Source organism: Lygodium microphyllum, chromosome 25 (genome assembly GCF_053477565.2).
Source record: "Lygodium microphyllum isolate KBCC chromosome 25, Lygodium_microphyllum_v1.1.10, whole genome shotgun sequence".
NCBI classification, from domain to species: Eukaryota; Viridiplantae; Streptophyta; class Polypodiopsida; order Schizaeales; family Lygodiaceae; genus Lygodium; species Lygodium microphyllum.
The window spans coordinates 100,742,787-100,814,875 of record NC_141159.1 but is presented as its reverse complement, the minus strand read 5'-3'; the positions used below and the strand labels follow the sequence as shown (position 1 = coordinate 100,814,875).

At 39.3% G+C, this 72,089-nt stretch overlaps 1 protein-coding gene across 2 annotated transcripts; it reads right to left on the bottom strand.

Annotated features, from left to right (window-relative positions):
• Window positions 1–59,989: 59,989 nt before the first annotated feature.
• On the bottom strand, window positions 59,990–66,478 carry LOC148014560 (splicing factor U2af small subunit B-like). 2 transcript variants are annotated; one of them, XM_087666283.1, is made up of 6 exons: window positions 66,074–66,478; window positions 61,703–61,789; window positions 61,496–61,577; window positions 61,282–61,408; window positions 60,792–61,187; window positions 59,990–60,707 (listed from the first exon to the last, which is right to left on the bottom strand). In XM_087666283.1, the coding sequence occupies exons 1-5, from the start codon at window positions 66,308–66,310 to the stop codon at window positions 60,815–60,817; spliced, it is 906 nt and encodes a 301-aa protein (XP_087522409.1). In that variant the 5' UTR covers window positions 66,311–66,478; the 3' UTR covers window positions 59,990–60,707; window positions 60,792–60,814. The 2 variants fall into 2 exon arrangements, with proteins under 2 accessions (XP_087522409.1, XP_087522408.1); XM_087666282.1 differs by having other exon boundaries at window positions 59,990–60,415.
• Window positions 66,479–72,089: the final 5,611 nt, after the last annotated feature.

The following is a 72,089-nucleotide window of genomic DNA, read 5'->3' as shown; positions in this document are numbered from 1 at the left end:
CAAGTATGTCATACAAACATCTGCCAGTGAGTAGGCACACCCCCCAGTCAACGGGGCAAAGTGTTCCTACCACTACCAAAACTTGACACAAGTAGGTGTCAGCTCACACAGATACGGATCCAAAAAAAAATGGAGACTCGGCTCATAAGCATATAGTGAACCAAGACATATAATGTATCATCCCAAAGGGTAAGAAATCCCAAAGTCTCAAGTGTCTGTAACTACTCAATAGCATGTAACTGCTCAATGCATAAAAGCACCGCCTACTCAATGTCTAATAAGCATTCAAGAATGCTCCCACTGGCACAAAAGCCGTATGTACGAGCTCAAGAGCTCAAACCAAGGCAAGACATAGTGCCAATGACATAAGTCCAAGACAATACATCAATAGTACATCCCGAACATGTAGGCGGTAGAGCATCCGTATGTAGCATCCATAAGCATGTAAGACATCAAATACATCCCAAGCCAAACTCTGACAAGCCAAGTAACATCCAAGTCAACTCCAAATAATCCAAAATGCATCCAAGGTAGAGCTTTAATGAGCACTCAAGCTCAACGTATACATAGGGTAATCAACCAGGACATGAGCATCAAGATAGGCAACGGGTATGCATAAACCCAAGGAGCATCACTGTCAAAGCGTATACCATTGTCAATGAGTGCATAGTGTCAAAGCTCTTCCAAAAAGCATCCGGAATGAAATCCAAGCTCGAAGTCGTACCCCAAAGATCAATACTTCATGGCATATATCCAAGTCATAGGCCGGAACCAAGAGGCATAACCCAAGGCATGTGTAATAGCTTCAGCCCGCTTTTATTACAGCCAAGAATGACTGTCAAAACTGAGAAATTTCAGCATGCAAATCAGCTCCAAACGGTTGCCAAACAATAGACATACATTCCCTTAACATATAGGCATCATACGGGACCAACCGGATATCAAATGACAATGTCGAGCAAGCATAAACATCAAATGTTACTGTAGCACTGTTATAAATTGTCTGTGGACTATTATGACAGTCCCAAAACAATGCTAAATCAGACCAGAAGCAATGTCAATGCTCAACCTTTGATACCAAGCACCAAAGCATGTGCAAATGCCTCAAATGAAGCCTGTTGAAGTGCCCAATGGCCTGGAGCTTGAGGAGTACCGGTGTGATGCAGATGGAGATCAGTCTGGAATCAGGCACAAACAGTGTGTGGTTGTCCTGGGTGGCTTGCAACCCATGTGGCACAACTGGGGTGGAGGAGGGGCTCAAGTAGGTGCCCAAGGGGGCACACACCAAGCCTCAAGGGGTCTTGATCACGGGCAATGTAGATATGAAGCAATGGAGCTTCAATGGTGGCTACCCCAAACTATTCACAGCCTGTGTGACCTAAAAACAATACTAAATCCTATGGAGAATGAAGCAATACCTCTGATGTAATGCCCTGAAGGTGCCCAACAATGCCAGGAAGGTGCTTGGGAAGCCGGGGGTGACAGGAGCTCGAAGGAGTCGGATATGGCTGCCAGGAAGGAGACCCGATGCGAGTGGGGAGTCGATGGGAAGCTGAGAATGCCACAAACCAAGCTCAAGAGTTGGGAAGCCGAGCTCTAATACCAGTTGAAAGGTGAGAAGGATCGAAGCTTTAACTCGAGAGCTATGGCGGGAGAGCAAGAGCAAGAAAGAGAGAGACAAGAAATGGGAACTCCAACAGTCACAATGTGTGACCGGGCCTTCCTTTATTCAAACTATCACTAAAAGAATAAAGAATAAAGTGACGGTGATGGGCGCTCGCCACCTGCAGTGTGCAGTGGCGGTGACTGTCACTGTAGTAATACACGGGCGGCTAGGCAGAGGTGCCTTTACCCCCAACAATATCTAGCTACTCAATGTGGATGCATATGGGATTTTGGCCATCTCTACCCTCTCATCATCTAATTGGGGACACTTTGCCTAACTAACCTTCACATGTGAAAGTTATTAGTACCCAATAAGCTTACTATCATGCATATGTAACTAGTCAAGGGCTTTATGAATGTACTCCTTCTTCTATGACAAGTAGAGGAGTCCCTTAAAGTGATTGCATGTAATGTGTATACTAAGAACGTGATCCTGCGCATATATAACAACTCAAGGACTTTATGAATGTACTCCTTCTATGACAAGTACAAGAGTACCTTAGAGTGATTGCATGTAATGTGTATACCAAGGATGTGAGAGGAATATCCCATGTCCTTCATCTCAAAGCTCTTCTCGAGTTGAGTCCTCAAAGCATCCAACTCATCGTGAGCACTCCTAACAATTAGCATGTCATCAACATATATCATATGTCACAAGCCTTCTTCGTCTAAAGACACAGATCTATATCACTATACAGGAGTAACCTTGTGAATGCATAAAGACATTAAACTTATGATATCATTCCCAAGGTGCCTAATTAAGTCTATAAAGACCCTTTCTGATCATTGTCCTCAAAGACCATGGCGGATGGAGCAAGAGAATAAGAGAGAGAGAAACCATATGTGAAAATTCCAATGGTCACAATGTGTGACTGACCTTCCCTTTTTCAATAGGCACTAAAAGAACAAAGAATAAAGGAATAGTAATGAGTGCCCACCACTTGTAGTGTATAAGTGTGCAATCACACCGTGCAAAGTAAATATAAGGTGGTGTAGGCACAAATGCCTTTGCCCCTAACAACCTCCCACTTAAAGGCAAATGTACCTCTAGTGAGGAGAGAACAAGAAAAAAGTGACAAAGTACAACTGTACATAAAATATAACAAGGTGAGGAATAGACATTATCTTATCCTACACTCATCATATTCCTAAGGAAGGTAAAATTTTCTACTAAGAGACTTTTAATGAGCAAATCTGCAAGATTCTTATTAGTCGATTCAATAGACTTATCCTCTACCACCTCCTTGATTGATATCACACCTCAATGTGCTTTGTCTTTTCATGGAAGAACGGATTCTTGGCCAACTGAACAACACTCAAAGAATTCAAGTGTAATGTACGAGTAGCAATAATACCAAGGTCCTAACCATAGGGCATCCTTGCAAGCCTTAGTGGTTGCAACATACTCTGCCTGAGTAGTAGATAAGGCCATGCATTTTTCAACCTAGATATCTAAGAAACAACACCTCTTGTAAAAGTGAAGACTTACCCAGAGGTGGACTTCCTATTATCTGGATGTCCTACATAGTCGGAGTCAATGTAACCCACGACTATAGTATCATGATGACCACCATAGAAAATGCTCATATCTGCAAGCCTTTCACAGGTACCTCATGTTTCTCTTCTCTTGGCTTGTTTCATCTTGTTCTCAGCTTGTCAAGAAGCTTCACAGGGCTTAGTTGAGACTTGCTAAGTGCTTATTGAGATGAGGAGTAGCCATTCTATCCATTTTGAGTGGATATAGAGCATGTTGTAGAATTTGTGGATAGCTATGACAGCTTGTATATAGTATCAAATTCAGGCGTTCTATAGCTAGAAATGAAGAGCAGGACAAGACCTATAGATTTGGGCACTCACAAAATTGATTCTATGTAGTTTTCTATTCTCTATTTCACATAGAACAAAAAAAATCTAGTTGAGATAGCAAACAATAAATTTCATAATGCATGTTTGATGCTTCAAAGATGCTATTTTGGTACCTAAATGGTATGGTTACACTTTTGGGATACTACTTGCATTTTTTTAAGAGCTTGATTTGCTCGATTTTGCAGAGATTTATTGCTATTATAATAGATTGGATAGCAAGCATACTTACATGGTATTTTAGGTATGCTACATGTCTATGGTGATGTCTAGCATTGATCTATGAGCTCAAATATGGTTATGAAATACTTTGACACTTGAATTTGAGCTATACTTAATATCTTTGGGCTTTGGTCGATTGCTTTGAGCTTTTATGCATACTCACTTACGAATATTGAAGCTTCATTTGACACTTATGCTCTCGGATATATTTGTGATACACTTGGGCTTCCAAGGTACTTTGATGTATATATCTTGAGCTTTGCTTGCTCACTTTGCATTCTAGATTTGCTTCCAATGGGAGACACTTATACTTACTTGGTAGAGTTTGATTCTTTGAGAGAGTGGGACTCTTGGTTTAGGCATATGCTTTCTTGTATGCTATTGGATGCCATTACCTCTGCTTGTGGGGGGCCGATTTGATTCTGCATGCGTTGGACATTGGTACTTACCTTTATCAACAATTTGTCAATTATGTATATGCCTATGGGATGTATGGCTTACTGACAATTTGAGTATGTGGTAGCCTTTGGTACTGGTGGTCTATGCTTACTCACTACTAGTTGCATTCTTTGTATCTTGGTTGCTACTCAAATACCCCTGCCATCAGGAGCTTGCTTTCTTGGCCATTTTCCCATAGTTGGATTGACATATATTTCTATCTTTATTTCCACATTGTTGTAATTACAATGTTTAGCATCCTTTTGGAGAGTAGACATTGTACTTTGGCAATCTATACTGCTTATAGTTGGTGGATAGCTCTATACTTTGGTATTCCCTCCTACTTTGCCTTTGTTTTGGGTGAGTTTTGGGGGCTGAGGTGCTTTACTCCCAACAAACAACTTGAGCCCAATTTTTTCCTTTTTTGAGATAAAATACACATAAGCACCCACAAAGCTCACAAGTTGAGTGAGCAAGGAGCTTGATCCCACAATGGGACTCTCCTCCTCGATGACGCTAACAAGGATGAGGCCCAACCAAGTTTTTGAGTGGGTGGACTTACATGAACACAACATGAACATAGATGACCTAGTGATGCATCCAATGAGACATTAAGCCACAACCTTAGAATTGTGAAGCTGTTTTTCATCATCCTCAATTTCATCCACCAAGTTGATTCTTTGAGCACTAAAGGTCAAGACCTATTCTTCAAGTTTACTTTATTTACTATGGACAAATTGATATTCTTAAGTCCTCTAGGGATGCACACATAATTTTCCTCCAATCCTACCTTAACTTTGCTAATTTAAACCATGACCTACCTATAAGCTTGTGATAGAATTCTCCAAGCTTTGAGGATGCTGAACAGTATAAAATTGAATTTAAACTTTAGGCCAGCTACTTTAATTTTTTGTTTCTTCAAGATACCAAGTGGGTATAATCTTATTTGGTCTGCCATCTTGACCTAAAATGGTGCAGATATTAGCTCACCCTAGTCATTGGCCACTTGAATAGTAGGGATATGATAGTCCATCACCTCTCTTTGAGTAGCTTTAACTTATTGACATTCAAGAACTTCTTGATCTTGTAAGGTTTTTCCCTTAAGAACATCATGTTGCCTTCACCTAATCTTCAAGAGGGACTTTTCGTTGAACCTCGAAACCAAGTCCCATATTTCATCCAATGTTAACTACAAATAACATCTTGCTAATGCCTAAAGCAACTCATTAGAACCTTCTTCATAAATATTTTTATTATGTTGAGAATCCAAAAGTCACAAATCATGATGAGTTATACTTGGACATGCATCTTTCTACCAAAAATAAAGTGTTGCTTTGCATAGACCATACATAATCATAAATGTTCTAAAGTATGTGATTCAAGCCTCAACAATATTCTTTAATTATGGTCCCAATGACTTTTTAAGTCTATTTGTTGATATTAGCTCGAGGCTACTTTGGGGGTTACTTGCTTAATTGTCCTTCTTTGGGCATTAATGGTCCGTATGGGTGATGAGTCGGGTGGCTCACCTTCCTATTATTTCTTGGACACATTAGATTGTTCAACATCATATATGTTAAGACACCCCTTGCTATTTACATAAGGCGGTTGGGCAATGACTTCATCCATTTGTGTATTAAGTGAGATGTATAGGAACTAAGGAAGTGTTCTAAGCACTATGTCATTGCATATTGTGCTTTCTTGATATAGTTCATTAGGAAAAGAGGGTTAGTTCATTTTCTTTCTTGGGTGCAAGTGCTTTTAACCTATGTGCCATTGTTGAGTATTATTATGCAGGTTGTTTGGTTCACGTTCAAGGTGGATTCTAGCGTGGTGACAAGGATTCTTGTTTATATTAGGTGTCTTTATCACCTTGCACTTACATTGTTTGTCCTTTTTTTAAAGATAGGTGTGGGAATAATTAGTGATGCATTATAAAAATCTAATACCAAGCTTTGGCTGAGGGATTGAGCAATCTCTTTGAGAAGGATGTATCAGTTTTTTCGCCATCTCTCAAGGGTGCTCATAAGTTGAATGCAAGAATCATTCTAGCTAGCCTAATGGTCAATAGGCATCAAACTTTCTCCCATAAGGCTAGGCATGAGTTATTAGTTAATTTCATGTCATGATGAAGTCCCATGGTGTGTGAGGAATTGGGGTTTGAGTGACTACCTACAGGCTAAAAGTACATAATGAATCATTACTTACACAATGAAATCTTTGAGATAATTAGGACACATGTGTAATTTACTTTTGCTTTAGGTAGTACGATACAAGAGGGCTTGATACCTTAAGGTTATGTAACAATGAAACATTATGAGTAGGCGCATGCATAGAAAGTATAAGGATTGTTTTTGTGCTTGCATGTTGATGTTTCCTAAATACTTTGTTTGAGCACATGACATACACATATTGCATTAAATGTAAGATCTTGCATACATCGATGCATTGCAATTGTCTTCCCTTGATTGAATGTATGTGATGATGTCCAAGATGTGATAGGTTTTTGGATGTCAAGAGGTTTTAATTAGGAAGAGTGGAATAAGTGTCCTATTTAGGACCCAACATGAACTGATCCTAAGTAGTTTGAGAATGCATGTATTAGATGCCACAACAATTAGTCAGAGGTACTTACGTTTGTGTTATGAGGGTGTTTACATCTTTTAGTCGATGGCCATTGTAGGGCTATGGTGGGGGGCTAGGTTTTAGGATGAGAGAGAGAGAGAGAGAGAGAGAGAGAGAGAGAGAGAGAGAGAGAGAGAGAGAGAGAGAGAGAGTGTGTGTGTGTGTGTGTGTGTGTGTGTGTGTGTGAGTGTGTGAAAGAGATTATATATATATATATATATATATATATATAATATGTACATAAATAACTAATGTTTGTTGAACGTTTCTTTACTATTTTACTAAATATATATAATAATTTTTAACTAATACATATGAGAATTGTATTTTTATTATAAATCATTTATATTTATTACATATATAAATGATGAGTTTTATGATGGACTTGAGGTAAGAGATGATGTAGATGAGGATGTGGATATTGCATATGATTTTGCCGAAGATGAGCAGATCTTGTTGATTGTTGAGCTTGGCGGTGATGAGGATGGGTAGTTGTGGCCCATCCGGAGGATGTGCACATTTAGAGGGGGCAGATGTCGTGACGCTGCGCGTCCAACATTACGAACTTGAGGACGAAGTTTTTCACCAAGATTTTGAACTCATTAGTCAGTGTCATTAGGAATATGTTTTCCGTTGTGTGTATCTTTTCTTTTGTCATTCACTTTGAATTGTTAGTTTGAAAATTTGATTGCTTGGTTCCATCCTAAATTATTTTGTATTCGCTTGCGGTCAAGGGGAACATGCAGATGGAGATCTATGGTTTGTTATGTGATTTATTCACATGTGCACTAGCTAAGATGGAAGGAAGGGGGGACAGAAGACGACACTCTGAAGAGAAAGACGAAGACCGCTACAATAACCACCTTCCTCTTCATGCCGAGTACTGATCCATCCTCATCAACATCATGCAAAACGAACACATTAATCACAAACTATACAAAGTAGCATCCACGGGTATGGTCAATGTTTATGGTTCAATGATGGCTCCAAGAGTAACATTAGTATCATGGGTTGCAACATTTTTTAAGAAACTCTTTTGAGGCAAATGCTTGATTTTTCTAGTTTACTAAATTGTCCTACTTCGAAGCAAAACTTTGGATAGCAATACATTATAGTGCTTAGAGTTTGCATTCTGAGAGAAGAAATGCTAAGATCAACATCAAGTTAGTTTCATCCTCAAAAGAATTCGTAGGGATCAACTAAAACACCTATTTGTTAGACTACTCCTGGGATTTACCAAGCTAGTGGAATCAAAGTAATGATTCACTAGTCTTCAAGCATATGTCATTTACTTCTGAAGCTACATGGATTCGAGTCTTATATTGGACATTGTATTGTGAATCAAAATAAGCTCTACCTCGTGCTACAAGGGTGGAGGACTAAGGTGTTTTCTTGAGTCATTGGGTGGCAGATTGATAGATGGATGACGAGGCTATTTTTGTATGGGGATGAGGCTAGATTGGAGAAAGGTCGTAAAGCTTTGGAAAAGCAAAGCTAATATTAGCCATCCCGCATAGAGAAAGCTACATGCTTTTTGGGACAACAATTTAAGAAAGTTGACGGAAAAAATAAGCAACGATCGTACATCGTGATATGTTGCGGCAACAAGATGAACATGACTCCCTCTAAATATTCAAAAGACTACTATGATAAAATTATAAAGGAGATGTCTACATATTCAAAATGGGAGACAACATGATTGAGGTGTGATGAGGAGGATAAAAAAAGAAGAGAGTAGAGACAAACTATCTTTTAGATATGCCTAGGTTCATGATAATTTTGCAACTAGGTTTCGGAACTTGGAGACGTTCACCCATGAGCCTGATGAAAGAGTCTTAGTTGAGGATGAAAGCTTACTTCTTAGAGCAATGATCAACACAATGTTAGTTTACTTCCCTTTGGCTTTGGATTTGTACTTACAATACACAAAACCTTTGACATCAAATCTGTTGTCTTGAATCAATCTTAATCTTGCTCCCATCTCGCATAGCATCCCTACGACGAGCGACTTTCACAAAATCTTGTGCATATTTTGTGTGACAATGCTTTCTAAACCCATCCATCCAATTGCATCCAAGGATACCATTAGTGAAGTGGTTCACTCTAGTTTGACACACATCAACCACCTTCAAAAATGAGGTCTTGAGTGGTGGCCCCAGGACTAGCCGACATCTTGCTTCTTGAAGTACCATTGGACATTTGCTTCTTCCTCTTTCCATCAATGTGGGAGATGGTTATTTGTGCTTCTTGAAGTACCATTGGACATTTGCTTCTTCCTCTTTCCATCAATGTGGGAGATGGTTATTTGTGCTTCTTAGTAGTTCTCCCTTCCAACCATGCACACAATGCAGATTGGGTCATTCCATAATGGCAGGTGATAACTCTTTGAGACATCCCACTCTATATTGCTTCCATTTCAACAGCCATGTTAGATTTCATTCAAGACCTAGCTCTCCTTTGGGGTCTTTGAACAATGCTTGCACTTTAGGCTGCCTAATGGGCTAAGAAGGAGCTTGCACTTCTTGTACAATCTCAATTGTGACTATACTTATTGCCTCAGATTGTTGGATTCTTGTCAAGGAACTTGCAAAGGCAATAGACTTGGAACAGAACATCGTCGTGCTAAAATGAAGTTGGACCTTTAAGCACCTCTCTTTGTCTTCTTAGCTATTCTAAGGTTCATGGTTGGCAATAAGAAGTTAGTATTGAGAAACACTACTATAGTAAAGGTGGAGTTAGTGTTGAGAAACACAATTATAGTAATGGGAGTGGAATGTAGGAAATTCAAGGACACACTATGAAGAACCTTCAACAACAATGAAGGTGATGTCAATACATACAACCAACCAAAAATATATAAAGAAATATCAGCACTCTTTATTATATATTGCTGCAATAAGTCACAAAATCCCTTCAGCATACCTAGGATTCAACCCTTAAAACTCCTGCAATAGGTTCTCATAATCTCTCACTAAGAACTCTGCTTTTACGTTAGCATGCGCTTTAGTTGGCCTTAATGAGAGAGAAGATTGGGCTTGCTTGAAAGGGAGGCGAGGGAGTGTGGTATCAACTTGTTGCCTCCTTATATTGTGGTGATTGGATGTAGTAAGCACTTGGGGGGGGGGGGGGGGGGGGGAGGGGACTTATCAAGTGTGTAGCTGTTTTTAGGGTGCAGAGGCTAGTAGGTTTGACATGCACACCTCTACAATTGTAAACTCTATACCAACTCGTCTAACAGGAGATCAATGCATAAGATGATGGTTAGTTGGCATCTTAAGACACATGGTAAAGGCCTTTCATGCAACCACTTCACTCCCATAGGCTCAATTACCATGGGAAATTTGGGTCCCAAGTTAGGTGACCTTATATTGGTACCTTTATCCTAATGTATGATGCGAGAAGTTATTGTCTTGGCACTTCACACCGAAGTTACATACATGTGTGCATTTGTGTATATGTCTGTCTTCCTTATGAGTGATAGAAGATTTATTATTTTTAGGTGTGGGTTCAAGAGGGGATGTGATATTAGGGTATTTGGTATGATGCATCAATTAGGGTTTTGGGCATGGCATTATGTTTAAAAGATAAGGTTGTTGGATTAGTATTAGGCTTGAGGGATAGCATTAGGATTGTAGAATACGGGACTAGGTTTGGGGGACAATTAGTTTTTAAAGCCAAGAGGGATAACACTCTTGTTGAATCTTCTTGGAGCTTCCAAAACCCTAGCTATGGCAAATTCAAGACAGCAAGTATATTTTGACCATTTCTTGAATATTTGAGAGGGGTTTTGTACTCCTTGGCCTCATGAAGTTGAAGATAAGTATCTACATTCATCGTTGAATTGACATTGGACCTTCTTGGCAAGATTTAAAGCAATTTTGTCATTCCAATTTGGGAAAAAATAGGGCAGCCAACCACAAGCTTCAATGAGGCTCAATCCATGGGGCTTATAATGTATTCAACTCAAGAAAGGTAGGAGCAAAGCTATACCACCGATATTCGATCAACATTGAAACATATCATTAAGATTGGTGGCATTTTTACTCTCTTAAATACTTGAATGTATGGTATATTCATCAATTCTTGATCTCCTTCAAGAATTAGTACTTCATCATTGCTCAAAGGCTCTTCTTCTACAGTGATTAAAGTCTTTTACTCAAGCATGGATTTCTAATAATCCATTGGAGCACTCTTTATTATTAGAAGCTGAAGACATATTTGGGCAAGCATTATGGGACCAAATTTTGATTGAAATTGAACCTATGGCACTCAATCTTGATCAGTTTGGGGATGGATTATGTGGGGGATTGATCGGTTGAAGCCCATTCAATACTCTTCACTAGCAACAAGACATATTCCTACTACTTAATGCTTTTAACCAAGCTCATGTTGATGGGAAGAATGATGGAAGAAGAATAGCCCAAGAACATTCAAGTAAAGGGCACATCTCAAATGGTCAACCCCTCTGTCACTTGGTTTTGGACAACCCTATATTAGGCAACATTCTTGGAATAAGGATTCATGGAGACAATACTTTTATGGTTAGCTTAATAACAATTTGCAAGCATCATACAATGAGATGGAGCACAAAGAAAAGATCAATATCACCAACTTAAAGGGGGGAAATTCTTCACCTTCGAAGTGGGAGGAGTGGATAGACAAACTTGAGATGTATTTCACTCTCTAACCTCAAAGTGATGAAGCAAAAATTTATTTTGTGGCTCAAGGGCTACACTCATACTTGGTGGTGATATATGTGAAAGGTTGGCCAATACTTTTCTACATGGGAAGAGTTCAAACAAGCAGTGCTTATTGTTTTTGTTTTCCCTTTAGAAAAGGAAAGACTTCAAATAAGATGGTTTGCATGGGCCCCAAAGAGGAATGTCTATTAGATATTATTCAAATATCTATTTGAGTCTCTCTATGTATGTGAGGGTATTTCAGATTTTACAAAGTTGAACAAGTATATATTTGGTCTAGACCCTACCTTGTCATCAAAGGTGGGAGCTCAACAATCCAAAACTTTGAATAAAGCAATTCAATTGATTGAAAGATATTCTTAGAAATACAAGAGAGTAGGGAAATTTTCAATAAAGAAGTTTGGGGAGTAATTCCTTCAATCAACGTACAAGATATGGACAAGTTTTCAGCCAACCAAGAGAGGGTTTCAAGCAAGAAAACAAGGGTTTCAGCTGTCGTAACAGTAATTACACCAAAGTACCAACTTTTTCCACTATTTATGCTTCAAAACAAGGTGGGAGTTATGCTCCAAAATAGGGATAAAATCTCAAAAATATGGCTGAGGAAAAAGGGAAATTTTCAAGGCCTAATTTACCCAAAACAGTTTCAACAGTAACTTCCTTCCTCATGACAAGCTTAGGGAAATGCACCAAAGTTTTGTGCTTTAAATGTGGAGAGAAGTGGTCTCAAGATTACAAATTGAAGTGTAAAGCCAAAATTTTCAAAATCACCATGGTGATTACTTAAGATATGGAAGTTGAAGAAGAAGAGGAACAAGAGGGCAATTTATTGTATGTTGATGCTTATTTGATGGTGGAAGAAATGCATGAAAAAGAGGATGTCACCAATGAGGAATTTTATTATCCTTTGGATGGGTTTCCATTCGATCTGGGTGACACTAATGATTCTTATTCTTCCTTATGTGCTATTTCACATGATGCATGGATGAGCTGCAAAGGAGAAAATACACTTAGACTCAAAGGTATCATTAATGGCAAGATTGCACATATTCTTGTGAATATGAGCAGCACTCATAGCTTTGTCAATACCAACTCCTTGAGTGGCTTAAAATTGTTACCCATTGATATGGAATCATCCTTGTAGATATAAGTTGCAAATGGTTCTTATGAGTCTAGTAAAGAAGCGTGTCCATGTACTTCTATTGAATTGTCTCTACTTGCACAATAAAAGGGTATTTGATCACTTTGGATATGAGGCCAATTGATGTTGTTATTGGTTGTAATTGGTTGAGACCTCTTGGAAAATATTCTTTGATGGAATTTAATTGGCAAGGGTAGCACATAGAATTGAAGGGCATTGACCACAAATACATAGAGCTCATTTCCATGAAAAATTTACAAAAGGAAATCAATGCCAAGTCATATATTTTCACTCTTTTGCTTGTAAACGTAGATGAAGATCAATCATCAAATCGGACATATTCTTCTCCAAAGAAAAGGGACCCAAGATTGGAAGAGCTATCAGAGTATTATAAGGATTTGTTTCAGCCACCATCATCTTTGACTCCTAAATGAGAGGTTGACCATCCCATCGACTTATTGCCCAACACAAAGCCCATTATGCTTCTCTTAACGGAGGGCATAATACACTTGCCCATTTCTTTTATGATACATATAGCATAATCAAGCAAGTTGGGGATCTTACATATTAACGTGATTTTCCTTCAACTACTTGTATCCACAATGTCTTCCATGTATCTCAACTTAAGAAGTATGTTGGTCTTGAAATTCAAGTTCTTGAAGAAATGCCTTCCCTTGATGAAGATGATTTGATCATTTACGGATCTGAAAAGATTGTTATAGCAAGTGGGAGAAGGTTCTAAGGAACCAAATTCTTGTGGAGTATCTCATTAAGTGGAAGGATTTGCCTACGAAAGAGTCTTCTTGGCAATATGCTTCGCATTTGGAACAATTTCCATTGTTTCTTCAGGAGGATACTTCTCTCAATGATTAGTAAACAGCTTGCTGTATTAAATTTCTATACATAAATTAATTGTCTTATCTCCATTAAAATTGGATTTTGACAGCATGGCTAGATACTACAAATTGTCCTCTACATTTCTATAGTTCACATATTATGGAAATTGGACACTTTTACTTCAAGTTATGGCCAAAATTGTAATGTAGCTTGTTTTGGATAGCCTACAGTAGTTTCTCCAGCATATATACTTCTCCTTCATTGACTTATATGATCTTCTTCAACTTGAAGTTTTGTTTCATCATGGATCCATATGCTTCAAGCTATCCTTGTAATCTTCATTGTAATTTATCCCGATTTCAGCTTTGAGGACAAAGCTCTTTTATACTAGGATGGCTTGTAATAAAGCAAAATAATAACTTAGCCAATATTTAGTCTTAGATCCAGGGTCAGGTATAAAAGGCTAAGTTATAACTTTCCAAGCATCTTTTGCCAATTGTAAACATTTCTTGTTTGAGGTTTTCACCCCCCCACCATCCATTGAGGGTGCATACTCTTTGGCCACCATGGCATTGGGGTGGATTCTATACCTCTCCATAGCATGAGGAGGATATCATGTTGTAGCCTCTCATGAATAATTCTCGGCCTTTGTATCAAGTGGTAGCTACCTTGGCTATGGCTTTCTTGAAATTTTAGTGTATTTCTTTTATTTTTAGTATTTTAGCTTGCTATGGGAATTATCTTCTTTACAATTAGTGAGATCAAACACATCACTAAAGGATGTAGGTGCTAAGAAGCATGACATGCAAGAAATGGCCAATGTTTGTGTGTTCTCCACCAGAGGGCGGTATTGGCAACAATGGACCTCACCATGATGAGGGGTGAGGGAAAGAGATATGAAGGGAAAACCCTATCCTCTTTTAAGGATAGAGAATCCTAGATTTAGGGGCATCTTCATACCAACATCTCTATGACACTCTAGCTTTTGCCACCTATTAAACGAAGTTGTTGTTTGTTCTTTTGAGCCACACAATAATATAACTTGATTGTGTGTGTGTGTGTATAATTTTTAATAATATTATTATTGTATTATGAAAATTTATTACATCGATATAATATATGTATAGTAGCTTACATATGATACACATCAATATTATTACATTGGATTTTGAACATATATACTGTAACCTATAATGGGTGTTATAATGGGCATTTAATAAAAGGTTTAAGAGATCATTAATTGATTTAAAAACACTTCATAAAAGAGTACAATGTTTAATTTGTATGCATTAGTTTATAAAATGAATGTTTACTATGAATAACATTTTCCTATAGTATCAGTAATTACTATTCATCATAGTTTGGAATTAAACCTTCAATACAATACAAATTAGTCATGTTAAACATGCATTATTATTGATAATTTTAATCTCTTAATAATTTTAATATATAAATGATGACTTTTATGATGGACTTGAGACAAGAGATGTGTAGATGAGGATGTGGATATTGTAGATGATTTGTAGAAGATGAGGAGATCGTGTTGATCGTATGAGGATATGTAGATGTGGCCCACCATCCAGAGGATGTGTAGGTTTGAAGGGGGCGGATGTCGTGACGCTGTGTGTCCACCACTGCGAACCTGGGGGCAAAGTTTTTCCAAGAATTTGAACTCATTAGTTACTGTCATTAGGAATTTGTTTTCCATTGTGTGTAACTTTTCATTTGCCATTCAGTTTGAAATTTTGATTGCTTGGTTCCATCCTAAATTGTTTTGTATTTGCTTGCAGTCAAGGGGAACATGCAGATAAAGATCTATGGTTTATCATGTGATTTATTCACATGTGCACTAACTAAGATGGAAAGAAGGGGGGGACAGAACACAAGACTCGAAAGAGAAAGACGAAGACTGCTGCAATAACCACCTTCCTCTTCATGCCGAGTACTAATCCATCCTCATCAACACCATCTAAAACGAACACGTTAATCACAAACTATACAAAGTAGCATCCACGAGTATGGTTGATGTTTACGGTTCAATGATGGCTCCAAGGGTAACATTAGTATCATGGGTTGTTACATGTTTGAAGAAACTCTATTGAGGCAAATACTTGCTTTTTTAGGTTCACTAAATTGTCCTACGTTGAAGTAAAACTTTGGATAGCAATACATTATAGTGCTTACAGTTAGCATTCTGAGAGAAGAAAAGCTAAGATCAACATCAAGTCATTTTCATCCTCAAAGGAATTCATAGGGATCAACAAAAACACCTATTTGTAAGACTGCTCGTGGGATTTACCAAGCTAGTGGAATCAAAGTAATGATTCACTGCAGTGGTCTTCAAGCATATGTCATTTACTTCTGAAGCTACATGGATCCAAATCAAAATAAGCTCCACCTCATGCTACAAGGGTGGACGACTAAGGTGCTTGCTTGAGCCATTGGGTGGCAGATTGAGAGACGGATGACGATGCTATTTTTGTATGGGGATGAGGCCAAATTGGAGAAGGGTCGCAAAGCTTTGGAAAAGCAAAGCTAATATTAGCCATCTCACAAGAGAAAGCTATGTGCTTTTTGGAACGACAGCTGAAGAAAGTTGACGGAAAACAGAAGCGACGATCCTGCATCGTGATGAATTGGGGAGAAACAATGCTCGCCACCATGTCGTTTAGATCATGGGTCCTCTTCTCTCTGTCTATCCTATTCTGGATGCCTGCCATGATTATGGAGGTAGGGGAAATCTCCGCAGACGGTGGACAGGTCCAGGAGGGTCTGCAATCGCCGAGTGCCAAAACCAAAGTCATGGGGGAAGGAAATGAATGATGTGATCATGTTGCAAGTGGGATGAATGCTTCTGCTGCCATACGAGCTGAGCTTCACAATGTCATTCGTCGATGCCAGAATGTCATCAATAGTTCGAGGCATCGATGGCAAAAACCCAGCATTGATTATGAAGCTGGTAGCTTGTCACCAAGGGCATTGATGTAATGCAAGAAAGGCAACATTTCTACTTGCTACAATAGCATTCATTGTGAAAAAGAGGCAACCGTGTAAACCAAAGCAAGCCATCAACATACTAGATAAACACGCTCTTCTTTCATCATGCTTTTTGGTAAGAAGTAGATGATATGTTGCTGCAACAAGACAAATATGACTCCCTCTAAATATTCAAAGGACTGCTATGATGAAATTACAAAGGAGATGTCTGCATATTCAAAGTGGGTGACAACATGATTGAGGTGTGATGAAGAGGATCAAAAAAGAAGAGAGTAGAGAGAAACTATCTTTCAAATATGCCTAGGTTCATGATTATTTTGCAGCAGCTAGGTTTCAAAACTTGCAGACGTTCACCCATGAGCCTGGTGAAAGAGGCTTAGCTGCGGATGAAAGCTTACTTCTTAGAGCAATGATCAACACAATGTCAATTTACTTCCCTTTGGCTTTGGATTTGTACTTGGAATACACGAAACTTTTGACATCAAATATGTTGTCTTGAATCGATCTTGATCTTACTCCCATCTCTCATAGCATCCCTGTGATGAGCAACTTTCACGAACTCCCGCATATATTCCATGCGACATTTAGTGAACCTTACGTGAAAGCGGGACTTCTATTCATCGAGATGGGAGACCCTTTGAATAATCCACCTTCATCATTAATTGTTTCTTCCTTTTTTATCGATGAGATGAAGACTTTGTTACAAACTCTTTCTTCAGTCATTATGATACAAAATCAGCAGATGCAATTATCTATGCAGCAGTAGCAGTAGCTAAATCAACAACGACTATTGCATCAAGAACAGGAGCACATATATGGTGTGACTAAGGCAATGGAGGCTGTCGTTAGTGAGCCAAAATTGTTTGATGGTTGGAATGTTTCAGCCTACATTAAGGCCTTTGAAAGCCAGATGTGTTTGTTCGGTGTTCCGACCAACTGGAGTAACTATTTCTTATGGCTTGTCACGCCTCCTTTGCGGGTTAGAGTGACAAATCTGTTTTTACAGGATTCTAACTAGGATGCTTTCAAGAAACCGCTCAAAGATTAATATTTTAAGGAGGATTACGGTATTGCTATGCGAAAGACATTTAGAGAGTGGGTTTATCAATCCACCAAAGGACTTGTTGCTTTTTTGAATAGTTGCGGGAGTTTGAAGAGTGATACAACCAATTGGATGCACTAGATCAAAGAGCTCTGAACTCAGAGAAAGTGAAGTTATTCTTACAGACGGTTGATCCTGCACTTCAAGATGAGTTGGGAGAGCTACTAAAGGACCGTACGCAGCCTATGCGATTAAAGATGGATTGGCAGGACGCTGTTAATGTGGTTTCTAGAGTGACAAAGAGGTAAAGATGGAAGGCTCGCTTGCAGAACGTGATGCAGTCACCACCAGCGATGTCTTCTCCTACCATGACTTCTCCTATTTCTCAGCATGTGTCTATACCTATGTCTATTCGTGTTGCGATTGTCAAACAAATTGCAAAACCAACTGTCAAAGATATGGTGGACGAGATATCAAAGAACTTAAAAGAACTACAAATCAAGATGACTAGAATGGAGCAGCTACTTAATCCAGCTCTAATTTCAGCCTCAACTTCTTCTACTCCTGCAAATTCTTCTAGGAGTGATCGTGTTCGTTGTTGCATGTGGTGTGATAGTCCATATCATGAGTGGAAAGACTTTCAATATTTTGAAGAGGCAAGAAGGCTAAAGTTGGTAGTCTGGAAAGACAAGATGATATGTTTTGGAGATAGAGAGCAGCCGATCAAATGAAATTTTGGTAAGGGTGGTATGAAGAAATTGTTAGAGGAGTCTCTTTTTCCCTCTTTTTATGTGATGCGAGAGGTGGCAAGAGAAGTTGCTACCTATGGCCTTCAATTAGAGCAATTGTCGAAGGACAAATCTCTTTTATGGTCCTATGCACTACATGTAGAGAAAAAGGGGAAAGCTTCAACATCTGAACTTTCAATCATCGATGATGAGATTAGGAAAGGGACTAGATGGGATGATCGAGCTTATGTATTTTCTATTTATGCTTATATTGCGAAATCTCAGGGATTCGAAGCACTTGTTGAGGAGAAACAAAAAAGAGATGATGATCAGCCTGAAGGTTTGAAGAGGGTGACTAGGAGGAGTGATCCAGTTTCTCAGCCCTCTCCTTTAGGGGCCAGAGTAGAGTATAGCCGATGTTCAAAAGCTAAAAGTACAGGAATATCAAAAAGCCTCGAAGACAAAGGATCCAAATCCAAAAAAGCAACTTGGATTCAAGTCGCTTTCCGACATTAAGACGACTATGATCTTGAAGAAGGTGCTTGAGGATCGGATTCTTAACTGCAAAATTGAATTCAATCTTGGAGAAGTCTTGGGAATTGCCAAAAGAGAATTTCATGATGTTATCAACATCATTAAAAGAAAACGAACAAATTATTGAAGAGTTGACACAGGATATGATACATCGAGAGGCTTTAGCAGTTGCTGAGGCTATTATCTATGGCTTGCAGATCAAGGAGATTGATTCTGATGAGGAGATTACTGAGGAGTCTACAAATGGAGCGGTGCCTCATAACCATTTTTCTTGTAGCCATTGGGCTCGTACGACTATGGAGACAGTAGTCAAGCTTGGTGAGGCGAAGACCCCTTGTGTTGCTCTTTTGGATCATGGCTCTGAGATTGATGTCATAGTGCATGGATTGTATGATACTGGTAGATGGCCAATTGATGTGGATCATGGTTGGTGCATGCGTGCAGCCACCAACAACACTGCAGGAGATTTATATGCTACTTGTCCGAACTTGAAGATTTCTATTGGAGATGTGGATGAGACTTATCATTTACTTGTGCAGAACTCTTGTTCCTATCCTATTATTATGGGGTAGCCATTCATTGTTGAGTCTCAGATGGAGACTAAGGTTCTGGACGATGGGTCTGCCTATCCACGGATCTGAAGCAAGGATGGAAAGACGGTTGTCCAATTCATGACACTTTGTGACAAGCATCACCGGAATAAGGATTCTTTGAGGGATTCCTCTCTTCCAGTAGGAGAGCCGGATTTTTGTTAGGTACCACAATCTTGTGAGACAACAGTGGTATGAGACAGGGAAAGCTCTCGCCTCCTGGTAGAGGTCGGCAGTTTTTCCTCAGGAGTTTATGGTGTGTCTACTAAAAGTACTTTGTGTTTTTAGCATGTTACGGACATGCCTAGAGCTATTAGGCAGTACTTGAAGAGAAAAGAAAAAGAATTAAAGCTTGCAGGTCTTTTACAGGATGAAGACAAGGTAGATGGTCTGTATGACGGCGGGCTATCATGCTCAGATATACTATGGAGGATCTTTCAAAATCTATCATATGGAGGATCTTTCAAAAGCTATCATATGGAGGATCTTTCAAAAGAATTGCTGAAAACTAAAAATCAAAAGCTATCATATGTCTTACAGGTCCATTCTCTCGCGATGTATTGCAAAATTGTTGATTTCATGCTGCAAGAAAATCTGGGTGGTGAGACTTCTTAGCAAAAAGTGTTATTTGATTAAATATTTCAGCAAAAAGATTTAAAGTGTGCTGATTTACACTAACAAACAGGATTTACAGCTGAAGTAATTTGTGAGCCTTAGTTTGGATTATTCATATGCAGTCCGAAAAATATATGACTGATTTTTATCAGTTAAAAGAGTTGGGCGCTATTTATACATAGAAAATCTTTTGTTTACCAAGGTATTTATAGCAAGGGCTGAAATTTGCAGGTTGCAGCAAAGAAGCTAGAGTACAGACAAAATATAAGATAGTTGACAAGAAGGTTAGACCATTTTGCATGATCACTACCTTTGGACAGTGATGAGATGATTAAGAGAGCACCTATGTAGTCTCCTTTACAAGACCCTCCAGGTATTGGACACATGTTTTCAGCCAAGACACTGAAAGAGATGAAGATTGGGACTAAAGATTTTTTACTTCCAGCAGAGGTGAAATGTTTTGAGGAGATGTTGAGCAGACATGGGAGAGCCTTTGCCTTTTTCCCGCATGAGATAGGATGTGTTGATCCTAGGGTTGTGATGCCTATGGTTATTTTTACCATTCCACATGTCCCTTGGAATCTATGGCCTATTCATGTGCCTAGAACTCACTTGCCCAAATTGGTGGAGCTTTTGAGTGAGTGAATCAGGATGGGGATTCTAGAACCATCTTCAGCTCCGTATTCTAATAGATGGTTCACAGTTCCCAAGAAGAATGGGACACTCGGATTCATAGAGGACTTACAACCGGTGAAAAGAGTCACTATACGAAATGTTGATGCCGGACCTATTGTGGATGAGTTCATAGAGGCTTTTGCTAGATGTGCTATATATTCACTTGGCGATCTTTATTTCGGCTATGACCAGTTCTAGCTTGCCCTTGAGAGTAGAGATTTGACTATGATGAAGACACCTTTATGCATTGTCCGGGTATGTATGCTTCCGCAGGGAGCTACTAATTCAGTTGCTCATATGATGAATGGAATGAAAAAGGACTTACAGGATTTTATTCCAGAGTTTACCATGCCTTTCATTGATGATCTGTCTATCAAGGGTTGTTTGGAGAAAGAGAAGGATGAGACTTTGGATTATCATGGATGTAGGTACTTTGTGGCCACGCATATCAGAGATGTTGAGAGGATTCTTTGCAAGTCTGAGGAAGTGAATTTGACCTTGTCGAGACTGAAGTCTATTTTTGGTGTGAGAGAGGTTTTGATTGTTGGACATATGTATGGTTATTAGGGCAAGGGGCCTTCCCTTGCGAAGGTTGATGCCATAGAGAAGATTGCAGAGACTTGCTCTTCTACTTCGGAGGTTCATAGGTTTCTTGGAGCTTGTGTATTTTATCTTATTTGGATTCCTCATTTTGCTCATATTGTAGATGATCTTTACTAGCTCTTAAAGAAAGGGCAGTGTTTTTCTTGGCACATGAGACACAATAGAGCTATACAAAAGCTAAAGAGATTGTTGAGAGCTGCTTTGACTCTTCGAAAAGTAGATAATGAGTGTGGGAGACCTATTTTTCTCATTGTTGATACTAATCCTATCGGCATTGGATGGCCTGTTGGCCAGGATGATGTAGATGGGAATAGGTATGCCATTCGGTTTGGGGCGAAAGTCCTAAACGAATAGCAGTATAGGTATCCACAGATTAAGAGGGAGTCCTTGGGAGTTGTCGCGGCTCTCAAGAATGATAAAGAGTACTTCATTAGTGTTGTTTTGGTGGTTGAGATTGATTGCTTGCCTCTTCTAGGTACGATCATGAGTTGTTCTACTCCAGACATTGCTATGCTTAGGTGGATTGGGTACATAAAATCCATGAATCCTGAGTTCACACACGTAGCAAGTAAAGACAAGACAATAGTCGATATGCTTTCACGATTGAGGTATGATTATATGGATTCTTCTTGCATGATGATGTTGATGATGGGGCTAATACTTTAACCATGCATGCTTATCATACTTGTCATGTATCTACTTTGGAGAGCTTTGATGAGTCTTTTTATACAGGAGAGTATTTGCAGATTGGTCATTCTTTGAGTACCATGTCTAGACAAGATGGATAGACTGATATGGACTTCAAGAAGATCAGGAGGAAAGCTTATGGTTTCTTCTTGCGGAGTGACTCCTTTGTAAGCATCCATAGAAGTGATGAGGACAGCCATTCAGAGTTGTATGTGACAAAGCTTCACATGTGCGAATCATGAGAGAGTTTCATGAAAGTCTTTGGGCATGATATAGAGTTGTTTGGGAGACCTATGAGAAGATTAGAGAGCACTACTGGTGGAGAGGCATGTACAAAGACATCTCATAGTTTGTTGAGACATGCACTGATTGTCACTTGTTTTCTTTAGTGAGGCATAGAGATGAGCTTCACCCTACTTACCCGTTATGTATTCACGAAGTTGGTTCTTGGTTTGATTACTATGTCTATTGGATTGTGGCAGATGTGTTACATTGTTTTGGCACGAGAGGATCTCACGAATCAGGTGGAAGGAAGAGCATTGAGAATGAAGACTACTTTAGTGGTCTCTAAGTTTCTATTGGAAGGAAAAGCATTGAGAATGAAGACTACTTTAGTGGTCTCTAAGTTTCTATTGGATGATGTTATTTGCAGGTATGGCTACATTGGGAAAATTACAATAGATAGAGGTGAGTTAGATGTTGATGACGCTAGGGAGTTTTTCTCTTGCCTTGGCATTAAACTTGCTTTGACTTCAGTATACAATCCAGAAGGCAACGGGAAGAGAGAAAGAGGCCATATGCCGATTGTGAAACCCTTGGCCAAAGCATGCGGTGGACAAGTGGCCTAGATTGTTGCCTTATGCCTTATGGGTTGATCGCACTACCCACAGTGTGACCACAGGTTATATGCCATTTGAGTTTATGTATGGACAGAAACCAATCATGCCTGCAGAGACTTGCACACTCACTTGGAATGCTTTATCGTGGTAACAAGATGAGATGACTAGAGAGCATCTTTTGGTTCTTCGTATTCGTCAATTGGAGAGGCGATTTGAGGATATTGAAAGAGCTGTCCAAAAGCTCAAAGAGGCCAAAATTTGTAGCAAAGACTAATTTGATAGTAGACACAGATTGAGATCTGGAGAGATTGAGGCGTGAAATTGGGTGTTGGTCTACGATAGCAGTCTAGACAACCAGCATAGTGCTATCCACAAGGCTTTGAGACAATGGTTTGGGCCTTATTTGGTGCAGCATGTCCATGACAATGCTATGTATTCCTTAATAGAGCTTGATGGTACGGCCTTGGGGATATCGATTGCAGGAAAGAGAATCAAACTATTCAAGAGGAGAGATGATACAACCTATGCAGTTGAGGAGTTGGATGATGAGATTTATGATGGACTTGAGGTAGGAGATGATGTAGATGAGGATGTGGATATTGTAGATGATTTTGCAAAAGATAAGGAGATTGCATTAACGGTCGAGCTTGGCGGTGATGAGGATGGGTATTTGTGGCCCATTCGGAGGATGTGAAGGTTTGGAGGGGGCGGATGTCGTGACATTATGCGTCCACCACTGTGAACCTGAGGGTAGAGTTTTTCACCAGGAATTTGAAATCATTAGTCAGCGTCATTAGGAATCTGTTTTCTATTGTGTATCTTTTCATTTGTCCTTCAGTTGGAAAATTTGATTGCTTGGTTCCATTCCTAAATTGTTTTGTATTTGCTTGTGGTCGAGGGAAACATGCAAATGGAGATCTATGGTTTGTCATGTGATTTATTCACATGTACACTAGCTAAGATGGAAAGAAGGGGGGACACAAGATGACACTCAGAAGAGAAAGACAAAGACCACTGCAATAACCACACCTTCCTCTTCATGCCGAGTACTGATCCACCGTCGTCAACATCATGCAAAACGAACACATTAATCACAAACTATACAAAGTAGCATCCATGGGTATCGTCGATGTTTATGGTTCAATGATGGCTCCAAGGGTAAAATTAGTATCATGGGTTGCTACATGTTTGAAGAACCTCTATTGAGGCAAATGCTTGATTTTCCTGGTTCACTAAATTGTCCTACTTCGAAGCAAAACTTCGGATAGCAATACATTATAGTGCTTACCGTTAGCATTCTAAGAGAAGAAAACCTAAGATCAACATTAAGTTAGTTTCATCCTCAAAAGAATTCGTAGGGATCAACAAAAACACCTATTTGTAAGACTACTCTTAGAATTTACCAAGCTAGTGGAATCAAAGTAATGATTCACTGGTCTTCAAGCATATGTCATTTACTTCTGAAGCTACATGGATCCGAGTCTTATATTGGACATTGTATTATGAATCAAAATAAGCTCTACCTTGTGCTACAAGGGTGGAGGACTAAGGTGTTTGCTTGAGTCATTGGGTGGCAAATTGATAGATGGATGATAAGGCTATTTTTGTATGGGGATGAGGCCAAATTGGAGAAAGGTCGCAAAGTTTTGGAAAAGCAAAGCTAATATTAGCCATCTCACATAGAGAAAACTAGGTGCTTTTTGGGATGACAACGGAAGAAAGTTCACGGAAAAAAGAAGCGAAGATCCTGCATCGTGATGCATTGGGAAGAAGCAATGCTTGCCACCATGTCATTTAGATCATGGGTCCTTTTCTCTCTATCTATCCACTTATTGTTGTAGATGCATGCCCTAATTATGGAGGTAGGGGAAATTTGCGCAGACAGGTCTAGGAGGGTCCCCAATCACTAAGTGCCAAAACTAGATTCATGGGGGAAGGAAATCAATGATGTTATCATGTTGCAAGTGGGATAAATGCTTCTGCTGTCATACGAGCTTCACAATGTCATTCGTTGATGCTAGAATGTCATCAATAGTTCGAGGCATCGATGGCAAAAACCCAGCATTGATTATGCAACTGGTAGCTTGTCACAAAGGGCATTGATGTGATGCAAGAAAGGCAACATTTCTACTTGCTACAATAGCATTCATTGTGAAAAAGAGGCAACCATGTAAACCAAAGCAAGCCATCAACATACTAGATAAACACGCTCTTCTTTCATCATGCTTTTTGGTAAGAAGTAGATGATATGTTGCTGCAACAAGACAAATATGACTCCCTCTAAATATTCAAAGGACTGCTATGATGAAATTACAAAGGAGATGTATGCATATTCAAAGTGGGAGACAACATGATTGAGGTGTGATGAAGAGGATAAAAAAAGAAGAAAGTAGAGACAAACTATCTTTCAGATATGCCTAGGTTCATGATTATTTTGCAGTAGCTAGGTTTCGAAACTTGGAGACGTTCACCCATGAGCCTGATGAAAGAGGCTTAGTTGTGGATGAAAGCTTACTTCTTACAGCAATGATCAACACAATGTCAATTTACTCCCTTTGGCTTTGGATTTGTACTTGCAATACACGAAACTTTTGACATCAAATCTGCTGTCTTGAATCAATCTTGATCTTTCTCCCATCTCACATAGTGTCCCTGCGATGATCGACTTTTACGAACTCCCACGTGTATTCCATGCGACATTTGGTGAACCCGACGTGAATGCGTCACTTCTATTCATCGAGATGGGAGACCCTTTGACTAATCCACCTTCATCATCGACTGTTTCTTCCTTTTTGATTGATGAGATGAAGATTTTGTTACAAACTCTTTTATTTAGCCATTATGATGCAAAATCAATAGATAGAATTATCTATGCAGTAGCAACAGCAGTTGCATCAACAGCAACAGTTGTATCAGCAATAGTTGGATCAACAACGACTCTTGCATCAAGAATAGGAGCATAAGCATGGTGGGACTAAGGAGATCGAGGTTGTGGTTAGTGCTTTGAAAGCTGGATGCGCTTCTTCGAAGTTCCGACCAACTAGAGCAACTATTTCTTATGGCTTGTCACACCTGCTTTTTGCAAGTTAGAGTGACATATCTGTTTGTACAGGATTCTAACTGGGATGCTTTCAAGAAAGCGTTCAAAGATGAATATTTTTTGGATTGGTTGATTGATTCAAGGGCTTCATTTGATATTACCCCTCATCAAGAGTGGTTTCACTCCTATTGTAGCATGATAGGATCTGTCAAATTGGGTAATGACCTAGTATTGGATATTGTGGTATTAGTAGTAGCTATGTACAACTATAGTTTGCTTGAGTTAGCATCTTTACCTTACATGATATATGCTATGTTCTGGCTTCGACTAGAAGCCTACTCTCTATTGGATAGTTGCATGATGTAGATTACTTTGTATCTTCTGGGGATTCTTCATGGAAGAACACCCATGGAAATCTTGTCCTAGCACAAGATGGCAAGTCAAGTACTCTTTATTCCTTACTTGTATCTAGGTCTATCAACCATATTTTAGCACTGCCTATAGTACCACATATATCATTATGGCATCATTGCCTTGCCTATATGTCATTAAACGAAATGAAAATGCTTATCCATTTGTAGTATCTACCTTCCACCCCTTGACCATAAATGTTTTGATTCTTATGATCATTGAAGTGACAGTGATGAGCACCCACCACCTATAATGTATAGGTATGTGGGTAATTGGTACTCGGTGATGCAGATACTATCAGTGTAACTAATACACAAGCAGTTATAGGCACAGATGTCTTTACCCCTAACCACCTCCCACTTAAAGGAGAATGTGTCCCTAGTGAGGAGAGAACAAGAAAAAAGTGACGAAGTACAAATGTACATAAGTACAACAAGCTTAGGAAAGACATCATCTCGTCCAACACCTATCAACTTCCTAAGGAAGGCAAAATGCTCTGCTAAGAGACTTTTAGTGACCAAATCTGTAGGATTTTGGTCAGTTGAGATCTTGACAAGCTAAATGGACTTGTCCTCAATGACCTCTCAAATAAAGTTGTAATGCATCTCAATATGCTTCGTCCTCGCATGGAAGACCATATTCTTGGCCAACTGAATAGCACTCATAGAATCTGAATGCAATGTAGGGACCTCATCAGTAATGCCAAGGTTTGCTGCCAAATGGCCTAACCAAAGAGCCTCCTTGAAAGCCTAAGTGGCTACAACATACTTTGCCTCTACAGTAGATTGGGTTGTGCATTTCTACACCCTGGACATCCAAGAAATAGTAGCTCTAGCAAAGGTGAAGACATAGCCAGAGGTGGACTTCTTACTATTTGCATGTCCCGCATGATTAGATTCAATGTAACCCATGACTTCATGCACATAGTTGTTGTGCCCTTCAAGCACCTCATGATACCCTTGATGGCATCCTAATGCCATGAGCCAAGTGTAGCCATATAGTGTGCCACAACTCCCATTGCAAATGCTATGTTAGTGCTAGTAGCTATCATGGCATATATCAAACTACCCAGTGCAAATGTAAGCCATCTCGACCTTGTGGACATCAAACTGTGGACAATCAACATGACTAACCTTCACATGAGAAGGTAAAGAATAGCCAATAGGCTTAACATCCTGCACATGAAACTGCTCAAGGATCTTTTGGATACACTCCTTCTATAACAAGTAAAGGAGACCCTTCGAGCAATCGCGTGTAATGTGCATCCCAAGAATATGTGAGGCTTGTCCCATGCCCTTCATCTCAAAGCTCTTCTTGAGCTGACCTTTCAAGGCATCTAGCTCATCACATGAGCGCTCCTAGTAATCAACATATCATCCATGTAGAGTACCAAAATCATAGAGCTGCCATCATGAGTCCTCTTTGTGTATAAACAAGGATCCATATCACTACGAGAATATCCTTGTGAATGCATAAATGTATCAGACTTGTGGTACCATTCCCTAAGGGCCTAATTAAGGCCATAAAGGGCTCTCTCTCAATCTGCATACTAGGTGGTCCTTGCCAAGTTCTACAAACCCCTTAGGCTGCTCCATGTAGATCCCATCATGCAAGTCCCCATGAAGAAAATCCATCTTGACATCCATTTGATAAAGATCCATGTCAAGCTAAGCAATGAGAGCTAGTACCAAGTGTAGGGTAGTCATCTTCACAGTAGGAAAAAAGGCTTCATCAAAGTCCACAGCATACTCCTAATTGAAACCCTTAGCAACCAATCTAGCCATGTATGCTGGCTTGTGGCATCCAAGGGTACTATACCCAATTGTATGGCAAAGCATGCTTTTCACTAGGCAAAGAAACCAAATCCCACATATGATTTTTTTGTAGTCAGACATACTATGACTGCATGACCCTCTCCCAAGAGTAACTATTACCTCTATGCATAGCTGCATCAAGTATTTAAGTTTATTCTTTCTGTTTATAGATAAGTAAAGGTGTAAGCAATGAAAATTTACTCTATTATCAAAAGCTAAATGGTAGCTTTGCCTTCTTTCAAATAGGAATTATTTAAGCAATCCCCCACCTATATTTATTTATATGCATACCCTTCATTTAATGTAGCGTACCTGCCTTTATTATGTGGCAAGTAACGTTTTAGTAGTTGCCCAAAGCTTAACTTCCAACTTTCACCATCCGTACTCTAACCAGAATGATCAGACTTTGTCTGGCTCTATAACCCTAGGTCTAATTGACTTAACAGTCACCTATCAACAACTAGCTCACATTCAGAGGTGTCTTTCGAGAGACTTCTTATTCGAAAGGAGTGACTACCATTACCATTGGTTCATGGAATACAACGCTTTTTTCCAGTAGCAGATTAAGAATTTATGAAATCCCTTGCAGTGCTCTGGCACAGCCATCATACCTAGGGTTTGTTTTTCAAGAAACCTCTAAGCTAAGCAAGACCACCCTACCATCGGACTGGATTCGTCCGGAATCCATCCACCCACTTCCCTCTATAAAAGTTCTTAGTTATCTAATTACCTACCACATTAGGTGAAACATATAAAAATAGCTTCATTAATTAAAAAGAATCCTTTTATGCAGAATTCTTCTTTTGCATAATTTACTCACAGACATTCAATTAGAATAAAACAAATTCATTGATTATATTCCATAATGTGTGTCCTCCCGCCCATATAGGAGAAAAATTATAATTTCATGTGATGTCTCATCCATCGCATCTGCACGTCTCCAAGATCAAATCCACCTATAGCTAGCATTTTTAGGTGTCCCAAGTAGAACTTGGGCCATACAGGGGACTCAGTAGTTCCTAGGTGTGTAAAGGATTTACTAGCCAAAGCCCCCCTAGCACCCTATCCACCTCCTACTTAATACGATCCTTGTTGGGAGACTTCTCGCCATCGGAGCGGCGATCCATGCTTCCGCGATGGTAAAAACATCTCCTCTTGGTATGGGGGATTCAGCACCAATCCTTGGGGGAGGTATAGGGCTCCTCAATTTTTATCTATTCCAATACTTAATTCAATCACGATCTCATCTAGAAAATCACAAATAAGATTGATGTCTTCAAGCAGTTATGACTTCAATCAATCATGCAACTTTCAAGTGATGATTAATCTAGTAGCAATCGACACTTGAATTTCACATAATGAACTCTTCCCCTTGGAATTTAACTAAGGGTATCTAGATTTTGGGGTCTCTAACTTTCCAATTCAAGGTTTATTCTTGTAACCAAGTTTCTTGGCCGTAAGTCAGTTTCTTTAACTTAGAGTTATTTTGGTTTTTTTTTAAATCTTCTATCAAAGCTTCTAGATTAAAACTATGTCCTTGGCTAGTTTCTTCAAGGTTTCGTTCTTAGTAAATTTGTCTTGAATTCACTAGTCTTCTTTTCTATGGGGTTAACATTAAAATTCCTCATGATTTCTCTTGAATTCTAGGTTTTCATAGTTTCCCTAACAATTTCTAGCCTATAAGACATTCTAATAATTTACCAAGTGAATACTCTAACATCGTAGTATTTCTCAAGAGACTTATCTTATTTCTATTAAATTCGGATAGAAATTTTTAGAAAAACCTATGGTATCACAATTGGTAAAGGGTTGTTATCTGAGCTCGTGACTCCGTTTTAGTGACTCCCGTGCTCACAACTCCAATTGTTGCTTTCACGTTAGTAGGGTCATTCACAATTTTTGCTTTTGAATTCTTTTTCTTCGAGGCCATGACAGAAATATGATTCGTAGAAGAAGAAGAACACGGCAATAATACCGGTTGGCAAGGGTGTAAGACTCTCAATGATGATGATGGTTATTGCGAGATTCAATGATGTAGGCCTCGCGGATGGTTCTTCTTGCCTCGTGGAGAGCAATACTTCTCTCTCTCTGGTAGATGGAATAGGGACGAGAGTAGAGATATGACTTCTAATCGGATTGATAAAATAGGATAAAGTTCTTCAGTGTCTTCTCTTCTAGGATTAGAGTAGAAGAGGATGAGAAACCTTATGTGTATCCCCTTCCTTGGGTTGAATGGAATGATGTCTCTTCATCTCACAGAATAGAGTCTCCTCCTTCTCAATCAGCATCTCGTCCTCCTCGTCAAGATTGCTCTTGTTCCCCTTTCCTGGTCATCCCCAAGCCCTCAATTTATAGTTTTGCAGGGGGGTAAAAGAGAAGACGCTTCATTTTTAGTATTTTTTAATGACATCATCAATGACAAAGAGAGAACGCTTTCTTTTAGCTCTTTTGATGACATGATTGATGACATCAAAGAGGGAGCTCCATTTTTATAACATGAAGATAAAAATTTACAAATCTATGGGCAAGCACCACGTGGCGCATCATCGGGCAGCCGTCACTCCAAGGCTTACGACTAAGGTGGCATCACTCCAAGCCTTGGCATACTTGGCAATGGGCTACGAAGGCTTCATTGGCGCCATTGGCTACATGCAAGAAGCTTCCACTAGCTTGTAGGAAAATCTTCCTAGGAGGTCACCCATCCCGACAATGTCGTCACCCAAGTGCACTTAACTGCCAAGTGATTATCCACTAGGCTTGTTTTTTTTTTTGTTCTATACTACAAACATAGTTTTAATAAGCTAGTCTTGGGAGGATCTCCCAAGTCTTTCTTCCATGAACTGACATATAATACCTCATTATTAATAATAGTTATCTTCATAATGAGAGTCAATTTCATAATTAGAGCTAGTTTTTTTTTAATATGCAACATAGATCAATTTTTTTTGGAATATATACGCACATTAAAATAAACTAAGTAATGGGGACATTGCATTCTTCCCTCCTTAGAGAAATCGAGATGTCCTCATCTCGAGAGAAACTGGGGGTATTCTTTCATAAGGGTTACCTCATCGACCCAAGTGGCATCCCCTTCAGGATAATCCTTCCACTGGATGAGATATTCTCTAAGGGTCCTATTCCCAAGGATTCTTTCTTTTACATCCAAGATTCTATCAGGTTTAAGCTCAAGTAAACCTTGGCTCGGCATTACAACTTGTTGATCATCAAGAATATGATCAGGATTAGGTACATAGGGCTTCCAAAGACTGACATGGAATACATCATGGACTTTTAGGGTTTCAGAAAGTTGCAGCTTATAAGCATTAGGTCCAAGAGCCTTCATGACTTTGTAAGGTCCACAATATCTTGGGCTTAGCATCTTGAATTTTCCCAAGGATAAAGAACTCCTCTTTGGGTGTATACAGATAAAAACCTTATCCCCTTCTTGGAAGATTTGCTCTTTTCTCCCTAGGTTAGCATAGGCTTTCTGTCGATACTTGGCAGCTTGTATAACTTGCTTGATGGTTTTGACTTGTTCATCCATCTCTTCAAGCATCTTCTTAGAAGCTTCAACCTTCAAGGTAGGGTCGGAGAAGTTTAGTGGAGTTAGGCATTCTTGCCCATATAGAGCTTGAAATGGGGTAATCTAAATGCTTTAATGATAGGATGCATTGTAAGTAAATTTTACCAAAGGTAGATATTGTATCCACCGTCTAGGTTCTTTGCAACAATATGCCCTAAGTATGTCTTCAATGACCTGACTTACACGCTCTGTCTGCCCATCAATTTGAGGGTGATAAGCTGTACTAAAACAAAGCTATGTACTGAGAGCTTAAAATAATCCCTTCCAAAAATGTGAAGTGAATAAAAAATCACAATTGCTAATAATTTTTTTTGGCAATCCATAAAGTCTAAATATTTCTTTGACAAATAATCTAACAATATCTTAGGGTTTGTAGTTAGTTTTGACTGGAATAAGGTGGGTAACCTTAGTCAACATGTCCACAATTTCCATGATCGAGTTGTATCCTCCTTGAACTAAGGGTAATCCAACTACAAAATCCATACTAATGGATTCCCATTTCATCTGAGGAATATCAAGTGTTGGGGTAAAAGGCCTCTGGGCCTACCCGTGTATATTGTGACCACCCATTCTTTATTCATATATAATATGATAGTGCAATAAGACTGTCTGTTTAGTTGGGACAGCACCTACATTGTGTGTGCTCTTCTCTCCCTATCTTCCTCTTCTCCTTCTCCACTGCCATTGCATCCCCTTCAACTGGTATCAAAGTGGGTCTTCAAGAGCTCATCCCAACCTTCCACACGAGGTATGAGATCTTCATTCTCACTCAGTTTTCAGCTCAACAAGGTTTTCACAGGTTGTGGGCAACCATAGCTCACACCTCTTGAAGCTTCCTTCACCTAGATCTTGCTTCCAGCCTATCAAGGCTTGCTGAGGCTTGGTGTAGGCCTTCTTTGGCCCCCATTTGTGCCCCCTTTGGGCCCCATTGTTGACACGTGGGACAGTAGACCCCCCCAGCCAGCTCACGTTTTTTTTTGCACATGTTTCAAAATATGGCCCAAAAATCACTATTTTTGTCATATCTCGGGCATTCGAAACCCGATTCAGGCAAGTTAAGATCACTTGTGGATGCCTATGGCTTATGTGATGCTTCTACTGATGTCTATTGATACCAAATCACTTGTGGATGTTATGCCTCTTATGTGAGATGCATTTGGAGCTGATATAGCTTAGCCATTGACTGTTTTGAATAATCCCAGATCTGTCCAAAACAGGGCAGCCACCTATTACTTCAATTTTATGCTTACAGGTCTTGGCATTTGATGCTTTGGTTGTGGATGGCCAAGGGTAGCCTAGGCATTTCATCTGTGACATGGTTTATGCCTAGGCTTTGGTTGTTTGAGCTCGTCTCGACATTCATTTGAGTATTCCCTTGAGCAGTTGGACCTTGACTTGGAATTTTTCGTTACGACTTGGCTTTTTCCGTTACGACCTTGGATGCTATATGGGATTTGATGCTCTGATTATGGATCTTGGCTATTACTTGTTGCACTTTAGGTATTGAGCAGTGAACTGCTTCCTTGTTTTGGTAGTTGCCTTTTGAGCTGTGATTGCTCGTTTGAATTTTATATGCAGGATACTTACTGATCAGTGGACTTGAATAGTGCTTGGGATTTACAGTTTTTGCTTTCTTGCTCCTCTTTTTTCTAGCTTCTATGCTAGTTGGGCTCCTGTTGCCCGTCCATGTTAGAGAGCAAATGCTATGTATGCTTACCCATCTATGCACATGGTCTACTATTGTATACCTTACAGAGCCACTTATTTGGATGTTGTTGTATGGATGTTTGGGCTTCACCTGGAGCTTGACTCTTGTAGGATGCTTTGCCACTTGTCGGTCTTTACTTGACTTGGATGTTCCTTGGTGGCATGATGTACTACAGAGCTATGTGTATGCATATGGTTATGGGCTGATTTCATGGCTGAATATCATATGCTCTTATGACAGATGTCTTATGCTTTACTGTACTGTGGTTGGTTATATAATATAGTTGGCTACAACTCTTCTTCATGTGGGAGCTTTTGCATCCTTGATTGATGCCTTTATGTCCTCCCATCCATTGAGGTCTCATGAGCATTTGCAGCATGCTTCTACCACCGATGTTCTAGCAGATGATTGTGTTTATGAGCAGGTTTCCTATGTTGGGACAGCCCTCGACTACTTGAGCTTTGTGGATGCTATGGATAGCCTTATTCATGATGACTTGGATTCCTTGTCATCTTCTACAGGTTCTTCTACTTCAGATGTTGTTTGCTTCCATTGTGGGAAGCTTGGGCATGTTCAAAGAAAATGCTTTAGAAGGATTAGAGAACAGCAGAGATAGAGACAGACTCGACATGAGCAGAGAGTCAGTGATGCAACAGGTATTACCACTCTTTCTAGTGGTGAGGTACATGCAGTTACCCATGATGATGCAGTTGAGCATGTCCTCCTATCATCTAGTTTCCCTACAGCTTACTTGCTCAATGATCAAGCCCATGCCTTTGATTGGCTTTTCGACTCTATGGCATCTTATCATGTTACCCCTCATAGAGCATGGTTCTCTTCTTACAGGGAAGTTGATGGATGTATTAATCTAGGCCTTGAGCAGACTTATGCTATTGTTGGTACAAGGAACATACAACTAGCTTTGCCTAATGGGACTTCTCTTATGCTCAAGGATGTTCAACATGTTCCCATGCTCAGTAAGAGCCTGATTTCTATCAGTCAATTGCATGATGTAGGTTACTCTATTTCTCTTCAGGATATGTCATGGTTGCTTGGTTTTGGCCAAAGGTTCTCGAGTTGGTTCTCATTACCCAGTGCATGTCTCTCATGTGGAAGATTCTATGGTTGCAGTTATCCAGATACCACATGCATTGTTATGGCATTATCACCTAGGCCATATGCACCACAAAGAGATGGAGATCTTGTCTCGTTCAGACTCATTGTTGCCTCCTATGTCACTTATAGATCTTGATGCTTGCCCTGATTGTACTCTTGGTCCTTGCAGAGCCCCCTTAGCTTATGGCAATCCTATGAGGCATGCTCCTCTAGATCTTGTCGATTGTGTAGTATATGGACCTATGCCTTCCCAGTCACTTGGTGGAGCATTGTACTTTGTGACCTTAGTTGATCATGCTATCCATCGTGTTTGGGCTTTTCCCTTGGTGCACATTGAGAATGATGCAATTATGCTTGACAGGTTTATGGATTCTGATGGTAGCAGGCCTAGGTGCTTGCAGATGGATTATGAGAGTCATGCTCTCTCTCCCAGCTTTTGGACCTCTTGTCAGTAGTATGGCATTGATTTCTTGTGCCCACGGTATTATGGGATTGCTCATGGCATATGTATGACCTTACAGGCAAAGGTTGCTTCTATGCTTACCACAGCTGGGTTGTCTTATGGCTTTTGGGCTGAGGCCCTTATGACAACAGTCTATTTGGTTAACAGGACATCGTGCTTGACCTTGGATGGTATTACACCCCATGAGGCATGGAGTGGCATGCAATGCTCCTATGATTACTTGAGGATGTTTGGCTGCCAAGCATATGTATGTATGCCACATGAGCCTATGTCACATAGATGTATCCTCCTTGGTTATGGAGATGGTGACTTTAAACCCTACATATTATGGGATTTGGATGCCCAATAGGTCATACGCAGTCGTCATGCTGCCTTTTATGAGACACAGACACCTCTTAGACCTCTTGATGAGTGTTCAGTACACTTTATGGTTGATTTTACAGTAGCTACAGTGCCATTACAGCAAGCTGTTTATGCTGAAAATGAGGCACTTATTGGCCCAGATGGCGTAGCTATGCGTAGCAGTCAGGGTCAGGATGTTGGTGGTCAGTTGCTAGACCCCTTGCAAGCTCATGAGAGCCATTTTCTTGTAGTTTTACAAGCTAGACAGCCAGCCATATGACAGTCTTCCACTTCGCTGAGGCCACATGTAGTCTTGAGACCTCGTTGGACGAGTGTCCGGGATGTTGGCCCTCTTTCAGTGATTGACTCTGGAGAGTTTGACTGCTCTCCGCTATCTCATATGCACCATGCTGATGCTATGCGTGACTCTGATGCTTTACAGCCGTGCACTAATGAGTTGTGCTTGCTTCATGAGAAGCATTCTTAGATTGCTCCATTGTATGGAGCTGGGGGATCTCTTATCTCCTGGATGTCATGGACTCGAGGATGCTTGACTCTTCTTCTATAGAGGTTCCCGACACTTCTTGCACAGCTCGCTTTCCGATTGGGCGTTGGGTCAGATGTTATGATTCCTCACCTTGTCTTTTTTCTTTTCTTTTCTTTGTTTTCACTCCCTAGCCACATTGGCCTTTTAGTGGGAGGTTGTTGGGGTAAAAGGCCTTTGGGCCTACCCATGTATACTATGACCGTCCATTCTTTATTCATATATAATATGATAGTGCAATAAGGCTGTTAGTTCAATTGGACAGCACCTACATTGTGTGTGCTCTTCTCTCCCACATCTTCCTCTTCTCCTTCTCCATTGCCATTGCATCCCCTGCATCAAGTGGTTGTAGCTTTCCTGGTAGCTTATCTCATTCAGCTTTTATTCGTTGGCAACTCAAGAATTTGGTTACGTATTTAAGTACGTCACTTTTGAGCTTTTCCAAATGATAGCTTTTCCTAACTCCATTGAGAGTTTCTAGCATAGCCAGGATGTCCTGAAAATAGGGAATCATGAGCTTCCCATAGTATCTTCTTCTTAAGTTCTTGACTTGAAGGAATACATAATCTTGTCCTGAAGTAGATAAGTCCTTGTCAACAAATAAGTTAAGATGCTTTGTCTTAAGCTTGGGATTTTGCTCTTTATTGTTGGGATGTAAAGGTCCTTTATTCACCTCCGTGTATTTTACACGTGTATTGTTATGTTGTACATGTGAATGCACCCTTATGGGCCCTAAGTATAAATACATTTTATTCTTTGTGTACCAACACATTGTTGGTACACCCAAAAATCTGTTAGTCACTCTTACTCTCACTCACTCACCTGTTCACTTCCTCTACTGCAAATCCTCACACTTCCGCTACCCGCGCACTCCAACAATTGGTATCAGAGCTGAGGTTAAGGTGCTCGCGCTCCTCGGAGTCTGTGCGAGACATCTTCAGTGTTCGCTCGCGTGAAATACACAGGTCATTTTTGACCTGGCAGCTCACAAGAGCAGTCGTGTTTGACCAGTGACAGCTCATAGGAGTGCATGCGACAGTTTCTCAGTAGGTGACAGGTCAGTTCGTTGCTTCTCCAGCAGGCGACAGCTCGTGCAGCATGCGACAGGGCTCGTTTGTCACTTTCTAACCAGGCGAGTACAGGCGATGACCAGGCAGCTGTAGGCCACAGCTCACGAAAACAGGCGATGACCAGGCGGCTGCAGGCAACAGCTCACGCAAGCAGGCGACAGGTCAAAATCGTCAGCCGACAGTTCACGCAAATAGGCGGCAGTCAGATTTGACGTGAAAAATCAGGTCATTACAGTTTTTTTATCTTTTGTGTGATTTTTCACACTTACTCAAGCCCCGGTTCATGCGCGCAGGCATAGTTTGCATATTTGTGCAATTTTGAGTCTGAAATTTGGGGCTTTTCCCAGATTTGATGTTGTTTATGCTTGACAGTGACATCTATGTCAGAAATTGCAGACATTGTGCGCATTGACCTCAATTAAATTGGGGATTTTTCAAAATTTGTTGGAATTTTGCTCATCCGAGTAAAATTTCTTGGCATTGGACCAAGAAAAATTGGGGCTTTTCATGTATTGATGTAATTTTGCTCAGCTGAGTCAGTTTGGCTAACATTTGCGCACATTTGGACCTAGAAATTTGGGATAAATTTCTGCATTATTTGCCTATGTAGTGGCTGGTTTATGTAAAAACAGCAGAGGATTATTGCTGGTTATGCAAGAACAGCAGTGTATTTGTTGATTTAGCTTGTTCTCTTGCAGTTCAGTGCTTTTACACTTGTACTTATGATAAAATGGCTGCAACTTCTTCTAGTTCTGACATTAAAAGTTTGATGAAAATCAAGCGATTTGATGGTCAAGGCTTTGATCTTTGGAAAGATCGTATGCAGGGCATATTGTTCTTAAAGGATTGTGAGGATGCTTTGCAAATGGATAAACCCGCACAAATGTCTGAGGCGGATTGGGCCAAAGTCAATAAAAGGGTTGTGGCTTATATAAAGATGGGTGTCACTGATGACATTTTGACAGACATTAAGGGTTTAGACACTGGTCATGCAATATGGGAGAAGTTGAAAACTACCTATGAGATCACCACACCTGTTAATCAGGTGCATTTAATGCACAAGTTGGTGAATATGCGGCTGGATGAGTCCAAGCCTGCAGCTGAGCACTTGAGTGCATTTACTGGCATTTTAAATCAACTCAAGGATGCAAGTTTGGATTTTGATGATAAGTTGAGGGCGACCTTTTTGATCATGACATTGCCTGACTCTTGGGAGACTTTGGTTGTTTCTCTCAGTAATAACCCCAATCTCACATATGATGGTGTGAGGGGTTCGATCTTGAATGAAGAAATTAGACGTAAGTCTAGTGGAGAAGGCAGCAACTCAGCTTATAATGTTAGAGGCAGGGCTGAAAAGAAAAATGCAAATGCTGGACAAAGAAGCAGGAGCAAGAGCAAAGGAAAAGAAAAGAGTGATGTTACATGCTATCAGTGTGGTCGGAAGGGCCACAAGAAGCCTGATTGCAGGTATTACAAAAAGGAACAAGAGAGAAAGAAGAATGCAAGAGACAAAAAGAAGAAAGAGGAAAAGACAGATGCATCTGAGGCAGGCAAAGGCAAGGAAAAGGCCAATGTGGCCTCCAGTGTTGTCATAGAGGAGCTCTCAGATGCAGAGGCTGATGTATTATGTGCAGTGGATTATGATGCCCTTGTATGTCACATGCAGGATATGTAGATCACCAAGGCTGATGTGATTGATGCACTTTTGTCAGTTGATGATTGTGTCACTCAGACTTGGATTGTAGACTCTGGTGCCTCTTTCCATGTGACTCCATGCTTGGAGTGTTTTGCTACTTTTGATGCAGCCTGTTATGGCAAGGTTTACCTTGGAAATAATCATGCTTGCAGCATTGATGGGATTGGCACCATACACTTGTCTTTGGATAATGGGCAAGAACTTGTGTTGAAAGATGTCAAATATGTGCCTGGCATCAAGAAGAGTTTACTATCTATTGGACAGCTTGACTTGCATGGTTACACCACGCTGTTTGGTGATGGTTTGTGGAAATTAAAAAGGGGTTCCATGCTGATTGCTAAAGGAACCAAGAAGGGCACTATGTATTGTCTACACTGTAAAGCTTTGAATGGCAAGTTTCTTGCAGTTGCTGAAATTGGCTGTCATTTGGAGTTATGGCATAAGAGATTAGGCCATATGAGCCAGAAAGGTCTTGATATCCTTACCTCTTTGAAGAGGGTTGATGGAAAAGGCTCTAAACTTGATTTTTGTAATGACTATCAGTTTGGAAAGCAAATGAAAAAATCATTTTACTCTGGTGTCTCCCGTAAGTCAAATGTATTGGACTTAGTGCATTCTGATGTATGTAGCATGCCTTTGAAATCGTTGGGTGGTGCTGCATACTTTGCCTCTTTTATTGATGATTGTTTCAAGAAGATTTGGGTTTATTTGTTGAAAAAGAAAAGTGAAGTGTTTGCTGTTTTTAAAACTTTTCATGCATTTGTGACCACTCAGACAGGTAGAAAGTTGAAATGCTTGAGAACTGATAATGGGGATGAGTTCACGTCTAATGAATTTAAGTCCTTTTGTGACTTGCATGGGATCAAGAGGGAGCTTACAGCCCCTTATAGCCCTTCTTCAAATGGTGTGGCTGAAAGATACAATAGGACTCTATGTGAGAGAGTACGGTGCATGCTGTCCCTCATGAATTTTGGGGAGAGGCACTTAAAACCGCGGTTCACATTTGCAACCGCTCTCCAAACAGGTCCCTAAATAATGGCATTCCTGAGGAGGTTTGGTCTGGCAAACTGGCCTCATATGACCATCTACGAATATTTGGCTGTGATGTTTTTGTGCATGTTAGAAATGAGCTGAGGAATAAACTTGACCCGAAATCCACCAAATGAATTTTCATGGGCTATGGTGATGAGGGTGAATTTGGCTATAAAGTGTGGCTACCTCAGTCCAAGAAAATTGTTCGCAACCGTAATGTTGTGTTTAATGAGGCAAAGTTGCTGAAAAGTACTTTAGCCTCTAATGAAGACATGAAAAAGGTCAAATTTCAGAATTCGCAGCCACCTATAACTTCAAATGATGAGCCTCATGGTGTTGTACCACAGGCTCAAACTGATGATCAGCCGGTTATCTTTGAGCCAGATGATGATGGACAGCAAATAGAAGCACAGGGAGGTCATGGACAGCAAGATAGACTTGCTGATTATGAAAATGCAAGTGCTGGAAATGAAAATGAAGGTGCTGTACAGCATGAACAGCATGCTGAAAATGGCTTACAGCAGCCAATAAATGTTGAAAATAACATGCCTCCAAATGTAGATCCGATTCCTGAGAATGTAGATCATTGGGTACGCAAGTCTACACGCCTAAGAAGACAGCCACATAGGTATGAACCCCCCCCCCCCCCCTTTGCATTATGTGATGCTTACTAATGAGGGTGAGCCTCTAACATATAAAGAGGCTAAGTCATGCAAATTCAGCAATAAGTGGGAGCTAGCTATGCAGGAAGAGATTAAATCTCTGTATGCTAATGATACTTGGGATCTTGTGTCGTTTCCCAAAGGAAGAAAGCCTCTTCTAAACAAATGGGTTTACAAAGTAAAGACAGTTGATGGGAAACCCAAGTACAAGGCAAGATTGGTTGCCAAAGGGTATGCACAAAAGGAAGGGATTGACTTCCAGGAGGTCTTCTCACCTGTCGTGAAGATGACCACACTACGTGTGCTTTTTGCTCTCACTGCTATATTGGATTTAGAGCTGTACCAAATGGATGTGAAAACGGCTTTTCTGCATGGTTACATTGATGAGGAGATCTACATGAAACAGCCCGAGGGTTTTGTAGTTCCTGGAAAAGAGCAGTTGGTGTGTAAACTAAAATGCACCTTATATGGGCTAAAACAAGCACCACGGCAGTGGTACAAAAAGTTTGACACTTTTATGCTCTCTCACGGGTTTACACACAGCCATGCAGATCATTGTTTGTATATGAAAAAGGATACAGGTGGCAGCCCTATCATACTTGTTTTATAAGTGGATGATATGTTGCTAGCTGGGAAGAGAAAGACTAGCTTGGATGCCCTCAAAGATCAGCTGAAATCAGCTTTTTCCATGAAAGATTTGGGGAATGTAGAGCATATATCGGGCATGAGGATTCGTAGGGATAGAACGCAGAAATTGTTGTTCTTATCTCAAGACAAGTACATTGAAAAGGTACTAGACAGATTTAACATGGCTGAAGCTAAGCCTCTCGAAGTACCCTTACGTCCATACCTTAATCTTAGTAAAGCCAACAGCCCAAAAGATGACATAGAAGCCAATGCTATGAAGGGAGTCCCTTATGCATCAGCTTGTGGCTCTCTTATGTATGCTATGGTGGCTACTCGTCTAGACATTGCTCATGCAGTGGGAGTTGTCAGCAGGTTTATGTCAAATCCTGGCGAACCACATTGGGAGGCTATCAAGTGTATTCTTAGATATCTAAAGGGTACACAAAGAAAGTGTATTTGCTATGGGTAGGGTGCACTTAATCTGTAGGGTTATTGTGATGCAGACATGGCAGGTGACTTAGACACTCACAGGTCCACTAGCGGGTATGTCTTTACAGTTGCTGGAGGGGCCGTCTCTTGGTGCTCCAGGTTGCAGAACATCGTAGCACTGAGTACTATTGAAGTTGAATACATATCAGCTACTGAAGCTTCTAATAAAGCTATATGGTTGAGCAGACTTGCGGAGGATCTTGGCATGTCTATAAGTACTCCAGTGTTGGGATGTGATAGCCAGAGTGCTGTGTATCTGGCTAAGAATGCCATGTATCATTCATGCACAAAGCATATTGATGTGCGATATCACTTTATCAGACAGATTCTGGAAGATGGTTTAATCACGTTGACCAAGATCAAAACACAGGACAACCTTGCAAATGCTCTCACTAAAAGTCTAGGCAAGGCTCAGCATGAGCATTGCATACGACTAGTGGGAGTTGGTTAAAGGTTCACTCCGGACCTTTAAATGGGAGGTTGTTGGGATGTAAAGGTCCTTTATTCACCTCCGTGTATTTTACACGTGTATTGTTATGTTGTACATGTGAATGCACCCTTACGGGCCCTAAGTATAAATACATTTTATTATTTGTGTACCAACACATTGTTGGTACACCCAAAATCTGTTCGTCACTCTTACTCTCACTCACTCACCTGTTCACTTCCTCTGCTATTGCAAATCTTCATGCGTCCGCTACCTGCGCACTCCAACATTTATTCTGAATTTCTTTCAGTATTTGCTGATATTTGGGATCATTATTCACCTTCTCCTTGGCTAGGTCGATGATGGGATTGCTAGGCGTTGATATCATTGTAGCTAGTGTTTGAGCTCTAAGAGGTTCTTCTGAGATAAGTGCACTGAGAAATTATTTGCGTCTTAAAGCATTCTCTTTGCTGGGTCTATATTTGATCTCAAAATCATACTCTTGTAAGACTTCAATCCACCGATGTTGCCTCATATTTAGATTTGGTTGAGTGAAGATCTATTTAAAGACTTTTATGGTTGGTTACGAGTGAGAATTTCTTCTCAAGTAGATAATGTCTCCATAACTTAAGAGAGTGGATAATTGCAAGTAATTCCAGGTCATGAATAGCATAATTTCTCTCGTAAGTCCAATTTCTAGAGGAATATGCTACTAGATGTCCTTCATGCATGAGTACGCATCCCAAAGCAAGAGAGCTTGCATCGGTCACCACTTCAAATTCTTTTTGCTAAGATCGGGTAGTTTGAGAATCGGGGCTGTGACTAAACTTAGCTTGAGCCTGTCAAAGCTAGACTATTCAACTTGGGTCCATTTAATGGCAACTTGCTTCTTGAGTAGGTCGGTCAGGGGTGCAACAATCAAGGCATAATTCTTGATAAAGACTCGATACCATCCTGTTAAACCCAAAAAGCTACGAACTTTGCTTACAATGGTTGGAGGTGGCCAATCTTGTACATCCTGACCTTGATCGAATCTACTGATATTCCCTTTGCTAAAACTATAAACCCTAAATACTTGATTTGCTTCTTGAAGAACACACACTTCTTCTTCTTAGCATACAGCTTGTGAGTCTGCATTGTCTCAAGAACTTCCTTTATCCTTGGAATATGTTAAGATGTCGTCAAAGAATATAGGGACAAAATCATTAAGATAAGGTCTGAATATATCTTGCATTAATATGTTAAAGGTAGTAGGGCGTTTGTTAATCCAAACGACATTACGATAAACTCGTAATGACCGTACCTTGTGCTAAAAGCGATTTTTGGGATATCTTCTTACTTGATTCTGATCTGGTAATACCCTGATCTGAGATCAATCTTGGAGAAAATCTTCGCTCCTTGTAGTCGATCAAGTAGTTTGTCAATCCTTGGAATTGGATACTTATTCTTGATCGTTACCTAATTCAGCCCTCAATACTCAATGTAGAGACGAAGAGTCCCATCCTTCTTTTTCTGAAATAACACTAGAGCTCCCCAGGATGAGTTACTAGGTCTAACATATCCCTAATCTAAGAGCTGTTTGAGTTGTTCCTTTAGATCTATGGCTTCCGGAATGGACATTCGATATGGTCGCTTTGCAACTGGTGTAGCTCCTGGTACTAGCTTGATTTCATGGTTGACTTCTCTCTGTGGTGGAAGTTTAGTTAATTCTTCAGAAAATATGTTAGCATATTTCCTAAGCTACGACGGTTCATCTTCAGCTTCTTTATCCTATTCAATCTTATTTAATTTGATTAGGCATACAGGTGACCCTTTTCTTAAACCTTTAGCGATTCGAGAAGCTTTCGCTAATTGAATCTTTGATTTCCCTGCTTCTCCTTGTGTGGTCACTTGTTGTCCTACAAGATTCAAGAATGTGACTTGGCCCTTTTCACAGTGAATACAAGTGTCATTGGAAATTAACCAATTCATTTCTAACAGGCACTCATAGGTTCCCAAGTTCATCACTTTGAATCGCATGTTGGTCTGATTGCCACCTAGATTAAACTCCACCTTACTTGTCTATTGTGTTGAGGAAACTTCTTTTCCATCAGCTAACTCAACTATCAGCCCAGGTGCATGCATTGTGTCTATGCCTAGTTTTCTAGCACACCTTGGTAATAGGAATGAATGTGTGCTTCCATAATCAATTAAAATTTTAAAGGGTTTACCGTTATAGGTTGATGGTGTTTGAATCACCAAGAAATGTCGATTTGGTCCCTTCTTCTTGAGAGAGGCATAAATTCTCGCTCTCTCCATGTCAATTTTCAAGGTGGAACCTTCATCATCTGCTACTTCCTTGAGGGTTATGCTGGCAACTCTTCCTCTAGCTATGGATGTCTCTAGTCATTACGAAACTTGCTTTAGCATTCATTATGTCTGAGTTTTGGGCATCACCTTTGGATATGGTCAGGTTCGTTACAATAATGGCACCTGAAGGTATCCTTACCACCAGTAAAGTTCTCCATCGCCAACATCTTAGCCTTCTTGCTATTAGTAGATTGGAATTGACCTTGGGCTCTTTTTCCATAGCCCCTAGTTATATTTCTATTTTGGAACTTATTATTCCAAGGCTTATTGTTTCTTGCTTTGGATTGGAGTTCATGTACAATCGGTCTTGCTCTTATCAATGTGTCTTGGAGGTCGGATGGACGCATTACTTCAAGCTATGTGTTCAGGGGATCATCCAATCCGTGGCAAAACTTGAATACTTGTTGCACAATATCCATAGACAGTGCATACTTGAGAAGTGTTACAAACTTTGATTAATAGGCTTCCAGTGTCATTCCAAGTTACTTTAGACCAAATATTTCATTCATCTTTTGTGTGCGGTATGCTAGCGGAAGATACTGGACTCGCATTGCATCCTTTAATACGTCCCAACTAACAAACGCTTTGGAGATTCCTTGGTCTTTATATCATTGTTTCCACCAAATTCAAGCTTCTTCTGTTAGCTTTAACTTGCTGATCATTCCTTGAATAGCTGGGGTAATTCCAGTAGCAATGAAATAATCTTCTACGGACTCGACCCATATTTCTACTTTAACCTCGATGTTTTTTCCTTGGCCATCAAACTTAGGTGGTTTGATTTGCTTAAGCAAGAACTTATTTTCTTGGATCTCAGCAACATTAAGGGTGGGAAAAGCTTTATGTGGTATCGTAAGATTTTCTCTAGTCAGCTCTACAAATGTTATCATACAATTTGCTCGTATCTTTTCAAAAAAAGAAATCATTTCAAAAGGATAGAAATACTTTATATTAAATTGTCAAAGAAGGTTACATCATGATAGAGTTTTCCAAATTAACTTAAGGAATCTGACCATTGATTTCAGATATATCTACTGACTCGTAATTCTTAATTGCTAGAATGGCAACCAATTTCATATTCAATGGATAGACAAAAGAAATTATTTTGTTGTAGGGAAAAAATACATGGTTTATTTTGGGATGGCTAGTTATTTGGGAGAGAAAATTTCCTTAATACAACCTAAGCATGGCATTTGGATACCATCCATTGGCTCAGGCTTTGAAGCATGGACATCTAAAAATCGGTACTTTAAAGGAAGATCAGGAAATCCATCTTTAACGTAGTTGCGGCATTTAGAGCGACCAACAACTATAATTCGGTCTGCTTGGATGACTTTTGTCGCTTCCTTGTAAATATATTGATTTACTTTAACCTCCCAGCCTCTAGTGAATAAATTTGAATTCACTCTGGCTTCATGGAATAAATAAACCTTCACAACTTTAAGGTTTTCCATCCATCTTATCCTCTTCAAATTGGTCTGAAGGAAGGCAATACAGTTTGCATCGATATAATAATATCCACCACTTATTATCTAACGTCTTTCCCAGTATAGTGGAGAGGGATCGTAATTGCAATCCAGAATTTGCATTACTTGCATTCTCCGTTCATAATCCATAGAATGCATTGCCGGTGTAAACATTGCTCAAAAGACTAGGAATTGCTCCCAATCTTCGTCTCTCTGGGGGATAAGATTTAAAAAAACACATATCAGCAAGAGAACGGGGAAAACATCATGCTACAATTACCAAGTTTTTTTTATTTCTTTTGGCTCTGATACCATTTGTAATGTACCCGCCTTTATTACATGACAAGTAATGTTTAAGTAGTCGCCCAGAGTTTTCCTTCCAGCCATCGCCATCCGTACTCTAACCAAAGTGATTGGATTTTGTCCGGCTCTATAAACCTAGGTCTACCCTGCAGGGAAAGTGTCATGTTGTTACTCACGGAGGACCAACCTAAAGGTTCCTAATTGACTTAACGATCATCTATCAACAACTAGCTCACATTTGAGGGTGTCCTTCGAGAGGCTTCTTGGAGTGACTGCCATTACCCTTGCTTCATGGAGTATAACGCTTTTTTCCAGTAGTAGATTAAGGATTTATAAAATCCCTCACAGTCCTCTGGCACAGCCATCATACCTTTCCCCTAAGATAATTTATAATTCTGGTTCTGAGACCAAACCCTAGGTAAGTCAACAAATCGGCCCTTCCTAGAGTTTCTTCCTAGCATTTGTTTTTTGGGAAACCTCTCGACTAACTGAGACCACCCTGCCACAGGATTGGATTTTTCTGGAATCCATCCACCCACTTCAATCTATGGAAATTCTTAGTTATCTAATTACCTACCACATTACGTGAAACATATAAAAATAACTTCATTAATTAAAAATGATCATTTTTATACATAGTTGTTCATTTGTGTAATTTACTCACGGACATACAATCAGAATAAAATAAATTCATTGATAATGTTCCATAATGTGTGTTCTCCCGTCCATACAGGAGAAAATTTACAATTTCATGTGCTGTCTCATCGGGCGCATCTGCACGTCACCAATATCAAATCCACCTATAACCAGCGTTTTTAGGTGTCCCAAGTAGAACTTGGGTCATACAAGGGACCAAGTAGTTCCTAGGTGCATAAAGGATTTAATAGCCAGAATCCCCCCAAGGACCCTGTCCACCTCCTACTTAATACGATTCCTGCTAGGAGACCTCTTGCCATCGGAGCCGCACTCCATGCTTCTGCAACGGCAAAAACATCCCCTCTTGGTACCTCTTGGTATGGGGGATTCCGCACCTATCATTGGGGGAGTCATAGGGCTCCTTAATTTTTATCTATTCCAATACTTAATTCAATCACGATCTCATCTAGAAAATCACAAACAAGATTGATGTCTTCAAGTAGTTATGACTTCAATCAATCATGAAACTTTCGAGTGATGATTAATCTAGTAGCAATCGACACTTGAATTTCACATAATGAGCTCTTCTCCTTGGAATTTAACTAAGGGTATCTAGATTTTGGAGTCTTTAACTTCCCAGTTTAAGGTTTACTCTTGTAACCAAGTTTCTTGGCCTTAAGTCAGTTTCTTTAACTTAGAGTTATTTTTGGTTTTTTTTTTCATATTATATCAAAGCTTCTAGATTAAAACTATATCCTTGGCTAGTTTCTTCATGGTTTCGTTCTTAGTAAATTCGTCTTGAATTCATTAGTCTTCTTTTCTATGGGATTAACATTAAAATTCCTCATGATTTCTCTTGAATTCTAGGTTTTCATAGTTCCCCTAATAGTTTCTAGCCTATAAGATGTTCTAATAATTTACCAAGTGAATACTCTAACATCGCAGTATTTCTCAAGAGACTTATCTTATTTCTATTGAATTCGGATAGAAATTTTTAGAAAAACCTGTGGTATCGCAATTGGTAAAGGGTTATTATCCACGCCCATGACTCCGTTAGTGACTCTCATGCTCGCAACTCCAACTATTACTTTCACGTTAGTAGGGTCATTCTCGCGATTTCTGCTTTTAAATTCTTTTTCTTCGGGGCCATGACGGAAATATGATTCGTAGAAGAAGAAAAACATGGCAATAATACTGGTTGGCAAGGGTGTAAGACTCTCGATGATGATGATGGTTATTGTGGGATTCAATGATAGGCCTCGCAGATGGTTCTTCTTGCCTCGTGGAGAGCAATACTTTTCTCTCTCTGGTAGACGGAATAGGGACGAGAGTAGAAATATGACTTCTAACCGAATTGATAGAATAGGATAAAGTTCTTCAGTGTCTTCTCTTCTAGGATTAGAGTAGAAGAGGATGAAAAACCTTATGTGTATCCCCTTCCTTGGGTTAAATGGCATGATGTCTCTTCGTCTTGCGGAATAGAGTCTCCTCCTTCTCAATTAGCATCTCATCCTCCTCTTCAAGATTGCTCTTGTTCCCCTTTCGTGGTCATCCCCAAGCCCTCAATTTATAGTTTTGCAGGGGGTAAAAGAGAAGATGCTTCCTTTTTAGCATTTTTCGATGACATCATCAATGATAAAGAGAGAACACTTTCTTTTAGCGCTTCTAATGACATGATTGATGACGTCAGAGAGGGAGCTCCATTTTTGTAGCACAAAGATAAAAATTTACGAATGTATGGGCGAGCATTGCATGGCCGTCACTCCAAGGCCTACGACTAAGGCAACGGCCAAGGCATAGACCTTTGCATACTTGGCAACAGGCTACGAAGGCTTCATTGGCGCCGTTGGCTATGCGCAAGAAGCTTCCACTAGCTTGCAGGAAAATCTTCCCGAGAGGTCACCCATCCCTGCAATGTCGTCACCCAAGTGCACTTAACTGCCAAGTGACTATTCACTAGTCTAGTTTTTTTTTTTTTTTTGTTCTATACTACAAACATAGTTTTAATAAGCTAGTCTTAGGAGGGTCTCCCAAGTCTTTTTTCCATGAAATGGCATATAATACCTCATTATTAATAATAATTATATTCTTAATGAGAGTTAGTTTTATAATTAGAGCTAGTTTTTTTTTTAATGTGCAACATAAATCAATTTTCTTTGGAATGTAAATGCACATTTAAAAAAACTAAGTAATGGGGACATTACATTTAATTTTTATGGGTTTTTTGGTAAATAGGGCTTTTAATGCAAGTGAACATATTACAATCATCCTTTAATAAGGAAGATAACTTTATTTTGATGATTCAAACCGTATGGTACACACACACACACACACATATGTATCATCATCCTTTAATAAGGAAGATGTCTTTATCTTGATGATTCAAACCATATGGTACACACACACACACACACACACATCATAATAGGACATAAAGTAGGGAATCCTACACATTATTGAGATTTTCTCAACAACTTAGTAAGAATATTATCTTTCCCAATGTCTTCAAAGATCATGTCCAATCATCAAAAAGTAGTGACCATATAAGCAACCTTTTGTTACCAATCTCATTAGGTGCCTTTTTTTGTAAGTCGTCCTTTCACAATTTTATTTTATTTTTGTGAAAGGTACAAATTCAACAAATATATGGAATGCTTTAAGGATTTTCATCATTGCCAAGAGTAATATTTGGTATGATGGATATTTTTGCTAAGTTTTCGAGAAGACTTTGGATGCATAATGATATATTTGTAGTTTTTCTTTTCAAAATCGTATGTGCATTTCTCACAAAGGATATGTGTGCATCTAGTATCAGAAGCATTTGTAAAATAAATCAATTAGTATCACATTTTTAAAATCCAATTAAGATATCTTAATAATTTCTATAGCATTTTGAAATTAGGCAATTCATTTGGAAATTCTAGAATTTTCTTTAGGGCATGCCCTTGAAGCTCTATAAGAAAATCAATAGAGGTAACATACATGATTGATTTTGAGGGTGACAAAAACCATTTTTGCCTATTCAACTCCCATTATGAATTGCTAGGGATGTTTAGTATCTCTTATTGTTTCGGAGAATACCAAGATATCAATACAAACAAGGCAGATATGAAATTTTCCAAAAATAGTGTCGTCCATTGTTGGAACCAAGTTGGTGTTGTATAAAATCCAAAGGGCAATACTATCCATGTCCTTGTGACATGCAAAAGGCAACTCTATAGAAGCCTTCTTGATGTGGCAATTGTAAAAATCTTCATTTTAGGTCAAAGTTACTAAATATCTTGACCTTCCTTAATGTCTTGATCAAAAAATATTTTAGGGAATGGGATGACCATGACCTATTAGATATCTATTGAGAGATTTACTGTTATTCGCTAACCTCTTTTTGCCACACTGTGGCTCAAAATCCTTATTCACATGCAAAGCCTTGAATGACCATGGGAAATTTGTTGGTTCAAGAAGTATTCCTTCTTTCATTCCCTTATGAACCGTTTTTGGTGGCCTTTGAATCTTATTTCATTGGAAAGGAGATTTCAAATTGTTGCCTTATTTCTATGAAAAGTAAAGAATTGTCACACATTAAACTCTTTAGATTATTTTGAACTTCCTTAATGGATTCCTTATCTTTCAACTATTTTTCTGAATCCGTTCTTCTATTTTAGTATTTTTCTCTCTTTTTTGGAGATTTAGAAATCATAAAAATGCTCCTCATTAGGTTTGTAGTAGGAGAACATAAGCCTTTATAAAACCTTAAGTGAAATAAATGTGTCGAGTCCAAAAAAATGTAGAGAACAAGATGCTACAATATATATGTTCATATTTAAGACCCATCATTAGTTGAATCTTTATTGGAATCTTTAACCCACCAAGTCACAAGAATGTTTTCACCAAATAAGTAAGAGTAATCATCATGTGATTTGAGAGCTTCATAATAATTGGACTTCAACTTTCAATCATGGAAGGTAGGAATATCTATTGAGATGCTATAGTGAGATTTGAACCAATGCCTATAAGACTGTCAATAAAAAGGATGAACTATTTCAAAGATCTAAGTTTCGTGCAAATTGCATCAATTGGTTTGCCATATTCTAGAGCATTTGCAAAATATATATATCCTTCGATTAAATTCAATGGATTGATTTCTACAGTCATTTCTTTCCTTTTTGCAATACTTTCTATAAGCTCGTGTAATGTGCTAAGGTATTGTAGCAATGGTATCCCTGTAACTTTTAAGATGCTTGTGTAACACCTTATAAAGCCCTTTCATATTAACCTAAAGTTGCTAGATTAATTGATTCAAATCTATCGGGTTCCTTTGTAGTTTTTTATTGTTTGCGCTTTCAATAATCTTCTTAATAGATCTAGACTGACACCTTTGCTCAAGTTTGCGAGGGAAAAATATATTAGCTTTCTTTAGTCTATTAAAACTAAGTGTCATCCCCATCCAATACATCAACATCAAGATCATCGCAAGACTGATCATCCTCACCACGATCAAATGAAACGCCTCCATAAACACAAATTTGTTTGGCAAAAGGGGGGAGAGAGAGAGAGAGAGAGAGAGAGAGAGAGAGAGAGAGAGAGAGAGAGAGAGAGAGAGAGAGAGAGAGAGAGAGAGAGAGAGAGAGAGAGAGAGAGTTGAAGTGATAATCTCAAGGAGAATGAAGGATAGTCAAACAACTAGTAGAGTGTCATCTAACAATCTTCCATTATAACTTATTTTTCCAAATGAGTTACATAAATGCTTTTAATAGTGGAACTATTTATATCATATAAGGCTCTTAAAAATTTTTGGGGCATTTTGATGTCTTTTTCAAGTATCCCTAGTTATAAATGAAGGGTTCACAAAAGAGTGACTATGAGGAGCCAATAGAGAGTGACACTCAAGAATGCATTATTTTAAGGTTTTAAAAAATATTAAATATACAAAATTATAGGGCTCAGTTCTTTGACTCACAATAATTTTAGATGTAATATGAAACAATTTCTATCATAATGTTGAGTGCTCAAAAAATTCATCTTTTGTGTAAAATTATCGCTCAATTTGGGTGGGGTGCATTTTGCCTTTGGGGGCCCTCACTTTGTTGGCCCCTTTTCCCTATATAATAGCCTCAACCGAAAGGCAACTAACTCTTTTTTCGTACCATCTCATTCATACTGTACACAAAGAGAGAGAGAGAGAGAGAGAGAGAGAGAGAGAGAGAGAGAGAGAGAGAGAGAGAGAGAGAGAGAGAGAGAGAGAGAGAGAGAGAGAGAGAGAGAGAGAGAGAGAGAGAGAGAGAGAGAGAGAGAGAGAGTTTGAGGCCTATCAAGAAGTTGAAGGCTTGGGAGTTTTGAAGGTACATGAAAGCATTGAAGAGAGATCAAGCTCAAGGATGGCTCCTTGATAGCACTTCAAGTCCAATACTCTATCAAATAGGATCACATCAAATCCATAACTCACAAAGGACACCATGTGCTCCTCTTACTCTTTTGATTCTCTCTTGGGTTGAATGGGTTTAGCTCCATTGAGTTGAGGCCTTAATCAACCTATGATTCTCTCCCAAGAATTTCCCATCTCCCAAATCTTTACTCTAACTCATTAACACCTAAGTTAGAATATTCTTGCATAGAAATGATGGGGTGCTTGTTCATTGAAAGTGAATGTTACTTGTGGCCTTATTTTACTGGAAGAAAGATGGGAATTGTTTGTGGATTTGTCTTCTGTGATAGTGTAGTCTAATGTTAGTACTAATGGTAATTTTTTTATCATGTTGTAAAGGATATAGTTAGCCCATGACTAGATCATTTTGAAGGGTTGTAATCCACTCACATGGTACTAAGTATGTTTATAAATTGTAGTAAATATATTCTCTTAGAAAGACATAATGAGGCTAGTCAATCTTGGCCTCTTTTTTTGATTTTGTAGTAAATGTATTCTTTTAGAAAGACATAATGAGACTAGTCAATATTGGTCTCTTTCTTTGATGAATGAACTTTACATGAACTTATGAACAAAAGGATTGTCCTAAAAGTTAGAGTAAGCCAATAACTAAGCTCTAGGATTATCTTCAAATGGGAAATAAGTATATAAAATTGCCTAGGACTAAACATGAATACAAACTTGTAATTGATTAGCTTTTATGTATGAATGATGAGCTATATGTTGATCTCTAAGGAAGTTGTATTCCTTAAGAGGGAATGTTGTGAATTGTGTTTTCCTTGTGGGAGATTTGAAGAAAATTGTTTTGGTTTTGAGAAAAATGTTTTAAGGTACATTTTATTGTGTGGAAAGGAAATGTTTTTCTTTTTTTTTAAGCCTTGAGAATCTCCTAAGAGGTAGAGAGATACTCATTATGAGACTTATTGAATGAACAAGGGTTTGATGCACAGGTGGATCACCCCCATCATCACACTACACAAAAAAAATATTGGTAAAAGAAAGACATCCAAAGGGGAACTGCTTGATACACTAGCCGAGGGTTGAGTGGTGAGAAGGCCACCACAAAAGGGAAGGTTTGCTCCTACGGTAATATGCAAATCAAGGAGGCTCTACACACTCCATGTTGGGCCTAGGATGGAGATAGAAATCTTCATGGTCTAACATCTATAGATGATGGAAGACCTTGTTCTAGATAAAGGGTGGATTATGGATTGTGCCCATGGGAGTTGGGCACAAGTATCTAGGTGCTTGGATATTGGTCCCAATGTAAGGGACAAAATGTTGATGTGGCATTGCACCTTGAAGAAGATGCAAATAACTACATTGTCTGAAACTACTTTTAGAAAGATTATTTTCCGAAAGGATCCTCTTCTATTGTTTTTGTTTGTGACTAAGTTACATGAATGAACCTTTTTCTTAGTGGGTTAATTAAAGAGGCTATTTTTATGTATTAAACTAAATGTGGTAGGTAATTGGTTAACTAAGAAAAATTATCATAAAAGGGAAGTGGGAGAATGGATCCCAAAAGGATTCTTCCTATGGTAGGGTGATCTCTATTAGCCAAGAGGTCTTCCTCAAAAGCAATAGATTAGGAGAATTTAGAAAGGGTTGAATATTGACTAACATAGGAAATTGACATACATCCAATCCTTGTGTCTTCTTTCTTTCTTTCTTTTTTGGGTTTGAGACTTTGCCTTATGGGCAAAGAGGTCAATGTGTTAGCTCCGTCTTGTTTGTCACCCTCTTTGAACTAAGTATGACATGGGTTTGCTTCGATTCAAGTTGACTTATGTAAGCAATTGCCCATAATCAATGCTAGAAAGCCAATCCTTATAGGGATGGAGCAAAGCTTCACTTGTGAGGGAAGATTCAAGCGACCTTGGACAACAAATTTTGGATATTCTAAGGGAGTTTTAAATGGTGTCAACTAGGACTATCGAAATCGTGTTATCAAGGGTTCATTAGATAGGCACGTCACAAATTTAGTGTTTCAAGAATAGGGATACTTTCATCGCTTTAACTAGTACTAGCACTTCTATTTTTTTCCAAATACTCCTCTTGAAAATTTTCAACTTAGTGAAAAACTTATTCACAATTGGTGTAGGAGGAATTTGACTTGGGACATTCTTCTTCTTCTTCTTCTTCTTCTTCTTCTTCTTCTTCTTCTTCTAAAAACTTAAATTTTATTGATTCATTGATTGAATCATAACTGTAGTTATCATTGTTGTAAGAAGAATCCAAAGAGTAATCTAAAAAGTCTTGACTCCATGGAATACTCACCAAAAGAGTCTAAAAATTTTTCAAAGAATTTTGAAATATCATCAAAGGATCCTTGTGATAAGTCTTCAAAATTTTGTATCATCAAAATTGCCAAAATATTTACTAGAAAAGTTTGAACCATATGATATGTCATCAAAGTAATATGATCCATAATCAAACTCTTCATCGTCCATGAAAGAGATATCATCTTCAAGCCCTACAAAATCATAAATCTATATTTGAATCAAAAATATAATTGTATATATTTACCTTGGGCTTGCTTGGTTGTGTCTATTGTTAAAAAAATATCCCTTTTGTGGATATTGATTAGCTAGATGTTCAAGATCACTAGAGATATAGCATTAAGTGTCTTTCTAATGTCTTCTCCTTTGATAATATTCCTTTGTCTTCTACTTTGGTATCCATGATTTCTTATGTAATGTCTTGGATTTTGGTATTATGATCTTTGTATTTGGTTGCATTGTTCATGCATTATTGTGTAGGAGTAACGTGAGCATGTATTATTATCTTTGCATACAAAATCCTTGCAATACTTTAGAGTAGCTTTGCACACATCTTTTAGAATATATTGGTGGATTAGAGAGATATTTTATTATCTTCACATCTCTCTGATCACCTACTCAATCACTTGCAAAATGTACAACATTGTCTAGAAAAGATTTACCTTCTCTCTACATTTGTAGATTTGTAAGTGATGACATTAGTTCAAGAATGGAGTTAATCAAGTGCTCCTTCATGGTATTGTCATGGGAACCTAGTCTTTCATACAAAAAATATTGCATATAGATCAAGTACTTTTTATACTTTAAGATCACGTAGCCGAGCTTTCATGAAACCTTCCTTTGCTTTTGTAATATCATCAATTGTGTTGCCAAAACCAATTCTCCAAGGAGCAATTCAAAGAAAAGAGTTGTCAGGTTAGGATGTGCTACTATCCATGCTATCACAGTTATATGAATCAAAGTCCACCAATGTTTTAGGCTTCCAACAAAACCATGAGTCACAACATTCAATGTATCTACTCTATTTGCATTAGGATTTCCTAGTATCTTTTGAGATACATATGCATATATCATATAGGTAAGTATTTTCATTTCTTTAGTAGATTTGCCATATATTAACTAAACGAGAAAGGTCCCTACTTTTAAAGGTGCTCCAAGTTTGCCATGTATCTTTCTAATCATTGTCATTACTACTATTATCATAACTTATTCTTCTTTTATGCCTTTGGGAGTGATATCATCCATGAGCATTTAATGAATATCGTTTATCAACCTGTATTCTTCCATTTCTATGGGGATTAATGGGTATAAATGATCATCTATCACACTATCATTATCCCAACCAGCAGAGGAATTTGAGATATACTTAAGGTTATGGATATCACTGTCGATGATTTCTCTTACTAAAGTATAAGATCTAGATCTTCTCAAGGATTGATCATCGATTTTTCCATTAGCTCTATGGTAGCTAATTGTATAGATATGTCTGGAAATCATATTTGGCTTCATCTTCAAGACTATCATGAGAGGCATTGTCCTAAGAAGATTGTCTTCTTTAGACATAAAATAATTGAACATTAGCCTATCAATCTCATCAAGCATCTCAAGTGTTCATTCAATCTCATTAATATTTTCCAAATAATTTCCCAATAATTGTAAAGGAGAAGGAATATCATTAGGTAATAATTGAATAGGCTAAGCTCCACCAATGTATTCTTTTGCAAATTTTGCACCAAAAAGTCCCACTTCATTGTCATTTGGGCCTTTGAAAAGGGAGGAATTATATCCTCATCTGCTCATAATGAGATCCTTTCTTGTTGAGTATCATCATCCGATTGCAGTTAGGGCACATAAATATGTTCAATTTTAAGTAGAGCTTATTCCATGCTTACGTCTTCTTCATCTTCAATCGAAGATATAATATTAAGAGCTCCTCTAACCAAGGTGTTGAATAGACTATTCCATCTATTCTTTTTTTGGTTACCTATGAATAGAATCAAACTACCTTGATTGCTTGAAGTAGAAGCACCAAAAGTAGAAGAGAAAGTAAACAATAGTGAGATCAATCGAGACAACAAAGAGAGACTAGTTTGAGTGCTTGAAGTGGATTTCTTCGAAGACAATAGAGAGATAAATCAAGAATCTATGTGTTGAATCTGATTTTGAAACATCTCAAAAATTAGAAGAATCTTTTCTCCTGTACAAGTATAAATAGAGCATATTGAGTCCAAGACTCTAAAGTTCTATTGACCAATAACTATTATCTACTACCATAGACAAGGAGTAGCCTTGTAGGAATTTTCATTGGAATAAAAATAGAAACTAAGAGTGTTGATTGCAAAAACGAAAGTACTTTCAACTAATTTCTTGCAATGAAGATATATTCCACCATCTATTTGTGGGTGATGGCTTGCAAGTGATAATAGCTTTGAAAAAGCTCTATGTGAAGGAGAAACTCAAAGTAGACACCTTTTGTTGTGAGAACATAGTCACTTGTGCTTATGGAAGAGTCTTCTCATTTATATGAGGAAAGATGATAGATTTCCCCTTGGTCAAATACACCTTGATGGGTTTAGGAGGAATTGTCTCTTTCTTCTAAATTGAACAAGTGTAAAACTGCCATTCCTATAGAACAACAATATCTAGCCAAGTTATGATTTCTTGCCAAAACATTCAAGTAGTTTCATCAAACATCATAGTGATAGTCTAATCTTTATTCTTATCATTGTTAAGGCCTTCTACTACCCTATGTATATCTAGAGACATTTAGTACAATGCCATTCTCCACTCTACAACTGATCCACATATGAAAAGTGCCTCAATGCTTCTTCACATCACTAAAACATGGAACGCATATTAATGAGATCCTTACCATATGCATGCACAATGATAACTTCTATAATGTTAAGACCCTTGTTAACCCCACTCAATGCACATTTTAATTAAGCCATGAGAGCTCTTCCAAATCTTTTAAAAGGCCTTGGAGCTCTAAACTAAGGAATTTCACACCCTAAACTTATTATTTACCTTTTTCTTTGTAAGATCTCATACTCAACATGGCAACCACAAGAAGGTGCCATCCCCATCCATCATATTGTGACACTCAAGGAAAAGGAGAAAGAAGCTTACCCCTTACAACCACATTAACATTACAAGTATCCATCAAGACAACTTCCAAAGCTACACATGCATGGACATGCAAGTTGTATTCATACCACTACACCATTAACAAAACTTGATTCAATCGTCAAAGCTCTTAAATAATAAGTTTATTTACCTTGGATTTCATATCATGAGAACCTTCAGCTACATTTAAACATAGTTAACATGAAGTATTTGTTATTATGTACATGTGAAGGTCAAATAACAACTTTGATCTAGGGACATCAAGATTTGTAAATTGTGTAAAGCCTCAATAAGATTTTAGCCCAAGTGCCAAGAGAATTTATGTTGTTTGGATAATGTTTTCCTTTAACACAGAGAATTCCTTTTGTTCGCATAATGTTTTTTTTATGACTAATGGATCAAACAATTGATCTATTCCTTAACACATTTACACATTTTTCTAATCATTAGAAACTTTACTACTTTTAAATTAATGTGTTGCTTAGATGATCAAACAAAATTCAAAAAAGCACAAGGATAGATTGAAGCTCTTATGTTGATCCAGCTAACTTACAACCCTACAATGGGTTACAAGTTCCAAGTCTCTTTCCTTTGTAAAGGAATCCCCACACATTGACTAAAGAGTAAGATTTGCTTTTTTTAGACTAATGCTACTTTATAGGAGTGTCAACAAAAAGGTTGAATGACTTTCTAACAACCTAAACTCTTTCAAAACCTTAACCCTAAGCAAAAGTGAAGGATATAAGTTAATTTGTAGAGCTTGTGTAAGGGATTTGAAGTAAAATCGTGCTTGCAAGTTATCTATAGATCCAAGTGATTTATCCTAGTAGCCTAAATAAGCTTTACTTAAGACGGTGTATAAACTATGACAAGATAACAAATGTGGTAACTCCATAAATAATACTAAATTAACCTACCTTACAATATTAAGGAAGTGGCCTCATACCTACACTAAGGTGGACGCATTTAGTTTACAAGACACCATACTTGAAACTAGTTGGGGCTTATAGGCCAAGGTAGGATGTGCTATATGCTATCTAAGTGTTTGCCATTACATTAAACATAATTAGAATCACATTAAATCAAATATTGGCCCTAAGATCCAATTGCTAATTGAATTGTGAAGTTATCTCGTCTATAATAAGTTAATCTTTTCAACTTCCCTTGGTATAGCACATCAAGTCAATTTCTATGACGAAGCACTGAGCCAAGACCTGATAACACTTTTAACGCCTTTATATCTCAAATAGGGTGACATAACTGCCAATTAAGCAACTAGTCTACTTTCAATAGTCTCTTGCAACAAAAGTTGCTCTCTTACAACTATTGCTATAGGGTAACACTACTATCCATATTTAGTTCCAAATACTATTAACAAATTTTCTCTGACATGCTATCAAGACATGCACATCTCAAGTTTGGATAGGAAGTGTCTAAGGAAAGTTCAGACAATCATTGTTCCTCTCTCAAAGGAGTAATGTCTGAACATGAAAGGCTCCCATAATTTGGAAAAAGCAAGACCGGACACACTGAAAATTTTACTTCACATGAAGCTAAGAAATCAGATGGAGTAGCAAAACCCTAAATGTAACATCACCATTTTACCATAATTCATCAGCCAATGCTACAACTACCTAACTTAATTTTTGATTAAAGACTAATGCTCTCGAGCAAAGGATTTGAGGATGGACATCAAGCACTATTTGTGAGTTACTTATATCACAAAAGCATCTCAATGTTAAAGGCTCTAAAACATTGAGTAATCTTGACCTGATTAGGTTAACTTGAAGAAAAATGAAGCCTAAAAATTCTACAAATCTAGTACTTTCAAGCCATACAAACTGTACATATGATGGCATGGCATACAAAAGGCACATTAATTGCTTGCCACCATGCTCAAGTATTTCAGTAGAAAATTGGTAAGTTCCAATACTGAACCTTTCACATTACATATTCAATGGCTGTAACAGATACACAATGTACTAGCTTTCTTACAACCAACCTCAATTTCCTTACACATTGACACAGTTGTCTACTCTTGCATATAGATTGGCTTTTTGGTGTTAGAAGCAGTTCTATATACTAATAGTGAGCAGGCTCCTGTTACATTACTGCAGGCTATGAGACGTTTCTACAATTCAACTTAACCTTGAGAGACATTCCTAAAATTCAATTCGACCTTGCAGTAAAACCTACAAAGGCCAGCATAACATCATAAAAGACCAGGAGAAGATACAAGTTCAAGTCAATCATTTGACAGCTTTTTAGGTTACTAAAGAGACAATGGAGACCAATTCACTGCAAGAGGGGCTGCCATCCAAAACCTAGTAGCTATTACAGAAATGCACAAACACACATGCATCAGAATGGAGAAACAATAATGCAAGGCTTCCTGCCACTCCTATGCACTGGCTACTTGACCTGTATGGCCTTCCGGACCATCTCAATATTTTACATCCTGCATCCAAAATCAAATTTAATACATTGGCACTCAGAACACATGCAGAAAACCGTGATGTGCAAGAACACTTGCAGACCATGTTTTGCTACAATATTTGGAATCCGTGCAGAAGTTTCATTGAATTATGACAAATAAACTTATCACATTGATCAGAAGCCCCTCGATATACCAACCCAACATAGATCTACTGATATTGTCAGGTACACTCCGCCTATGGTGAAGCATATGCATCATCAAGGCAAGAGACTAGACATTACTGAATGATACATTAAAGTAAATTTATCTTGTCACTATGCCCTTTACAATTTTTTGCAAGGGAAGCAGTTCCATGCAGACACTCGTAATTGCATGGTGTTTATAAAGCATTTCACCTGCATCCTGCAACCAGCCAAAATATGTAAAGTTTTTCTAAACTAGTAAAAACATCATCCTGCAGAACCAGCCGCATTGATAGGGTCGCTAGCTGGACTTGAGGTTGGCAGCTCCTGGACAGAAAATAAATCCTATACTGAGCCTGCGCCAAACGCCTGTCAGAAAGCACTTTCCACCTGTAAAGAAAAGCATAGTTAGCCTCACACACCATTCCTCCAGGGGAATTAAGGAGGACACCTGCAACCTGCATAACCCACTCAACTTAAACACATCCTGCACAATGGACCATCTAACTGACAAACGACTCCACCAAGAGACTACCATTTACCTGCCATGACATCCTAACTTACATGGTGCAAGCACAATGCAGCATTCACACAGTCAAGCAAGCCCAGCAAACAAATCAGCCATAACAAAAAAAAAAAAACTCTAACAGACTGTTCAGTGCAGCATCCTCAACCTGCACACCTGCACAAAATGAAACTACCTGTAAGCTAGCCAAATCACTGAACTTGTGAAAGGGGTAGGAAGGAGACTTGGATGCTAGTTTACCTATACAAATACCAAAACGGGCTTCAATATTTTCCATTTGCACTGCCATAAGCAGCAGACTGTCTTTCTTCTCGTTCCCTGTTCCATTGCTCTATCTTAGCTCTGCGCTCAACACTGCCCTCCCTTACAGGCGACCTGTTTCTATAACCAGGAGGACTTCGGCGGCGACTACCAGGGCTAACTCCTCTTTCATAATCCTTTCGCCGATGCCTTCTGTCATCTTGGTCATCATATTCAAGTGGGCGCCTGTCATAGCCACGACCACCATGGGGGTGGTCATCGTAGTATCGATCTCGTTTATCATAGTCTCTCCGAGGGCTGTAACTCCTACTTCGACTCCTGCTTCGGCTCCTTCCATGCCTCCTGTAGCTACCAAAAAGCTTTCTTCGAAGCTCCCTGTCATCCATATTTTCATCAGATGTGTCAAGTCTTGCTTGATTGGCGTACTCAAAGTTTATGACATGATTGTAAAGTATGTATTTGTGCATACCTGCTTGTTTGCATTAGATGCATAAAATTACAATATCCACCACGATTGCAAGTATTTTCCTCATACTGTCTGCACGTAGCTTCTCTAAAATCCGTAACAGGAGAAAAATCGACAATAATAGGCCGTCCTGCAAAAACAATGTGGATATTCCAGAGTCATATCGTAGGATAAGAATAACTTGTCCTTACTAATAAAAGAGCAGCCAAACACAAACCTGCATAAAATCGACCCGTCATGCCCTGTAAAGCAGCTGCTGCCTGTTCTTCCTCTCGGAATTGTGCATACACATTGCCAACCTGTACATACAAACTTGGAAGATCAGTTCAAAATTGATTAAACGATGAGAGTTTGGTATGGCAGCTGTGGAAACAGACTACTCTAATAAGGAAAATTGTGTAATCAGCTGTTGATTTGAACATACCATGTGATCTGCCAGATTGTCACAAACATTCAAGCTCTCCAACTCCCCATATTTGCTTAACTCTTCAAAGATATCCTCATAAAAATCCTGCAACAAAGATTTGAAGCCATGAGCCTTCTTGAAGCTTGACTGTCTTTTTAGAGTTTAATAGGTAACTTTGTCTGCAACTTTTTTATACCAAAATATGATTCTTTAACCTGATTAGACGATAAGGCAGGCACTTAAAACAAAGTAAAATGCATATTATACCGATATCACGTACTGTTCAATAATTCATGGTGGTGCACAGATGAATGTAGGATTGACTGTTTCCCTTCATGTGACTAAACCCACTCTCAATTGGTTGTGTAGGCTATAGCAGAGATTTTGAAGTTCTTACCTGATGTGCTTCTATTACCTTCTCTTAACACAAGGAATCTGCTAATACTTTTGCAGAATATGATGGAGATTCTATCAAGTAGCTTGCTGGCATGATTAGGTGGTCTGCACAATTGGAAGTGATGACAGTTCCAGGTATCATCACTTCCAGACAGGTCAAAAGGTGCTACCAGAACAGAGTTTTAGCAGATTCCATGTATATAGATGCGCAATCATCTATTTTAGAGATATCACATTTCATTGGACCCATCAACACATGAGCTATGTATGACAAGCTCCAAGCCAACAGCTCAATTTAAGCTAGTTATGAACATTTTCAACTTGGCTTGATATGACCATGCAATACCTACAATAGCTAGAAAAAAAAAATGTCACCCTTTTTGAAAGGCCCTCATCCAAAAGTCTATATGAACTGTCCTAATAAGTTCTATATCTTGGGAGAAAATCACCCCAATTTGGAGGAAATATTATTTCCAAAAATGTGCCTTTTTGGCTAATGGATTGTCGGCATCAACCCCTGGTGTGTAAATAATGATGTTAGAGTGAGCTCCCAGCCTCCTTGGCCAACAAGACCAATGCACTGAAGTAGAGCTAAACAGATCAATCCACACTCCAATAGGTCCTCAATCTATGCTTGGATCTCCTCGCACTCCTCCAACATTCTGCAGTAGGGACCGTAGGGTGCATTTAAGAGGTTTTCACACTTGGGAATAGCTTGACAGTAAAGTTTTCGGCCCATGTAAAACCCTTTGTTCACTTATTTGTTTTCTTATTAGCAGTACCTTCTTTGAACAATGGATTATCACCCTCAATAATTATAGAGTTGCCCCCTAATCTTTGTCTTTGGGCTTGGGCCAAGCATTTGAATAATTATGTTTCACCAACCTTTTTTCACCTCTTCCACTTAACACCATGGTTGCAACACCTCACTAGGGTCCATCCTGCACTCATGACATAACACATGCCATACAAGCACATAATGAAGCATGTTAAGCTTCTTCAACATAGTTGCATATTCCTTCTCAAAAAGGGGGCTTTGTGTTAGTAGATTAGTCAGCTCATGGTTGAGTTTGGACTTGTGGTTCAGCAGGCTGGGCACAAAGACATTTTAGGCATTTTATTTGCCATTGTTTATTGTGGATTGGCATTATTTGCAGCCAATCGGCCAGCATTTAATACTGGCCGACCTATCATATTTTAGGCATTTATTTTGGCCTATTTATTGTTAGCCTTCCTCCACATTCATTCATCACTGGACAGTTCTTGGAGAGATGGAGCACATGCCAGTGCCTCCACAGCCGGTGTCTCACATTGTATCTGTATTGTCTCATGTCTTGGTATATGGATTCCATTTCTCAAGCATACATCTGAGTTCTCATCTATATTGTGTTATCTCTTTCTTCTCTTTTGTCTTGTGTTGAGCAGTTTATTTCAGCACATGTTTATGCTTCCATTGCTGCACTACTTCTGACATGGTATCAGATTTCAGGATTTGTGTTTCTGCTATGTTTTCTTGCTGATTTCAGGACTGTTTTCCCTCTTGCTAATCAGGTAGCTACTGCTCCGATCAGGCGACCACTTTTGCCTGCGTTTTTTTCTAATGTCAGCATCCATACAACCTGTGTTTTGATGCTTCAACATCTCCTACTGGCTGAGTGGGCGCTTACATTATTAGGCCGTTTTTGCAAAATAAGTTTAGAGTCAAGAAATCTCGATCTCCAAAGCTAGGAATGAAGACTAAAGCCCGCCAACTCAATGTGCAATTAGTTTGAGTCAGTGTGGCTAGACAATAGTTAAGAAAATGGATGCTTACAACAAAAATTAGCTTAGAGTATGGATGCTTACAACAAAAAGAGTAGGATTTAGCTGAATAGTGTCAACATTTGCTAGTCTCTCCTTCCAATCGTCCCAAGTTGGCTAATTGTAAAAACATTGTACACTCAATCAGACTATTTCTTGGTCAAGCTGTTCCTTTATTCACCACCTACTAGCTAACTAGGGTTAGGTTCATCTGTGCAAGTTAAGGCACTCCCCTACACTTACTTATATCATTCACATCTCATTAGTGGAGATTGAGGGAGAGTGTTAGAAACATTGGGGTTCCCACTCTTACAATGTTATATTGATCTTTGTGTTATGGTATTGAATTCCATTTCACAATTCACTAATTCTTGTGTTCGTTGTTATCTTGTGTTTATGCTTCCTCGTTTCCTTACTTCCGCTCATGCACATTCTCACAAAACCAGCCTCAAGTGCACCCTACATTGAATGTATTATCTAACCACTGAATAAACCTCTTGCCCAATTCAGGGCAATCCTTCCCATCCATTTCTTGAAGCTCAGACACTGTTAACAGTTTATGCCTGTCAGTCCTTTGCTTGCATCAACAGCCTTCACCCTAGACATATCAGATGGCTCTCTATTGACATCCTGCTGCAGGCCCTTAAATCTGCTTGTTGGCTGCCCAGGCATCGCATGTATGCTGCAGGTTCTCACCCTTTTCCTTGCATTTAGGACTACTTACAGCAGAGCAGCACTTTTTCCAGGCAGATTGGTACTATGTATGATAGTCGTGCCTATTTTGAGTCAGGCAGCACTTTTCCCATTTACAGTTGGCTGTTCACATCAGGTCCGACAGTCAACCTGCTATAAGCTAGGTAGGGCAGTTTTGGGCTCTTTACCCTGCTTACAGGGCCGCCTGCTTTGTGCCAGGTCTTCATACCATCTTTCTTCTTTATCTGCTGATCATGGTCATCTCCTATCTGCTGATCACAGCATTCTCTGCCTAGCCACTCTCTGTTTCTTTCCTCATCGTCAAACATTCTCTCCTCTCTCGTCTTCTGTCTGGCACCCTCACTCATCCTTCCCTCCGGCTGGCACTCATGCATGGGCCGAGTACATTGTCTGGTTTCATCATCAATAATCAATTTTGCATACTTTGTGTTCATTTTACGAGTGTTCTACTATTGCTCACATTGCAATGTTGCTCCCACATGTGCACTCACACTCAGCACCATCTAGTCTTTGTGTGGCAACACCTGCTTAGGAAGTGGAGAAACAGTCGATCCTATTTCTTACCTATGTAAATGTATGACTGTAAAGCCCCACACCTGTTTCCTCGTGTGCCTCCAATTATCTCCTCAATCTTTTACCCTTCCTTCTTTTGACCTGAGAGCATTCTCATATTTTGACCTCATTCTTTCCCAAACAGATGCAGATGTAGGTGACAGCATCTAAATACCCTGTACGAGAAAATGATATAGTATATTTGTCCAACCTTCTTTGCAGTAACACCGGTAGCAATTGAACACACCATAAATGAAATAGGGATTCAAGGACCAAGGGATAAAACTAAATTAAACGGTGCCAATATAGTGACTTTTACATCTTCAAAATTGTAAGATACTACAAAATTTTACTTTGTGGCCATCCCAAAATTTTTTCCCCAATCGAAGAGGACTTCAATCCTGAATCCCATTCCACCTTAAACAGCACAAAAGAAAACTTCAGACCTCATAAAATCTTGTAACCGTGACATAGAAACTGGCAATCAAGAGTCCTTTCAGATGGTTCCCAGCCAGAATTAGTTGAAAGCTGTGACACTTACTTCTCCAGAAATGTATTACTCACTGTGGTCATGGAACCAACAGGAAACCATAAAAAGCCCCAAAAATTCCTCATATGTTGTGTTGCGCAGATTGCAGCTAATCAAGACCACAGCTTCCTCTTGACAAAGTGTAAAGAAGGAAGACTAACTGAAGCTACAGAGCTGCTATGGAACATTTGCAAAGTCAAAACTCAAGGATTTGAGACTGCAGCTTGAAAGCACATGTAAGAACCACCATTTTTTGCTTCACAAAGACAAAAGGAACACTTTGTTTCACGAAAAACCTTCGCAAAAGCAGAAGAACCAAAGAACCTTTCAAACCAGGAAAACCTCTAAGCTGTTCTAGTGCTTCCTTTTCTTTTACTGGAATAAAGAGGATGGATCACCTCAAAATGTTCCTGCAGTTTGCGCGGGTCGATGTTGTGGCCCTGCGGGTCAAATCCAGGCGTCGCCAAGTCAGGCCGCTGATACATGTTGGAGAATAGCAAGGTAGGACTGATGGTCGGTCGGTTGTGGAGGCGCGAGCAGCGATCGCCATGTCTGCAGGCTCCAATCTTAAAATAGAAGGGGCAATTCACTCTGTCCTTTTCGGTGCCAAAGATCGAGGCCAAATGCTCCGCCATAGCTACTGCAGTTCGATTGCTGCCCTTACAATTTGGAATCTCGCGACCCTCCAATTAGGTCTTATGAACACGAGAAGCAGAAGAAGGGGATGCGGAAATGTAAAACGCAGAAGAGAGAATTCGGTGGAAACGAGGTAGACCTTAAGATATGTAACCCCTTTTTTTTTCCCCCCTCTTGGGCGATCCTTCCATATACAATAAGTAAAAAGGTTATGTAGTAATAACAAGGGCCTCGCAATGTAAGAGTAAAGGCTAGGGCGAAATGGTATAATAAACCCAAGGTTATACATTCCATTCTCATGGGCACCATTGCAGCACATTGTATAGCGTCAAGGAGCCAATAATAGGTTGGAACCCAAAAGAAGATCATTTCGAAAGGTAGGTTTCGAGCCAAAGAACAAAGAAAAGGAATATTAATTATAACTTGGACGTGCACAAAAAAGCAGACACCCTTACCCCTTCTCATGCTGCCCTATTTCTAGTGGATTCATGCCTGCCTGCCTACCTATGATTACCTACACAACACAAAAACAAAAGCATGTCAAAGCTCCACCTCTAAAGATCGCCTTCTAATCAATACATTCGTGCTATTTCAAACAAAGAGCATTGTCTACTACTCTCATGTTCTACTCCCTACACCTATGCCCTATGACTTCTCTCACCCTATATTGATCCTGGTTACCTTGCTGCAACCAATCAAAATCCTCGTATTACAAATCAACGATGTTATTAATCCTCTCCATAATCAGAGGGCCTGGATTAACCCAACTAGAAGCATTCACCATTCATAAATCTACCATCTCTCAAGGTGCCATGTCTCACACTCCCTAGTGTTTCTTGCATTCTCGTTCCTCATGTTGCCCATGCAATCTCAACCTTACACAATGTCCACTCCTCCATCATCTTTTAGATTCTGTGATTGTGCAACCTGCCTACTATTTTGTCATTCGCAACTAACCAACATCTTATGCATTGATCTCCTATTAGACAAGAGTTGGTATAGAGTTTACAATTGTAGAGGTGTGCATGTCAAACCTACTAGCCTCTGCACCCTGAAAACAACTAAAGCACTTGATAAGTCCCCCCCCCCCCCCCCCTTAGTTCTTACTACAGCCAATCACCACAAGATAAAGAGGCAACAAGTTGATACCACACTCCCTCACCTCCCTTTCAAGCAAGCCCAATCTTTTCCCTCATTAAGGCCAACTAAAGCGCATGCTAATGTAAAAGCCGAGTTCTTAGTGAGAGATTATGAGAACCTAATGCAGGAGTTTTAAGGGTTGATTCCTAGGTATGCTGAAGGGATTTTGTGACTTATTGCAGCAATACATAATAAAGAATGCTAATATTTCTTTATATATTTTTGGTTGGTTGTATGTATTGACATTACCTTCATTGCTACTAAAGGTTCTTCATAGTGTGTCCTTGAATTTCCTACATTCCACTCTCATTACTACAATTGTGTTTCTCATCACTAACTCCACCTTTACTATAGTAGTGTTTCTCAACACTAACTTCTTATTGCCAACCATGAACCTTAGAATAGCTAAGAAGACAAAGAGAGGGTGCTTAAAGGTCCAACTTCATTTTAGCACAACGATGTTGTGTTCCAAGTCTATTGCCTTTGCAAGTTCCTTGACAAGAATCCAACAGTTCGAGACAATAAGCATAGTCACAATTGAGATTGTACAAGAAGTGCAAGCTCCTTCTTACCCCATTAGGCAACCTAAAGTGCCCAGCATTGTTCAAAGGCCCCAGAGGAAAGCTAGGCCTTGGATGAAAGCTAACGTGGCTGTTGTAATGGAAGCAGTAGAGAGTGGGATGTCTCAAAGAATTGTTGCCCGCCACTATGGAATGACCCAATCTACATTGTGTGCATGGTTGGAAGGGAGAACTACTAACAACACAAATAACCATCTTCCACATTGATGGAAGAGGAGGAAGAAGCAGTTGTCCAATGGTACTTTAAGAAGCAAGATGTCGGCCGGTCATGGGGCCACCACTCAAGACCTCATTTTTTAAGGTGACTAGAGTGAACCCCTTCACTAATGGTATCCCTGGACGCAATCTGATGGATGGGTTTAGAAAGCATTGTCGCATGGAATATGCGCGAGAGTTCGTGAAAGTCGCTCATCGTAGGAACGCTATGCAAGATGGGAGCAAGATCAAGATCGATTCAAGACAATAGATTTGATGTCAAAGGTTTTGTGTATTGCAAGTACAAATCCAAAGCCAAAGGGAAGTAAACTAACATTGTGTTGATCATTGCTCTAAGAAGTAAGCTTTCATCCATGCAACTAAACCTCTTTCAAGCTTTCATCCGCAATTAAGCCTCTTTCATCAGGCTCTTGGTGAACGTCTCCAAGTTCTGAAACCTAGCTACAAAATAATCATGAACCTAGGCATATCTGAAAGATACTTTGTCTCTACTCTCTTCTTTTTTATCCTCATCATCACACCTCAATCATGTTGTCTCCCACTTTGAATATGTAGACATCTCCTTTGTAATTTCATCTCATATGTTGATGGCTAGCTTTGGTTTGCATGGTCGCCTCTTTTTCACGATGAATGCTATTGCAACAAGTATAAATGTTGCCTTTCTTGCAACACATCAATGCCCTTCATGACAAGCTACCAGTTTTGTAATCAATGCTGGATTTTTGCCATCGATGCCTCGAACTATTGACGACGTTCTAGCATCAAAGAATGACATTGTGAAGCTCGTATGGAAGTAGATGCATTCATCCCACTTGCAACATGATCACATCATTGATTTCCTCCCCCCATGACTTTGGTTTTGGCACTTGGCAATTGCAAACCCTCCCAGACCTGTCCATAGTCTGCGCAGATTTCCCCTACCTCCATAATCAGGGCAGGCATCTAGAATAAGTCAAACAGACAAAGAGAAGAGGACCCATGATCTAAATGACATTATGGTTGCTTCTCCCCAATTCATCACAATGCAAGATCGTCACTTCTTTTTTCCATCAACTTTCTTCCGTTGTCATCCCAAAAAGCACGTAGCTTTCTCTATGCGAGATGGCTAATATTAGCTTTACTTTTCCAAAGCTTTGCAACCTTTCTCCAATCTGGCCTTGTCCCCATACAAAAATTGCCTCGTCATCCATCTATCAATCCGCCACCCAATGATTCAAGCAAGCACCTTAGTCCGCCACCCTTGTAGCACAAGTTAGAGCTTATTTTGATTCACAATACAATTTTCAATATAGGACTCGGATCCATGTAGCTTCAAAAGTAAATGACACATGCTTAAATACCAATGAATCATTACTTTGATTCCACTAGCTTGGTAAATCCCAGGAGTAGTCTTACAAATAGGTGTTTTTGTTAATCCCTACGAATTCCTTTGAGGATGAAACTAACTTGATGTTGATCTTAGCTTTTCTTATCTCAGAATGCTAACTCTAAGCACTATAATGTATTGCTATCCAAAGTTTCACTTCGAAGTAGGACAATTTAGTTAACCAGAAAAATCAAGCATTTGCCTCAATAGAGTTTCTTCAAACATGTAGCAACCCGTGATACTAATGTTACCCTTGGAGCCATCATTGAACCATAAACATTGACCATACCCATGGATGCTAGGTTATACAGTTTGTGATTAATGTGTTCGTTTTGCATGATGTTGACGAGGATGGATCAGTACTTGGCATGAAGAGGAAAGTGGTTATTATTGCAGTGGTCTTCGTCTTCCTCTTCTAAGTCTCATCTTCTATCCCCCCCTTCTTTCCATCTATCACATGACAAACCACAGATCTCCATCTACATGTTCCCCTTAATCGCAAGCGAATACAAAATAATTTAGGATGGAACCAAGCAATCAATTTTTCAAACTGACAGTTCAAATTGAATGATAAACGAAAAGATACACACAACAGAAAACAAATTCCTAATGACGCTAACTAATGAGTTCAAATTCCTGGCGAAAGACTCTACCCTCAAGTTCATAGTGGTGGACGTGCAGCATCACGACATCTACCCCTCCAAACCTGCACATCCTCCAAATGGGCCACAACTACCCATCCTCATGACTGCCAAGCTCGATGGTCAACGTGATCTCCTCATCTTCTGCAAAATCATTTGCAATATCCACATCCTCATCTACATCATCTCTAGCCTCAAGTCCATCATAAAACTCATCACCCAACTCCTCAACTGCACAGGTTGTATCATCTCTCCTCTTGAATAATTTAATTCTCTTTCCTGCAATCAGTATCCATAAGGCCATACCATCAAGCTCTATTAAGGAATACGTAGCATTGCCATGGACATGCTGCACCAAATAAGGCCCAAACCATTGTCTCAAAGCCTTGCGGATAGCACTATGTTGGTTGTCTAGACTGTTATCATAGACCAACACCCAATTTTCCACCTCAATCTCTCCAGGTCTCAATCTGTGTCTACTATCAAATCAATCTTTGCTCCGAATTCTGGCCTCTTCGAGCTTTTGGACAGCTCTCTCATTTCCTCAGATCTCCTCTCCAACTAACAAATACGAAGAGCCAAAAGATACTCTCTAGTCATCTCATCTTACTACCACAGTAAAGCATTCCAAGTGAGTGTGCAATTCTCTATAGGCATGACTGGTTTTTGTCCATATATCAACTCAGCTGGCATATAACCTGTGGTCACACTGTGGGTAGTGCGATCAGCCCATAAGGCGTAAGGCAACAATATAGGCCACTCCTTGACCCATCCACTGTATGCCTTGGTCAAGGCTTTTGCAATTGGCGGATGGCCTCTTTCGCTCTTCTCATTGCCTTCTAGATTATATGTTGAAGTCAAAGCAAGTTTAATGCCAAGGTGAGAGAAAAACTCCCTAGCCTCATCAACATCCAACTCACCTCTATCTGCTATAATTTTCCCAATGCAGCCATACTTAACATCATCCAACAGAAACTTACAGACCACTGAAGTAGTCTTCGTTCTTCTCAATGCTCTTCCTTCCACCTGTTTTCGTGAGATCCTCTCGTGTTAAAACAATGTAATGCATCTGCCACAATCCAATAGGCATAGTAATCAAATCAAGAACCCACTTGCAATGAATACATAGCGGATAAGTAGGGTGAACCTCGTCTCTATACCTCATTAAAGAAAACAACTGACAATCAGTGCATGTCTAAACAAACTATGAGATGTCTCTGTGCATGTCTCTCCACTAGTAGCACTCTCTAATATTCTCATAGGTCACCCAAACAACTCTATGTCCTGCTGAAAGACTTCCATGAAACTCTCTCATGATTCGCACATGTGAAGCTCTGTCACATACAACTCTCAATGGTTGTCCTCCTCGCTTCTGTGGATGCTTCCAAAGGCGGCCACTCCACAAAAAGAAACCATAAGCTTTCCTCTTGATCTTCTTGAAGTCCCCATCACTCCATCCATCCTATCTAGGGATGGTCCTCAAATAATGGCCAATCTGAAAATACTCTCCTATATACAAAGACTCATCAAAGCTCTCCAAAGTAGATACATGACAAGTATGATCAGCATGCACGGCTAAAAGATTAGCCCCATCATCAACATCATCAATGCAAGAAGAATCCATATCATCATACCTCTCTCGTGAAAGCATATTGGCTACTAGGTTTTCTTTACTTGCTATGTGAGTGAACTCAAGATTCATGGATTTTATGTACCCAATCCACCTAAGCATGGCAATGTTGGGAGTAGAAAAACTCGTGATCATACCTAGAAGAGGCAAGAAATCAGTCTCAACCACCACAGCAGCACCAATGAAGTACTCTTTATCATTCTT

What these genes read in the sequence shown, in the direction of transcription:
- LOC148014560 (XM_087666283.1), bottom strand. Translation starts at nt 66,310, where the DNA reads ATGGCGGAGCATTTGGCCTCGATCTTTGGCACCGAAAAGGACAGAGTG. An exon ending in AACTGCAGGAACATTTTGAG is followed by an intron (nt 61,790 to 66,073) that starts GTGATCCATCCT and finishes TCTTTGTTGCAG; the next exon opens with GATTTTTATGAGGATATCTT. An exon ending in ACAATCTGGCAGATCACATG is followed by an intron (nt 61,578 to 61,702) that starts GTATGTTCAAAT and finishes TTGTATGTACAG; the next exon opens with GTTGGCAATGTGTATGCACA.